Below are 72,089 nucleotides of genomic sequence, written 5' to 3'. Positions count from 1 at the left end.
TACTTTTAGTTAATCATATTAAAGCTAACTTATTGATTTTGATATTAAAGTTGAGTAAAAATGATTTTGTTTTAAAAGTAATTATTGTTTGATTTTTCATTTACATAACAATTTGACTTATGGGTCATAAGCGTTTAATGTCTTATTTTTCATGCGCATTACAATTTGATCGACAATTTTCCATCTTATATGTCCTTTGTGGAATTCAATTATTCAAGTTCTACTAAATTCACTTGCAAATTCATTTCTCAAATTGAGCTTTCTTAAAAATACAAAACCAAAAAATAGCTAAAATCATCTAACTAGAAACCCTATTTTATTAATTCTAAATAATTGATTTCAAAATCTTCTTTGCAGTAGTTTCTAAATATGACTCCATTTTATTTACATTTCATGGTTTTTAGCACTTTGTAATTCCTCGAAGCTAAGAAGAGGAACCCAAAGGTAACCAAAAACCAGAGACTGGTCTTCTCCAACCGGAGGGGGCTCCCTCACTTGAAAACGTAAAGTTTGAAGACTTTATAGCAGGATTTCTATAGAGACCAGGTCTGGGAAAAAGGATTTAAATGTATTGAGTTGAAGTACAAACGATATGGTGTTAGGATATTCCGACACATAGGATATAGTTAAGTTCAACTTGGTCTAGTGTAGAGTTAGGTAAAGTGTGTTTCTTTACCGTTGTACATTTTGTAACTTACAATCCGACGGTCACGATATGTAGTGATCCGACGGTTCATTCTCTCCTCGGTATTACCGACACTTGATCCGTGGCTTGACACCCGATTGGTCCATGAGTTCTATTTAAAGCGCATGGAGGGTCATTGTTCGGGTAATCCGTGCATGAGAGAAGCTTATGTAAATTTTCATTCTTTGATTAATAAATTCCCTGTAGTACCCACGTTGGGACAGGCCGTGGACTGTTTCCCTCTTTCAGGGTTTTAACCACGTCAAAAATACTGGTGTATTGATCTGTGATCTGGTTGTGAGCGGTGTCCTTTTGGTATTCTTTCTGTGGAACTTACCCTGTAAATTCCTACATGGTATCAGAGCTATTTGAGGGCCGCGTCCGTTGGTGATCCAAATCTGAAGCCGGTAGAACTGCATGCGGATGTCGTTTCCTAGATCTGCTGTTTCTGACTGCTTTCGGGCCGAGAGGACTGCTCTGTTGCGTTCGGAGCATCTGTTCCAGTGAGGAACCCCTTTCGTTTCATGCGAAAAGGTTTCCGGTAGCCCTAGCTGCGTCATTTTTCAGATCGGGAGGTATACAGTGTTTTTTGCAGTTTACTGTTATTTTCTCTCTGCTTATTTCGGTTTCGGTTTATTTAGCCTTTTTTTTAACCGGATCTATACCTTTCATTTCTGCGTATGCTCTTTGCCCTGCGACTCTGTGCGATCTGGGCATATGAGAAACAGAAAGGAAGGATTTTTCTCATGCGTATGCTCTTTTCCCTGCACCTTAGTGTGATCTCGGAAAATCAGAAACATTGAGAAAAATATTTAGTTTTTCGGCTAAAGCTAACTTTGAGATTTTTTTTAAAATTTCTAGTTTTTTGGCTAAAGCTAACTTCGAGCCGCAAGGTTCGTTTTTCTTTGCATATTCGTGTTGGGTTTTGTGTTTTGTGTTTTGTAGGGAAAAAGAGCTTTCTCAAGGCAAGCACGCAAACCAAGGCCCCCCCCCCTCTCTCTCTCTCTCTCAAATTTTTTGTATAGATCAATTGGTTCAAAGCTATTTTAAGAGAGTAGAGGTCTTGGGTTCAAGTCTCCATTTTGTGGGGGCGGATTTTTTCATTCCCGCACATTCGCGCACTTTGCCGGCAACGTCAACAATTTTTTCTTCAAAAAGCCATAACTTCTTCATCCGGAAGCCTTTTTCAGAGCCGTTTTTTTTAAAACCGCCTATTTTTTCGAGATCTATCCATTGGAACACTTACTTTCAGCATCTTCAGCTTCAGTTTTTAAAAAAAAATGGAAAGTCCATGCCAAGTCATTCTTGACAGCACTAACTACTTCCAATGGGTAGCCTACATGGAAGATTTACTTAGAAGTAAAGGTCTCTTCAGAATAGCCACAGACCAAGAGAAGAAACCAAAAGATGAAGACAAGGCTGCAAAATGGGAAAATAGACAAGATCAAGCACGTGGTTTGATAGGGATGTCTATTTCTCCTGATCTTAGATTCCACATTGCAGAACTTGAGACTCCTCATAAAGCATTAGAAAAACTCGCTAAAGTTTTTGGGATTAAAAATGAAATTAGAGCCCATCAACTTGAAAATGAGTTACTTACTTTGGATCCTAATAATTTTTCTTGCATTGAAGATTTCTTGTCCAAATTCAAGACCCTTAGATATCTCTTGGAAGGTGTTAAAGTTAAGAAAGAAGATGGTAACCTTATTTATTCCATCCTTACTAAGTTGGGACCAGCCTACTCTGTATTTGTTTCCACTTTCCATTCTACAAGGGAAGCTTTCATTTGTCAAGGAAAAGACTACAAGGCCCCTTCCTTTGACTCCTTTTGTGATTCCTTAATAAGAGAACAAGAAAAACTCTTACACCTTGGTCTTCTTAATCTTGGAAACTCTTCCACGAAAGCGTTAGCTGGCCAGCAGCAACCAAATTCAAAGAATCCTAAGAAGTCATATCCTCAAAAGAATGGTCCTAAACCAACTCAGCCTCAAAATGAAAGATCATTTCAGCAAAATGATAAGACCAATAAAAACAAATGGAAGAAGACTGATAGACATTGTAACTTTTGTAATCGAGATGGCCACTTAGAATCTAAATGCTTTAAGAAGATGGAAGCCTTGGAAGCCGCAATGAAGAAACATAACATCCATGTGGAGCCTACTTCAACTTCAACTTCCGGAATGGCACTTTCTGCATGTCGTTGTCAATCATCTCAGTCTGGTTATGCATTAAATGTATCTTCTTCTTCTTCTCATTCTCATGAGTGGCTCATTGATTCTGGAGCCTCTTATCACATGGCCAAAAACCAAGCCATGTTTTCTTCTTTAAATGATTGTAACACCAAAAATATATATGTTGGTGATGATAGATCTCTTAATGTTGTAGGGACTGGAATTGTTCATCTAGACAATGGTCAGTTTAATGATGTATTATGTGTTCCAACCTTATCCTGCAACCTTCTATCTGTCTATCAGATAACTCATTCAGGTGAAGGTAAAATTGTTGAATTTTCACCTCATGATGTTGTAATCAAGGATCTAAAAGATCCTAAACAGATTCTAGCTACTGGTCTTGCTGATGATTCCACAAGGTTGTATAAGTTTCACAACTTTGGGTCATCAAATCTTCCCTCAGTATTTGTTGCTCATAATGATGAAGTGAGCAAACTTTGGCATGAGCGATTTGGTCACTTAAACTATCGCTCCCTTCAGCATCTATGTAAAGAAAATATGGTGACAGGTCTTCCTATGGTATCTTGCAGAGAAGGTGTTTGTTCCGGATGTGTACTCGGAAAACATCATCGGGACAGTTTTGACAAACGTGCCTCTTGGCATGCCTCAGCCCCTTTACAGCTTGTGCACAGTGATTTATGTGGTCCTCTTCCTGTTGCTTCATTCTCTGGCTGCAAGTACTTCTTAACTTTCATTGATGATTTCTCCAGACGCACTTGGGTATACTTCTTAAAACTCAAGAGCGAAGTATTTAACACATTTTTGGCCTTCAAAGCCTTTGTTGAAAAACAATCTGGACATCAAATTCTTAAGCTAAGAACTGATAATGGTGGAGAATATGTTAAAAACACATTCATCAACTTTTGCACCGAAAATGGAATTCAAATGCAACATACTGTTCCATACACTCCACAACAAAATGGTGTAGCTGAAAGGAAAAATCGCACCTTAAAGGAAATGGCTAATTGTATGCTGCAATCTAAAGGACTCAGTCTTAGTTTTTGGGCCGAAGCAATTAATTGTGAAAATTATATAATCAATCGCACTCCTACTAAGGTTCTAGAGAATATCACTCCAGAAGAAGCTTGGAGTTCCATTAAACCAGATGTAAGTCACTTTCGTGTGTTTGGAAGTGAAGCATGGCCCCATATTCCAGATGAAAAGCATAAAGCTTTAGAACCTAAGAGTGAGAAATGTACTTTTGTTGGATATTCTGAAGATGTAAAAGGTTATAGACTTATTCCATTTAAGTCCAAAAATGTTATCATTAGAAGAGATGTAAAATTTGATGAAAATAAATCGGCCTGCGAGCCTAGTCCGGCGGATGTGCCACCTCTTCCTATCTCTTCTACTTTTGAAAACATTTCTTCTTCAAATGATGAAAGCGAGGATGATAATCCTCCCCCACCTTCTCAGGATCCTCAACTTCCAAGATGGGTCCGTGCTACTCGGGATGCAGCAGGTGATCTTGCCGGTGATCCTACAGATCAGCGACGTACACGTTCTCAGTTTGAAAGAGCCTCTTCTTTACTGGCTCAAGCTCCAGTAAATCATGATCCTGACACTTTTGCAGAAGCTTCAGGCCATCCACATTGGGAAGCAGCTATGAATGAAGAATATCATTCATTGATGACAAATGATACATGGGATCTTGTTCCTCTACCAAAGGGACGCAAACTTGTTAGATGTAAATGGGTTTACAGAACCAAGTATGGACCAGATGGGAAAGTTGATAAACATAAAGCTCGTCTCGTTGTTAAGGGCTTTTCACAGGTTGAAGGCATTGACTACACTGTAACCTTCTCCCCTGTTGCCAAAATGAACTCTATCCGCCTTGTTCTTTCCCTTGCTGCCTCTTTAAAATGGGAAGTCCATCAGATGGATGTTAAATCTGCCTTCTTGCATGGGGACTTGCAGGAAGAAATCTATATGGAACAACCCATTGGCTTCATACAAACAGACTCCAGCCTTGTTTGTCGACTTAAGAAATCCCTTTATGGCCTCAAGCAAGCTCCTCGGGCTTGGTATGCCAAAATGGATAGCTTTCTTTTAGAATCTGGCTTTTCTAGGTGTCATTCTGACAATACTGTCTACACCAAGAAAGTGGGCAACTCTCTTATCATCCTTGTTCTTTATGTTGATGATCTTATTCTTACTGGTAGTGATCCCAACCTTATAAACCATGTGAAGTCCAGCCTTAAAAAGAAATTTGAAATGACAGACTTAGGACACTTACACTATTTTCTCGGTCTTCAAGTCTTGCAATCCAAGGAGGCTATTTTCCTTTCCCAGTCCAAGTATGCTTGTGATATTCTTCGTCATTTTCACATGGAAGACTGTAAGCCAGCCCCTTCTCCCTTTCAGTCTGGAGTCAAACTTTCAGTCTCTTGTACTTCTCCTGAAGTTGATGCTACCTTATACCGTCAACTTGTAGGAAAACTCTTGTATTTAACCCATACTCGTCCTGATCTTTCCTTTGCTGTTGGCCTTGTTGCTCGTTTTATGCAAAACCCCCGTGAAAGTCATTGGAAAGCAGCTAAAAGAATACTTCGTTATGTTCGAGGTACAGTACAGTTTGGGATTCATTACAGTGCCAAAGCAGCTCCTCTATTAGTTGGTTTCATTGATTCTGATTGGGCTGGTGACCCTGATGATCGGAAGTCTACTGCCGGTTATGTCTTCACTCTTGGTTCAGGACCTATTACATGGGCTTGTAAGAAACAGGCTGCCATTTCTCTTTCGTCAGCAGAAGCAGAATATCGTGGTGCCGTGGAAGCTAGTAAGGAAGCCTTGTGGCTTCGTCAGATCCTATCAGAGTTTGGCTTTGAGCAGCAGCATCCAACCACACTTTGGTGTGATAATCAAAGTGCCATTCAGCTATGCAAAGATCCAGTCCAGCATCAGCGCAGCAAACACATTGAACTACACATGCACTTCATCAGAAAGCTCATTCATGACCATGTTCTTGAAGTGCAATATTGTCCAACAGATGATCAGGTTGCAGACATCTTCACAAAGGCTCTCACAGAGGCGAAGTTCACTAAACTTCGATATATGCTTGGAGTTCAGGAAGTTGTCACTAAGGGGGGATAGGCTCTAGTGCCTCCTTCCTTCTCCTATTGTGTCATATTTGTAAATCCTTCAATCCTATCCCAAGTTGTTCTTAAGGGGGGATGTTAGGATATTCCGACACATAAGATATAGTTAAGTTCAACTTGGTCTAGTGTAGAGTTAGGTATAGAGTTAGGTAAAGTGTGTTTCTTTACCGTTGTACATTTTGTAACTTACAATCCGACGGTCACGATATGTAGTGATCCGACGGTTCATTCTCTCCTCAGTATTACCGACACTTGATCCGTGGCTTGACACCCGATTGGTCCATGAGTTCTATTTAAAGCGCATGGAGGGTCATTGTTCGGGTAATCCGTGCATGAGAGAAGCTTATGTAAATTTTCATTCTTTGATTAATAAATTGCCTGTAGTACCCACGTTGGGACAGGCCGTGGACTGTTTCCCTCTTTGAGGGTTTTAACCACGTCAAAAATACTGGTGTATTGATCTGTGATCTGGTTGTGAGCGGTGTCCTTTTGGTATTCTTTTTGTGGAACTTACCCTGTAAATTCCTACATATGGAAGGTGATAACGCATGATCAATTGTTCTTTCATTCATTTTACTTATGCAAGTAAAATCGACATCTTCTACAAAGGTTTGTTAGGCATGATTTTGGACGCAGTAGCAGGCTCTAATATAGGGGAGAAAAATTGAAGAAACAAATCTTTACTATGCAAGTAATAATACTATTCATTCATAAGAAAGAAGGATTAAACAACATAAATAACAATGATGAGTATAAAACATTTCATGTGCAATGGAAATATGAAAGTAGTTGACTAGACCAACTTAACTCAATTCTAGTCAACCAATATCATCATACTCATAAAACGAAAGAGGATAACAGAATAACTGAGAAAAACACAAACAAAACTCTATACATCATACCATAAGAATCCTTATACAATATAACTGATAACCCTCAAGTACATAAGTATTATAACCATGAATTGACCACAAATTCTGAAAAAACTGAAACCAAAACAATGTTGAACCATCAACAACTATTTCATATGTATTTCTCAGTTTAAATAGGCATATACAGAACATGATAAGAGTTTGAATTCACTACATCCCTGATCCAAACGATTCAAAATCAAAAGAGGAAAACTTATATTTTAAATGTTTTTCCTTAAAAACAAAAACAATAAAGTGTTTTTTGACTTTAAAATATAGAATTTTTTCTAAAATAAAATAAAAATATCTTCAAAGATGACTATCATGAAATAGAAAAGGCTCAAAAGCTGAATGCTAACTGTGTAAAGGTTATGTGGCATCCGCGCAACGACTGGTGCTTTTTTCTTTCAAAACTAGTACGTGCTTGATAGTTGAAGGCTTAAGCTGGCTGCCACATTTGGTCCATGCCAACCCCTTAAAATCCTTACAGGTGGCTTCCTTCCAATATGCGTGCAAGAGTGTGGGCATGGTCTGCGCAATGACTGTGTAATGAATTTTCAAAACTGCTTATTGAAAGCCCTCTAGCCTTAATAAAATTCCACTGTGCTACTAAATGCCGCTCCAAAACACCAAATTCATACTACTGTTCTGAATAAAACAACATCAACAACTTTTGAAATTAAAACAAAATTTTAAACTTGAAGTGAGGCCTGATTACCTCCTCTTCCTTTTACTTGAAGTCTTGCTTCTACAGGTTTATGTCTTTGAGGCTTCAGGAGTGGGGTCATTCCGATTAATGGGTGATGATAGAGTAGGTTGAGCTTCAATCATAAGCTTAGACCTCAATTTAGGCACCCCTTCAGGAGAAGATGCTTTAGCTGCTTCTTTATACTTATTTACTAATCCCCATGCCTTATCTAAACTTTGCTTCATGATCCTTAACTTTGCATCCAACACCAACTTCTTGACATACATATTTTTACATTGTCTCCTCACTAGAATGGACCATTTTACAAAGTTCTTACCTCTGTCAAGGGCTTTGGATGACGAAATTCTTTGTCACAATTATTAAGAATATGCTACACAACTCCCTTGTGACTCTAATTTGTTTGTCTGAACTTCTTGGCATGTTCTTGACTCTCCTCCAGCTCATCAAGGCATCTATGATATTCTTTCCACTGATTAAAAAGTGGCTTACCAAGTGCTTGGGAAACCTTATTCATCTGCTGCACTAATTGTAAGGTTGAATTTGTTGCCCTAGTCATAATCACACTAAACTTCATTCCAATTTCTTCAGCATGTTTACTTGTTTACCTTTGTCTTTAGAAGGAGATTTAGGATGTGTTTCAATCTTTCCAACTGCTGATTGATTTGTTTGCTTCAAATCTCTATTTGTTTTCAATAAATGTTATCTTCATTTGGTATTTTGAAAGGGCTTCTTTTATCTTGACTGTCATAGAATCTTCTTCTTCATATTGTACAACACCTTGTTCAGGTTGTGCTATATCTTCCTTCTGCTCTGGCTGCATTATTTCAGCTCCTTTCACTTCTTCCTCTGTGTTATCCTCTTGCTTGTCTCCCTATTTATCTTCAAAAATTTCTACCACTACTTGAAGGGATGCATCTTCCTCATTATTTTTTACCCTTGACTTTGTCCTAGGGCTCATTACAGACTCCTCTTGGATTGTATCTTCAACCTTTACCTTAATCTTGGTAGACTGTGCTGATGCCACCAACACTTTTGCTTCTTTGGTTGTCTTCTTACCCTTTATAACTTGTTTCTTAGCCTTCTTACCAAGCTTGCTTATGAGTTCTTTGCTTGGATTTTCATCCTTCTTTTTCATTGATTTTGTCTCCTTGACTGGGTGGATGACTTCCTTCTTAGGTGTTTCCTGCACTTTATGTTCTTCCTCATCCATTTTCATTGATGAGGACCCAACTTGAGGTAACAAATCAATACTGGAAAGGAAATATGGCCAATGCATTTTCTTCTTTTCAACTGCAAACTTGACTAAAATTTTGATAAGAGAGAAATGGAATAAACTGGAAACATGATTTTCCTCCTGAATTTGAATTTCGGTGCCATTCTCTCTAAGCTTTTGAGTAAGAAATAGGGTAAATTCATGGGTTTTTTCTCTGTAAAATTCCACAACAGCCTCAAATGATACTGATATACCCTACTAAATCTACCTTCAGAGGTGAAGTACCTCTGGATGAATTTCAAAAGTTCAATACACTACTCCTAAAGGTATATAGTGGGAAAATTTGTAGAAAACGTATCCATGAATTCTGGCTTAACAAATTATTTGAAATATGGGATGTCCATTTCATCTCCTTTGAACCATTTTCCCCTTACTGTAGGGAGATTAGTGGCATCAACAATGAGCTTTTCAGTCACGAAAATCTCCAGGTTTCCTAGCTTAACTTTGCCATCATGAAAATTCAAGGCAAATATAGTCGCGAACCTCGCATTGTGACCTACCTTCTGGACCTTCTAGCGAAAAGGGATACAACTCGCGTTTTCAAAATCTAACCTAATAGCAGGTGAGGAATTTATTAGGTTTAGGGTGTTGGGCTCAATGCGCACTAGATCCCCACCTTTCTTGTTGACAATAGGAGCCACTTAATGTTGATACTTGGTAGGTCAAATTCAATTATAAAAGAGGCTATGTGTACAGGTAAGAGGGTACGAGACTGGGCAATGATGACAGCGCAATTTCACTTAAACAACTATATCAGGAAATGGTGACAAGGTAGGTTTCTGATGTTGAAGGTGAGCACAAAAAACTTAAATCTACTTTATAGTTTACTTCGACCTTTCAACATCATAAAATGACTACATTTCCCATTTATGAAACATGACTGAAAACTTGAAAATGTGACTATAGGATAGATGGAAAAATAGAGTGTGCGTAGCAATTTTTATTTTAACAGAGAATGTGGCAAATCTTGGCATAATTCAATCAGAATATAAAACAATGAATACACAGGGAAGGCCACTGAATCCTACCTCTCACAACTCTAAGAATGAACTGCACACTGCTGCAAACCCTGCGCAACACTGCACGACCTTAGTAGTTTCTATGCAGCAAGAGCACAACATAATGTCTGAATTTATCTACGACCCACCTTCAATACATGACCAATTCTCAAATTCCCTGCATGAAGAACCAAGTCATTCGCTTATGATTAGAGATAATGAAAATGACGACCTTCTGTAATGATTTTGAAAATGATTCAAAAAAATTTTGACGCAATTGAACTTGATGTTTAATTAGCGCTCCACATGAAAAACACATGAAAAGAAATCATTTTGGAGTTTGGGGGCATAACAAAATCTAGGGAAATGATGTGGGTATGATGAATTACTTGTATATAATGGATATGGATAGGGATAAATCCTCATACGAAATTATGTTTAGGCAAGGGAATTTTAGGCCTAGGAATCTAAATTTGGGATAAAATGGGGGTCTAGGCCTAAAATAGAAAATAGGGATAATATGAATGTTTAGGAATAGGGGAATTTTAAGATAACAAGGGAATAAGGGGATAGGAAGGAGGGGAAAATATTATATTTAAAGAGGGAAAAGATTGGGATTAATTAATGACTATACTTCTTTGACATCATTCCTTTTACTGGAGACACATGATCAAGTAGACATCCTAACAAACTCTCAATGCCCTAACTCAACAGTTGTCATAATATCTTTCAATGCTTAGACACCCCTTCCCATGATTGAAATTTAATGATCAAGGTGATGACCATGCTCATAATGAACCACACTAGTTGGTTCGAAACGCGTCGACGAATGAAATATCTTGTGATTTATGTCGAAAAATCTCTCATAAAGTTAATATGGAGTACAGAAGCCTCAATTCAACAATAGGATAATTTTATTTATTAATATGAGTGATATATACAATGTCATTTTCAACATATATGTTGATATGTCATACATAGGTATAAATTAATCAGACAAGTAAATGTGGTTGTAACATGTGGTTGTGCTAGTTATAGTTGTAGGATGGATTTATTGATCATGGTTGATAAGGTTGATGAAGATTGACCATGATCATGCTTACATTAATGTTAATGCTAATGTTACATTAAAGTTACCAAAATAGTTACATTAATGATTGAGAGGGTTCTTAGGGTTGACAATGGTTGAAGAGGGTTAACCATTATTGACCATATTCAACCATAGAAATCTTGATTAACTATTATGGTTGACCATATTCAACCATAAAGACCATGTTTGAATATGTCCTACCATTCTAACCATGGTTGGCCATTAAACGCTGATAGAGCATGCGATGTTCTAGGTTGACTATTGTTTACAAAATATAAGCATGCTTGATCATGGTTGACCATGTTCAACCATAGAGACCTTGATCATGGTTGAAAATGGTCAACCATGTTTGAAATTTAAATTATGTATTTTTAGTTTAAGTAAATTTTATTTTATAATTATATTAATTGGTGTGTTTATTTTGAAATAGAGTTTTTAGAATTTTTATTTAAGTATTAATAGTTATTAGGTGAATGGCAAGGAATATTCTTAATAATAGTTGTAAATCAGAGATTAAATAATTATGCTATGATTTTTTAGTTAAATTAATTAATTCAAAAAATGTTATATGAACATAAGTTATGATTTTCTTAATATGTGATATTAGTAAGATATGATATTGGCTTGTGATCTTGTACCAAAATCTTTGTAACTATTCAAAATCTACACTATAGAGTAGGAATGCTAATACTCTTTTTATTTATTTTTTAAATGTGTAAATGTTTAACATATATTAGGTTTTTCTATAATTAATAATAATAATAATTTAAAATAAAGTTATAATATATATTTATGAATGACATGTTTTGACCTCTATTGATGTTTTCCAACCATTTGATCTATATAAATGTACTAATAATTAAAAATAAAAATTCAAATATTTAGTTTAAATTTTTTATATTTATTTTTATATATAGTATTTATTTTTTTATTATGTTTAGGGAGATACTCAATTTATTTAATCCTCTATTAAGTTTGATATGTATCAATTTTAAAATAATTAATAACAAAAATATTTTGTATCATAAATAAAATATTTTAATTTTTAATATTAAACATACATATAAGTTTAGACTAAGTATTTTATATTTTGGAAACTCATAATACAATTGTTGGTGAGATATGTTCTTTTTGTTTTTTTTTGTAATGTGTTTTTGAATGCACAAATGGATTAAACTGTAAAAAAATTTAGAGAACTTGGAGCACTTGGATTATGTAGATTTTACAATTCAAATTTGTCATTCCAACAAAATTGATCAGAATCTAGAAAAAATCTAAAACATAGAAGATTTAGACTTTGGTTCTATATCGTAAAAATATTCCATGAAAAATTAGAAGTTTTTCAACATTGGGAAAAGTTCACTTTCGATAATGGAGTAGCCTAGAGTGGTGAGGCCACCTTTAGGTTGTGGTTACATGTCAGAGAGATTATATCAAATGGTCTCTTGACCCATGCACATATAAGTGGACATACTCTTTTTTTGAAGATAAAGTCAATTCAGTTTATCTTTCGTGATTTGCAGGAATGGTTGAATAATCCAACCTTAAAGAATATACTCATTATGAGCCCCTATAAAGCTTTGAATCCATTACCAATTATTGAAAGAATGAAAAAAAAAAATCCTATTAGATGGATTTACTTTCCAATGTGACTAAGATATGTAATTCATTCAAATTTTCAATATGAAAAAAAAATCCTATTAGATGGATTTACTTTCCAATGTGACTAAGATATGTAATTCATTCAAATTTTCAATATGAAGTCTTGGATTATGTAGATTTTACAATTCAAATTTGTCATTCCAACAAAATTGATGAGAATCTAGAAAAAATCTAAAACATAGAAGATTTAGACTTTGGTTCTATATCGTAAAAATATTCCATGAAAAATTAGAAGTTTTTCAACATTGGGAAAAGTTCACTTTCGATAATGGAGTAGCCTAGAGTGGTGAGGCCACCTTTAGGTTGTGGTTACATGTCAGAGAGATTATATAAAATGGTCTCTTGACCCATGCACATATAAGTGGACATACTCTTTTTTTGAAGATAAAGTCAATTTAGTTTATCTTTCGTGATTTGCGGGAATGATTGAATAATCCAACCTTAAAGAATATACTCATTATGAGCCCCTATAAAGCTTTGAATCCATTACCAATTATTGAAAGAATGAAAAAAAAAAATCCTATTAGATGGATTTACTTTCCAATGTGACTAAGATATGTAATTCATTCAAATTTTCAATATGAAGTTTAAATATGGCATTTAAAAGACTATTAATAACAAAATAAAATGTTTCAATGTAATTAAATTTTATAGTTAAAAGATTTAAATAGTGTATTTCCCAATACTAGGGACAAGTGTAATTCCTTGTGTGTTAAACATGAAGTAAAAACCCATCATATTAAGAAACATGGTAAATCCATCTTAGTTTTGGATTAATAGAGGAAACCAAAGCCACTAGAAAAATCTGGGCTTGATGCCCCGTGGCCTACTGCAAGACCTAACCCCAAGAGCTTTCGGGAATTGATCATGTGACCTCCCATCTGGCAAGGCCTTGTCTTGACCGATTGAGCTAACCCTTGAGACTAACTTAAATAGATTTTTATTTTTATTTTTGTAAAGTTTATATTTGATTTTTTTCCTATTATATTATATAAAGTAAATATAAATAAAATATTTATAATAAGTTATTGTTCAAAATAGAAAGATGTTGATTTTTTTTATTCTTCAACATTTCATTTTGAGCAATTATATATATAGATATAGATATATAATTTTTCACTTTAAAAATCAAAATTAAAGTAAATAAATATTAATATATAAATATAAAAATAAAAACAAACTATTTTTTCTATATTATTAATTATAATTTATAAAATAAATAATATTAATTTATTAAAATTAAATATTATTAATAATATTTTATAAAATTAATAATATTAATTTATTAAAAATAATTTATACATTAAATATTAATAATTATTAGTTATTAAATAAAAATCAAAAAAATTGTATTTCTATATCATGAGTAACAAATTTTTAAATGGAATGATATGTTTATATTCTAAATTAAGTATCATATGTTTTATTATGTTAATATCAATATTTTATATTTGGCATAAAAATATATATAGTGAGAGTAATATTGAAAAAAATAGGATATCATGTTAAATTTAACTGGTAAATAAATACTAAGCCCCAAGAGTTAGCTCAATCGGTCAAATCAAGTGCCTCGCCAATGGGAGGTCACAGGGTCCAATCCCGAAAGCTCTTGGGGTTAGGTCAGTAAATAGGCCGAGGGGTGTTGATGCCTTCGGGTGCGTCCACTCAGTGTTGAACAACCCTGGATGTAGCGGCTACCCATGTAGCGGCTACCCATTGACCCGGGTATCCGTGAACCAGAAGTGAAAAAAAAATTGGTAAATAAATACCTAATCTATCAAAAAGTTGCATTTCTATCCGGAATTTAATTCTATTAAATGTTCACTGAATCATTAATAATCGAATTATATCCTTAGCATTTCGTAAAGAGATTTCAATATTAAAAACGAAAAAGAGTGTAATTTGTTGTCGGGCTTTACTTCAGGTTAACATTAAAAACACATTGATAAATCCATTTCCCTTTCAGCGATTTTCAAGGAAATATTAATAAGTTTCTTAGTAATAAAGATATAAAGAAAATGTAATTTATTTAGTTAAAATTATTGATTCCATTTTTTCTTTTAATATTATAATAAGAAATTAGTACATATTTACCAAAAAAAATAATCAATTTATTTATAATATAATAACGGCAAGGGCTAAACAGCTTGCCATAGGGTATTAAATGCTCAGGTATATGCATGCTTTATAACAAAATAACACACAGTTTTTGGTGGCTACATAAATTAAAAGTAAGAGCTGTGTGTTAGTTTTTGGTGGCTACATAAATTAAAAGTAAGAGTTGTGTGTTATTTTGTTATAGAGCATGCATATACCCAGGCATTTAATGCCCTATGGCAGGCTGGTTAGCCCTTGCCATATAATAACAGATAATAGATATTACCACTCTTTGCTATTTATTTCTTTACCTTTTATTTTAAAATTCAATTTTCTGTTTTTCCTTTTATCTCAGAACAAATAGGGCTCAAGTGGAGGTGTCTGAGACGCTTCCCGTAACTCAGGGGCCAACTTGCAGCAACTCTATGTAAATTTTTAAGACGTGAGAGTTTTTAAGAGTTTATGAAAATTATTAAAATTGTTTATGAACTAAAAAATATTTTAAATAACAAAATATACCATCTTCCAAAACCAAATTAAAAAATAAAAAGTAAATAAACTTGCTATAAACCCTTGTATGATAACCAAGACTCTTTGTGTTATAGCTATTAGCATTCTAATAATCCCGAGAAATTTATGCTTTTTATGCTTTTGCAACGGTATATTTGCAGTGGCCCAGTATTTCAGCAGGTCTGTCAAAGGCCGTGCATTTTGGTTCAGTGAAAGTCAATGTAAGTCAATTTTTGGTTAGGCGGAGTGCTAGGGCTTTGAATGATAGTGATATCGCAGTTTGGAGGCAGAGCACTGTGCGAGTTTGGAGGTTGAGTGCTGGGGTTTAGCATGGGTGTGGCTATGCAGTATGGAGGCTGTCAAGTTAGATCTCTGCAACGAATAATAAATGGTGGTATCAGGTCGATGTGAAGAACGGGAGATGGCTTTCGAATGTGAGTCCGTCGACATAGAACCAACGTTAGAAGACCTTCTCGCTTGTTGGGGTCATGACGTATCCGAGAAAAATCTACAACACTTCTTCCCGAATAGTGCTGTGTACCCTCGGTTTCTTGACAAGGCGGTGGGAGAAGGGGGTTTGAAAATAAGAGCTCATGAAAGGGTCCTTGTCACAAATCTTTTTTTGGAAGGGTTGCCCCCCAACCTGTCGAAGGCTTCGTCCAATGAAGAGGTAGGACGGGAGCTGAAAGAATCCGGAGAAGAGGGACAAGTGAGAAGACTGGCCCCCACCTCTGGCGTTGGGGTAAAAAGGTCGGCTGTGGAGGCGGAAGAAGGCAACAGAGACCCTATTGAAAGAAGACCTGAGTTGCTTAGGGCAGAAAAGGCAGATGCTCCTGTTAAAAAGAATACAGGAGAGGGAGAAGCCAAGAAGGATGTCGGGGGTGGAAAGTGGAAGAAGAGAAAACCTATCAGAATAAAGGAGGAGCACCCTAGTTGTGTTTTTGGAGTGGATATTCATATAGATCAGGCGATGGAAGCCTCAGAAACCTTTCTAGTTGGTAGAGTCCGTGGAAGAAAGTTCTCGGTAGACTACATTAAGGTTTGGGCACAGTCAGAATGGAAAGAAGCTCCGGGTCAGCCAGAACAGATCAAGAATTTGGACAGAGGTTGGTTTTGCATCCGGTTTGGAAAAAAGGAGCATGTCGATTGGGTGCTGGGAAAGAATTGGAGCTTCGGGAAGAGGCCAATCTTATTCAGAAGATGGATGCCCCTGTTTGACGCCCAGAAAGAAAAAGCAGTGGAGTCTCCAGTCTGGGTCAAATTACCGGGTCTCCCTATGCAATTCTGGACTGACTCGGCCTTCACTTCAATTGGTAATACCCTGGGGAAGTTTCTCGACATTGATAGATCATATCTACGAACACATGATTGGGGAGTTGCTCGTATCCTGGTAAGTCTAAACCCCAGAGAAGGTCTGGCGGACGCTATGAACCTGAAGTATCGAGGTCTTGAGTTTATTCAGACCCTGGACTATGAAAACCTCCCTTTCAGATGCCATCATTGCCATCAATATGGTCATCTGGCTTGGGAGTGTCCTCTCGGACACCGTCGACGCCGAAGACAAAGGAGAAGTGGAAATAATCTGGAGGCAAACCAGAAGGTGTTCACACAGGAAGAAGAGGCTCAGACCAAGGAAAGCGACCTCAAGGCAATCGCTCAGGGATTGGTTCCGGAGCAAGGGAAGGTTGATGATCAGGAACAGCCGGGGTTTGCAGCAAGTGAATCTATCTCAACCACGATGACTTCCCTGGGACCCTCAGCAGTCTCTAAAAAGGCAGGGGTGGCTCAGGCGAGTTTGTTTCTTTCCCCTTCCTCCTCCTTATGCTCTCCTATCGCTTTATCTTAGTCTTGCTGTGATGAGTCTAGTCCTTTCAGGCAGTTCTTGAACGATATGCCGGACCTGAGGAAGGGTCAAGCCTCTTTAGATAGTGTTATCATGGCCATTCCATCCTCCCCTTTGATGACCTCTATTCCCATGGACACTGTCTTTTCTATCCCTCCTAATGTCTGGAGCCCTAAAGCCCCTATAATCTTAGACCTTTGGCCAACAGAAAGGGGAAAGGGCTTGCTGTGGGAGGTCTGGAGCTGGATATGGTGTCAACAGGCCCGAGGAAGCTAAGAGGAAGGAAATCTAATCTGTCGAAGGCACAGTTGAAGGTTGTCATCGATATTGCTGACGGGAAGCAGATGTCTCTGCCAGGGGTGCTTAGAGCAAAGCGGACACCCTCTGCGAGTTTACGATGATCATCTTATCCTACAATTGCAGGGGTCTAGCTAGTCTACCCAAAAAGCTAGCTCTGAAGGAACTGGTCAGGTCCAAAAAACCTGATATTATTCTTCTCCAAGAAACACTGGGGAAGGGGGAAGAGGTTTCAGGTTGCCTTGTTAAGCTTCTTCCGGGCTAGAGCTTTCATGTCATAGATGCTAATGGTCATTCGGGAGGGGTGGCACTAGGTTTCAACGTGAAGGTTCTTTGAGAGATCTCCTCTTGGGGATCGGAAAATGTATTGGCTGTGGAGCTATACTCCAATGAACTATGCATCCCCTTTCTTATTCTTAATGTTTATGGTCCTGTTTTGGATCGGGAGAGGTTCTGGAACCCCTTCTTCGCTAAATCTTTTTTGGCGCACCCAAATCTTATAATCGGCGGAGATCTTAATTTTTCTTTGGGGATGACAGAATCTTGGGGGGTCAGAGCCAGAGCAAATCCCCTTTCTGATTTCTTTCTAAATAAACTGGCCTCTTCTCTCCTGGTGGATGTCACCCCGCTCAAGATGCGCCCGACGTGGAGGAATCGAAGAATAGGAGAAGAATGGATTGGGAAGAAGCTTGATCGATTCCTTCTTTGTGATTCGCTGACTGAAAAGTTACAGGCTTTTAGACATTGGGTTGGGGAAGGCGGTCACTCGGATCATTTCCCTATCTTCCTAGAAGTGAAGGGTGCTTTCTCTAAACCGGGCACTCCTTTTAAATTTAATGCCTCTTGGCTTTCGGATGCATCCTTTACTAGCCTTTTCCACAACACTTGGAAGAAAGTTGATCTCAACGAAGATGAGAGTCGCAGCAAGGCTTTCATGGATAATTTAACAAGGATGAAGGTTGCCTCTAAGCAATGGGCCCTCCATAAGAAACTGAAGGAAGAAGAAACTCTGGAAAATGTCAACTCGGAGATAGCCCTTCTTGAAGACCCAGGCGGTAATGGCTATGGAATAGCAGAGTCTCGGGCCAGACTTCAAGAGCTGGAGATGGAAAGGAAGAGAATTCTCCAGCTCAGGGAGGAGAGTTGGTGCTTAAAAAGTAGAGCGATCTGGTTGCAGGCGGGGGATGATAACACCAAGTTTTTTCAAAATTATGCTAAAGGAAGGAAAAATTCTAACACTATCTGGGAAATGAAGAAAGCCAATGGTGATCTGGCACGCTCCTTTGAAGAGTTGGCATCATTAGGGGTCAATTATTTCAAGAATCTCTTCAAAGCGCCAGAGGAAGCTTCTATCGTAGAAGTTATAAGAGTCGCCCAGTTCTTTCCTAGGTTCATAGAGGAGGAAGGAAATGACTCCATCATGGCACCTGTTTCTAAGGAGGAGGTAGAAGACATTCTCAAAACTTTGCAAAAGGACAAAAGCCCCGGTCCTGATGGCTGGACTGTTGAATTTTTCCAACACTTCTTCGAATTCATTGGAGATGAGCTAGTGGCAGTTGTGGAAGAATCCAGGCGTACAGGATCAATATATCATCCCTTCAATGCCACCTTTCTAGCCCTCATTCCCAAATCTGATCTCCCGGGCTCTTTTGAAGAATTCAGGCCCATATCCCTGTGCACCTGTGTTTACAAAATTATTGCAAAAGTTATTGCCTCTAGATTAAAACCTTTTCTCTCCAAAAACATTTCCCCTGAGCAATTTGGCTTTCTAGATGGCAGACAAATTCATGAAGCTGTAGGAGTTGCTCAAGAAACTCTTCATAGTCTAAAATTTGGGAAAAAAAAAGGAGCCGTTGTGAAAATCGATTTGTCAAAGGCTTTTGACAGAATCAGCTGGATGTACCTTAGGCTTCTGCTAACTCATCTGGGTTTCAGGTATGACTTTGTGAGATGGATTATGAATTGTGTTTCTTCATCTTCCATAGTTGTCTTGATCAACGGGGCGCCCTCCGGCTTTTTTAGTCCTAAACGCGGCCTGCGTCAAGGTTGTCTGCTCTCTCCCCTTTTGTCCCTGCTGGCAGCAGATGGCATCAGTCTTATGATTAATGACGCAAAAAGACAGGGGTCTCTCAAAGGTATTGAAGTGGCTGAAATTTTTTGGGTTACTCACCTCCTCTTCGTGGATGACATAATACTGTTCAGCAATGGTAGTCTCGAGGATTGTAAGACGCTCAAAAGGATCATGGACCTTTTCCTAAAGGCTACTAGTCTATGCATTAATGAGAGAAAATCCTCTCTCACGTGCACAGGTCTGTCTAGAGAAATGATGCGCAGCGTGGAGATGGTTCTAAATTTCGAAGTCAAAGCGCTGGAGGATACCTTTAAATACCTGGGTTTTTTTCTCAAACCTGATAATTACAGGATCAAAGATTGGAATTGGATCCTTGCAAAAATCGAATCCAATCTGAAACATTGGAGTTTCAGGTGGCTTTCCAGGGCAGGAAGGCTTGTGTTAATAAAATCTGTTTTGATGGCAGTTCCAGTCTATTGGGCTAGTTTGACATGGGTTCCCAAAGGAATCTTAACCTCAATTGACAAATTATGCAGCAGGTTTCTGTGGGCGGGGTCCAAGTCAGAGAAAGTTACCCCGTGGATTGCCTGGGATAAAGTGGCTCGTCCTAAAGAGTGGGGAGGCTGGGGGATAAAAAATCTTGCTTGCTTCTCCCAATCTTTAGCAGCAAAGCTCGCCTGGAGGCTCATTTCCTTTGACAACCTGTGGACCTCTGTTTCTAAAAGAAAATACATTGACCCTCTATCAATGATAGATTGGATCAGATTGCCACTAAAGTCCTCCAAAAACTCCTCGGTGGTTTGGAAAGCTGTGGTCGCTTCTGTCAAAATTATAGAGAAGGGTTTGGCTTGGAGTGTGGGGGATGGAACTCAGATCAGGCTGGGTAGAGACCCCTGGATAGGATGTTCAGAGAGGTTTTCTCTATCTCAGGGGCTGGTTGCGGATTTAAAAGAGAGGGGTTTCTACACTTTAAATCAGGTGGTTGATCCCCGGGCTTCCACCATATGGAGTCAAGGGTGGATGCAGGGAATAGATTTACATTTGGATGAAGAATGGCTGGAGGAATGGGACTTGTATAGGAAGGACCTCCTCAACTCTTCAGTCAGGCTCTCAGACTCTCCGGATGAACTTAGATGGGTCTTTGCCCAGAATGGGCTTTACTCTCCAAAGATGGGGTATAAATGGATGATGTCCCAAAAAGGGTGGGAGAATCCGGCTTGGTGGGTTAAACCACTTTGGAAGTTAAAAGGGCCAGCTAAAACAAGACTGTTCTTCTGGTGTGTCCTGCTCCAGAAAGTTCCTACTTGGGATTTTCTTCAAAGAAGAGGAAGGATTGGTCCTGGCTGGTGCCCCCTCTGTAAAGATAGTATCGAATCAGTTCATCACCTGTTCCTATCCTGCCCTTTTAACTCTAGCCTGTGGACCGAAACATTAAGGTTGATCAAAATCCCTTTTAGATGGGAAGGGCAAGGGATATTGGATGCTTGGCAGAAGTGGTGGAATGAAGCTTCAAATGACAGAGAGAGATCCATCCGGCTTCTTATAACTTGGGGGACATGGCTTGCCAGGAATCAGGTCATTTTTAAGGACTCTGTCTTCCTGATTGGAAGATTGGCTGCAGAAGGAGCTGTTATTTATGATAGTATCCCTGTTCCGCAAGCTCCTCCTACTACCAGGTTGGTTCGGCAAGAATCTATTAGATTTTCAATTCCGTGGGCTTATTTTGACGGGGCCTCTGACATTAATGGACGCTGTGGGGCTGGCTTGATTATTCATTTATCAAAGGAAAAGATTGTTAAAGCTTCAGTTGGTCTCGGCCAGGGTTCCAATAACTTTGCTGAGTTGAAAGCCCTTCACCTCCTTCTTTGTTGGCTTATCCTGAGGAACGTGCAAGAAGTCCAGATTTTCGGGGATTCTATGAACACTGTGAGATGGTTTAATGGGTCGCAACACTGTAGAAATTTCATCTTGCTTCCCCTGCTTAAAGAAGCTTCTCGTCTAAAATGTCGTTTCACAGAGTTTTCCCTTTGTCACATCTTCAGGGAAAGGAACTTTGAAGCTGATCACCTTTCCAAAGAAGGTGTCGAACAAGATATGGGGTCGTGGACAGTTTTGGAAGAGGAAAATGGGGTGGTTCGACCTCTCGAACAGCCCATTTTTGCTTAAGCTCTTATTTTTCATAAAACTGCTTTTGTGCTTTGTACATAGTTTGATTTGTTTCACTTATTTTTCTCTACTTTGTTTGATGAACCTCTTGAGGTCTTTTGGTTTGTTTCCCTGGTAAAAGGAGGCTCGGATCGATGTGTAATCCTTTCGCTTTTTCTTGTTTTCAAGAATCCTCCTCGTGCCTACGCTGGATTCTCTTAAGACGTTGTTTGCCTCGTTGATTCTGCAGACCCTCAGTTTCTGTCTTCTCACAATTCTCTTCTGTGTGCTATCCTTTATTGGATCTCAAGAGGTGTGTGTGTACAAGATGGGTCGTCTTCCCTGTTTTTGATGTGCGACTGGTGAGCAGTTTTTCCACATTGTAATGTTTTTTGTCATCCAGTTGTGACTGACGCGCTGGTTCCTTGCCAACCATATGAGACTGATGCGCTGGTTTTGTGTCAACCAGCTGAGACTTTTTTCTTCTCCTTATTATAAGGAAAAGAATGAGTCCTTCAGAAATGCTATGCATATGCTCTGTAACTCTCTATTTTTATTAATAGATGGTTCGTTTTTTTTTTTCAGCGGAAAAAAAGGAAAAAAGAAGAGTAGTCAATTTTTGGTTCGGTCAAAGTCAATGTAAGTGAATATATTATGTATAATTGTTGAAAACTATATCTCAATGATACTGGATATATGTATTGGTTGTGTACACTTTTTTCTTATGGCATAAAGCAATACTGGATTCGAGTTGAATTTATTTCTATTGAGTAGAAGAAAGAATAATGATTTGTTTACTATTGAAATATTTTTCTCAACCAGAGATTGAACAATAATTAATATTTTAAAGAATAATTTTAAAAAATACGTAACGATAAAATATGTAACAATTAGGGAAGATCGCTGTTGGAGGCTCCGCTCAGACTATTTAGCATGATGAGCTAGATCTGTTTCTTCAACTTGTGCTGACGATGAACCACACTAGTTGGTTTGAAACGCGTCGACAAATGAGATTCCATGTGATTTTCGCCGAAAAATCTTTCTCTAACTTGATATGGATCACAGAAACCTAAACTCTATTAAAAGACACTTAATAGATAATCCTAACCAAAATAGGGTTGTAACCGTAAGTGATTTTCTTATTAAGTTCGAAATTGTATTTTCGAAATGGCAAAGACGTAAATCCATACATTCATACATCTATAACTATGATGTTCTATTTTTTCCTTTCTAAATGTGAATACATTATCAAAATATGCGAAATAATATTCACATTACCAAAATATGCGAAATAAATTTTGAGTTAGCAACTCATCAAATGAGATGAAAATAGAAATTAATCCATGCACTTATCCAAGCTTTATAAGCTGAAAATACGAATACATTTCTTACTCGAATTTCATCTCATAGGTTTATGCTTTAAGGCTACGCAGTTGTGTCGAGTGATATCAAAGGTGTTCAAATGATATCTGAAAGCATCTCGACCATGTCTCTCTATTTCAATCTCTCATTACTATAAGTCTTCCTAATGGTAATCCCAAAGCGTGGGCACATTGTCTTTCACTTTTTACCTATGTTAGTGGGTCCTAATTCGAATTTTAGTTAGACAACTTTGCAATTTAATATAAATTCGATAGTAACAAATTTTGTAATAAAATTGGAAATTAAATTTAATATATTATGAAAATTTAAAAATATCGGAATTGCACTAAATATTGTAAAGGAAATGTCAAAAGTGAATAAAAGAATAAGAGCATAGATGAAGATCGATGTTATACGTTAGAGTTAGAGTGAAAGAATGTTATAAGTGAATAGAAATGTTATAAGTGAATAAGAGCATAAATGAAGACAGATCTTATATGTTATAGTGAGAGTGAAATAAAAATTTTAATATTGTTGTTTTTAGGTGACCTCTTATAATTAGGATCTCTCTTTCCTTGATCACATGAAAATTTAAATAAAGAATTAAAATTTTTAGATATTTGAATGATATCAAAAGTTTTGTGCAAGCACGTGAGTGCATGATATAGCGGTCGGGGCGGTTGGTTTGCACACCCCCCACCCGTGTTCGAATCTTGCGGCACTGCGCGGATGCTGCACTGTATACTGTTCCATTCCGGTGATGGTGATTAAATTAAGTTTCGATGTGACGGCTGTCAGCCTGTTCTGACATGTATATGTACCAAATATATATATATATGTAAAAAAAAAGAGGGCCCATAATGCTTCTAAAGGGAACTAGCCCCTCCCATTTCTTAATATCAAAAGTTTTGTGCAAATATAAAATTATGTTATTTTTAAATTAATCTATAGACTTTAATTCATGAAAACTTCTTATAGTAATATACAAACACAACTCCAATGTCACAAACACCAAGTCAAATATTCAAATGTTTATTCATTTGGATCAAAGCAATGAAAGACAATAGAAAATTGATTTCATAGAACCATGACATATACAACAACATTGAGGATAAGTTTACATATTTGAATGATGGGAAATTGGAAATACAAATGTGGACTTCTAATATTTTTTAATCAATCTACATACTTGAGTTCATAAAAGTTTCTTGTATTAATCTATAAACACAACTCTGATCTTGAAAGCATTAGAAAAACTCATAAAACCATAGAGCAAGTTGATTTATGGTTTTGATTATTGTTGAATTAAGAAGTAACAGAAGATGCGATATAATTGAGACAAATAAACATATATATATGGAGATAAAAAGAAAATAATGTTATTAGTGATAAATACATGGAGAACTATAACATATACAACAACATTAATGATTTATATGTTGGGAAGATTATATATATATACAAGGAGAATCATGACATATACAACACCATCAAAGTCATATAATCATATACGTTGTAGAAGATGCATATGTCTAGATTGGAAATAAGCATGAATTACTCGCATGGTGGCACGTTCATGTATTTTCATTATATATTTGAGAAGACGTTTGATTTTAAATAATAGTCTTACATTTGGGTATAGGTGGTACAATGGAATGTTTGGATTTGGTGCAGGTAAAATCCTTCTTTGTAAGTTATGCAGTACAATTTTTTTTTGGTTCTATTTCGGTGCATGATCGATATAGTGTCGACATGTATGAGGAGTTTGCGGGTCCTGCTCCAAGATGTAGAGAACCTCATAAGTAAGTAAATGAAATATAATAATAATGGAAGATATGCAATGATTTATTAATAATGGTATACAAAATAGAGCAATTAATAAATAGGTAAAATAATGTAGAGATCTTGTAAGGAATGGCACTGTTAATTTCATCGTGCGACTGAAATGTTTAAAGATTTCAACATTTCTTTATTATGTAGCAATGTTTGATCATTGGCTAGAAATAGATGCATAGAATTAAGGAATGAATATATTTCATCTTCAAACAAGAAGGAATATGTTTGTGACATGATAACCGTCCAATATTCGATTGTTGGGTTTGCATTTATGATATTTTGCAGGATGTTTCTAAACGTAATTTGGGGGGTGCTATCATTAATGAATATGTATTGAATATGCTTTAGTTCTTCTTGGAATGTTGCGAGAGAATATCCTTCTAAAGGCATGGGATGTTTTATTGGGAAGTGGAGGTCAACATGGATTGTTGATGCTTATGTGTTGAAGGCTGCAACATTAGTAAGGGCAAACAAGAACAAAAACCTTAACTATATTAGTGATCCAAATTTAAATAGGAACGCAACAAATTATAGATATAACCATAAATAAAAAGATGCAGCAAAAATGACACTTCATTTCATTAATATCAAATATTGAAATATGCTTACAAACAAAATGGAAATAAGACTAGCTCAGGCGATGGTAGCTTATCTCTAAAAAGAGATGTGGTGGCTACATGCCTCTAAATTGTGTTACAATGATGCTCCAAGGCCTATTTATTATTGAAGAACAATGGAAAACCCTAAACATCTAGAAACCTAACCCTCGTAGATGAAGCGCTAAAACTTTGCACCCCGTTTGGGTAAATTGGTACATCAATCTCCCGAGGTCGTAACTTTGGCATATGATCTTCGTTTGGCTATCATAATACCTCGTTTCGAATATCTCGAACAATCGTTTGAAAACAAACAAGTGAGCCCATTTGGGGATCTTTTGGTCTCTTTGTTTTCCCTCAAAACGACTCTAGAAGTTCAAGACCCGAAAATTGCCAAAAATAGTAAATTGTGCTACAATCAAAGAAATTGAAAAACTAAAAGAGATAGTGTTAGGGGTCCAAATGGAATAGGAGGGTGGCCACTAATATCCACCTAGATCAATCCTCCCCCCTTAGGAAGCAATGGTCCCCATTGCATTGAGTATCTCCATGAGATGGGGAAACTTTTGCTGAACTTGGTCCTTGGTGAGCCACTTGCCTTGGTGCAAGAGTTGGCCAGCTTTGACAACCTGATACAGTTGGATCTTTTGCTAGCGAGTGTTCTTGACTAGTGTGTCCATAATTCGATCAGTTGTGGCATGTTCCATGCAGTTTGGGTTTAACTCTCTTGGTGTGAGTTGTTTTGCAATGTCTGATGTGTCCAAAAATGGTGGGAAGTATGGTCGAAGGCAGTCCACATTGAACACTGGGTGCAGGCCAAGGAATGGGGGAATGTTGAGCTCAAAATCATTGTCTCCCATAGTCTTGGTAATGGTGTAAGGATCATATCAGAGTGTTTTGAGATTCCGATGGGCTCAGTAAGACATTCTTTCTGCAAATGCAACCAGACTTTGTCACACCTAAAACTTTTGTGGCACCCGATGTTGATCATTTCGTTACTTGTACTTAGCATTTGACTTCTCCAGGATTTCGTGAACTTGTTGGTGGATGTGTTGGATGCGTTCAGTAAATCTGATTGCTTTATTAGCCTCAGATAGTGGATGTGTGGGTTCTGTCTGTGTAGTCGCATGAGGCATGACAACATCAATCAAACACAATGTTTGAAATCCTAGATCCACTTAAAATGGACTGCGACCAATCGAGCTATGAAGAGCTCTATTATAACTGTGTTGCACATATGGAAGACTCTCATCCCAGGTTTGAGGATGTTTGGATTTGTACATGCAGAGTATGTGCATTATCATCCTATTGGCGACCTTTGGTTGGCCATTAGTCTGGGGATGGAAGGCAGTCGATTTGGTGAGCTTGGTGTCCAATAGTGTCCAGAGGCTTAACCAAAATTTCCTCAGGAACATACTATCCCGATATGATATAATGGTTTGCGGGCTCCCAAAATGTACCCATACTCGTTCAAAGAAGAGTTTGACAGTGTCCTCTGCTGTGATACTCTTATTGCAGGCTGCCAATATAACCATCTTAGAAAATCTGTCCATGACCACAAATACACAATCATTACCATTCTTGGTAGAAGGAAGGCCAAACATATAGTCAATGGAGATGGATTCCCATGGCTGGATGGGAGTAGGTAAAGGAGTGTATAGGCCTTGCTTCTTAATGGTTTGCTTGGCGATGGTGCAGATAGTGCAGGATCTGATATATTTCCCAACATCCAGTCGAAGTTTGGGCCAAAATAAGTAATTTTGTAGTACATCCATAGTTTTCTCCACACCAAAGTGTCCTGTAGCACGACTGTAGTGAGCCTCCCAAATCAGCTTGGCACACTCGCTTGAAGGAACACAAAGGTGGCCCAGGTAGAAAAATAATGCATCCTAGAGGTGGAAATCAAGAACTTTCTTGCCAACTAATAGCATTTGGTATGCCGAGGAAAACAATGAATAATTTTTGTATAGTTGCGACCATCTAGAGGTCTTGTGACCACAAGAGTTGAGAACAATAGTTAGTGTTGCAACTGGGGGCTGACTGAGGCAGTTTGCAACATTATTAGTGCTACCATTTTTGTATTTAATGTTCAAGTGTAATTGTTGTAGATATGTAGACCACTTTTGATGGCGATTTTTCTGCAACTTCCCCTGTGTTTGTATAAACTGAAGATGTCAGTGATTGGTGAGGATGATCATCTCCTTCCCCAGAATGCAATGCTTTCATTGTCAGTAAGCCTGCACGATGGATAAATCTCTTTACCATATGTGTGGTACTTCCGAATTGTATCGGAAAGTGTCTCACTATGATAGGCCACTGGATGCCCATGCTAGGTGAGGACTGCACCAATAGCATAGTCTGAGGCATCTGCCTCGATTTCAAATGGATGCTGCAGGTTTGGCAGTATGAGTACCGGTGTAGAGCAGGGGTGGTGCTTCAAGTATTTAAGATTATCATGATCTGTTTTTACCTTGAAGTGCCTTCCCATTAGGTAAGGTCACCATTTCTTTAGTCATGTAGTATTGCCAGCATTTCCTTCTCATAACTAGGTTTGTGTAAATACTTTCCTTTAGTTGGACGATTTTCAAAAGAAATGAGTCTTCCTTCTTGCATTAAAATAACACCAATTACATTTCTCGAGGCATCACATTCTACAATAAAGGCTTTTGTGAAGTCTAGTATAGCTAAGACTAGTGCTTGGCACATTACCTATTTAAGATGTTCAATAGCCTTAGTTGCTTTTAGAGTCCAAGAAGATGCATCTTTCTTTAGTAATGTTGTTAGAGGAGCTATTATTCTCCCATAATTCTTAACAATCTTGTGATAATGCCTTGTCAACCTGAGAAATCCTCGAAGATGCTTTATGGTTGTGGGGATTTTCCATTCCTTAATGGCTTTAATTTTGTTATGGTCTACCTTAACACCCTCATCAAATACAATATGACCCAAATATTCCACCTCCTGTACTCCAAAGAAACATTTGTTGGTTTTTGCATATAATTGTTTCTCCTCCAATAGTTTGAGCACCCAATCAACATGTTGAACATGATCTTTCCAAGACTTGTTGTAGATTAGTATATCGTTAAAAAATACTAACACAAATTTTCTAAGGAAGGATTTGAAAATGGAATTCGTCAAACTTTGAAATTTGGAAGGTGCATTAGGAAGGCCAAAAGGCATGAGAAAAAATTCATAATGACCCTCATGAGTTTTGAAGAATGTTTTGGAAAGTCTTCATTCTTCATTCTAATTTTATGATATCCTGAATGAAGATCCAGCTTAGTGAAGTAAATTTCTCCATGGAATTCAATTCAGCAATGATAAGAATGAGAAATTTATCTTCAATAGTGAGATTGTTAAGCTCACTATAATCCAGATGCATATGCCATGATCCATCCTTCTTGTGCACGAATACTACAGGAGCAGAGAAAGAACTTTGAATAGGTTTAATTATACTAGCCTCTAACATTTCTGCAACCATATGTTCAATTTCACTCTTTTGGGCATAAGGATATATGTAAGGTTTTATGTTTGGAGGAACACTTCCTGGAATCAAATGAATAGCATGATCATGACCACAAATAGGTGGGAGGCATTTGGGAGTCTCAAATACCTTCGAATGATTTTCCATGACTTTTTGGAGATCTAGAGAAATAGATGATTTCAATGTTTGAACTTCTAGTGAGCATAATTGTGCAATTACGCCCCGTTTCTCTTTCTTAAGAAGATTTTTCATGCCATTAGAGTTAATTTTCTTTCCTGGTTTCCCTGCGATACTCCTTAATTCAACTTCCTTTCCTTCCAAAAGAAAATCAAGAAAAGTTCTTGAAAATTGAAAGTTATCGTCCCCAAAGATTATAACCATTTGACTTGTAGTTCAACATCAACACTACCCATTGGAATAGTCAATACATATTCACCCATGGTTACCTTGATATTATGGGACTTTCCAGAGCAGTTTATAGCTCCTCCATTTGCAACCATCACTTGACACTCTCGTGCTGGATAGAGGCAGTAATTCAATTCCTTGGGTATCTTACAATGAATAAAATTATAGGTAGAACCTCAATCAATCAACATAATTACCTTTTTCTTCTTGATATATCTTTCTATCTTGAGAGTTTGAGTGGTAATTCTTGCAACTGCATTACAAGATATGGTCAGATTCATTTCTTCTTTCTTTTGGGTTGGTTCCTGGTGTATAGCCTCCTCTTTTGATGTTTCTTATTCATTTTCTTCCTCCTCTTCACAAACTATGTAGAATAATTTCTTCTCAGCACACTTATGACCTTTCGTGTATTTTCTATCACGACTGTATCAAAGTCATTTTTCTTTTTCTTCCTCTAATTGTTGTAGTGTCAACCTCGTAGGTTGTGGAAGGCTAGGAGAAACAACACTTCCATCTTTATAGTTGTGAGTGGTAGACTTCTTCATTGCCATGATTTTTCTTTCAACTTTTCTTGCCACCCTGAATGTCTTCTCTAATGAATCAAGTTTCCAAAGGCGAACCTCATGTTGGAGTTGTTACAATAATTCATTTGGTTAAGAGAAGAATTCTTATTTTGTTATATTTTCACATATTCAAATAAGTGAAAAGATTTTCCCTATTTGAGATATTTTAAATATTGTTTCTTTGGAAATAAGATGGTTGTATGTACAGGATGAAGAAGATATATTTGAGTACATAGTATGTGATTTATTAAATGGTTTCTTCTTGAGTAATTAAAGAATCTTGTTCTACCTATGTATTCTAATTGGGTGGAAAATTATTCTTGGTTATACCACTAAATAAGAGATGAGTGGAGTTAGGATGTTGACAAGCTAGTACCAAAAGGATAACTTCAGTGTGAACCCATCCCGACTCCCTATCAGAAAAACCTTTAGAGGAGTAGCTGCGGAAACCCATAGTTCAGGAGTCATATAACTAACTTCATGGGCATCGAGGGTTTTCTCATAAGTAGTGTAAGTCTAAGCTAGCCAAGGATTGGTGTGGAAGATTTAGGTTTATAAATTCAAAAAAGTCGGATAAAAAGAAAAACAAACAAAAATTAGCTATAAATGTTTATTCATAATTTTCCATTATGAAGATAATAATTAGAGACCTATTATAAGGTAACAAACAAAAACAAAAGAAAACTATGCATATCAAAGTACACGATTACATATAACTTATGTAGAAAAAAACCTGAAATTATCACTCTTTCTTATGGAAAATAAACTTTCGCTGAATAAGCTTTACATAGTTGAAGGAAGTTTCCAACTCAAAAAATAATTTGAGAAATAGTACATTTACACTATATTTTAGTAATCGAAATTATATCATCTACAAATCTCAGTAAATAGAATACTCAAAATAACAAATAGGCTAATATTTATGTCTTTACAGGCCTAAATCCAAGTTATTAAATGAAACAACACTTATAAGAGAATAAATCACAAATAGTGTTCATTATAACATAAAAAAGAGGAAATGTAAAAGAATACATATAAATATGTTCGTTGTTCACAACTGGTCCTGAAGATTACATCACACACTACTAAAACGGAGTAGCAAGAGACTTAGCATCATGATATATGCATAGAATAAAAACTATGCCAACTGTGGATACGACCATATATAGTAGGCTAGAGAATGTCAGCAGGTCTTACTCGTCTTGCAATAGAGAAAAGAAAGGAGGGAATTAAGAGATGTTTTGGTACCTAGAGCGAACCTAGAATGTGAGAAATTCATAGGACAACTCCACGCTAATTACAAAGAAAACTAATCTAGAATACAAACAAGGGAGAAGCATATGTTGTCAAGTGAAAAACTTAAATTTTCTTGTAAAATTCTATGATAAATTAAAGGGTTTATTTCCATATATTACCTTGTGTCAATCTTTTTGAATGCTGAGACTCTCAACCATTGTAAAAAGAAACAGTCGTTAGCTTTACAACAGGGAAGGCTTCTGGTAGTTAATCCTGTTCAAAATTAAACACAGAATATGAATTTAAACAAAAGATAATAATGTTCTCGGGGCTAAGGGTAAACACGCCCTCAAAACTAGCAAGAATGAAGCCATAAACTTGAAGCAATTGAGGAAGGTTTTGGAGGCTCGATCAATAAAACATATTCCAACACATCAGAGTATTAACCAGAGTAAAGTTCACCCAATAATGTTGCATAACTTTAAATGAAATTGTAGAGATTATAACCCTAATGATTACATGTAGGATCATCGTTAGCTTTACAACAGGGAAGGCTTCTGGTAGTTAATCCTGTTCAAAATTAAACACAGAATATGAATTTAAACAAAAGATAATAATGTGCTCGGGGCTAAGGGTAAACACGCCCTCAAAACTAGCAAGAATGAAGCCATAAAGTTGAAGCAACTGAGGAAGGTTTTGGAGGCTCGATCAATAAAACATATTCCAACACATCAGAGTATTAACCAGAGTAAAGTTCACCCAATAATGTTGCATAACTTTAAAGGAAATTGTAAAGATTATAACCCTAATGATTACATGTAGGATAATGCGAACCCCTATCTGGTAAAAATGTCGAGAATGACTTAATAGCTCAACCTAGGTTAATGAAACTAGAGTGGGGAAAACTGTAAGAAAAGTAAAACTCAACAAAAGATAAATCCTCTGGACAATTAGGGAAATTACAAAGAAATCAAATCCTCTGGACAATTAGGGAAATTACAAAGAAATCAAATAGATAAATAGCAAGTTCAGGTGATTTACCTGAGAATAGCCCTCATATGGAAAAAACAGTGTCAACCCCCAAAGCCAGAAATGAAGTTACTCTCCATGGATGAAAATTGGTGGTAAAAGTTGAAGAGCTCATTAACATAAGTGGTAAAAACCCTGAAATATTAAAGGAAGGGTCAAAACCCTTTCGAGATTTTCAGACCTGCATAAAGGATACAAAACTTAATTAGCTTTTAAACCTTCTTCAAATTCTAAGTAAGGAGTTAAAAAAAAGGAGGAGAGTCTGACAGAGCTGGGGAGAAAGTGTGATGGAGAGACTTGTTTTGGTGGGTATTCTGTGTGCACATGCTATGGCCGCATTTAGAACTCAAATGGTTGAAGCCGTGAAAATGTTGGAGGGAGAGGTTGAGATTCCTGAAATCGCAGATAGGTCTTTGCTGCGTTTGCTGCATGGCCGATCTCTCACAGGCGAACCAAGCGTTTCCTTCATAATCTCTGATCGCGTTTTTGGGCCTGGCTTTAGCTGATGTGGGTCACTGCATTCCTTTTGTTAAAGGAGTAAAGGGGGTTCATAATTGATTTTCAGTGGATCGGATGCAATAAATACCCATGGGGAAATTTGTATTAAATGTAATCTAAGTACATTTCTATTAAACAAAGTCTATGTGCAAGATGTTTTTGAATTTTTTGGCAATATTATTTGGGTAAATTTTTTGAGGCAATTTGTGTTAAGTGTAGTTTACTGTTAAATATAGCCTATCTGCAAGATGTTTTGGAAAAGACAATGAATGGATAAACTTGAACAAAGCTGGGGTTTAAGGAAAGCTTGAAGACAATGAATGGATAAACCTGAACAACGCTGGGGTTTAAGGAAAGCTTTTCAAACAATGATTTTCTCTTTAAATTCGAAATTATAGTTTCAAAAAGTTAAAAATGTAAATCCATACATTATAATTGACCTGTTTTATTCTTTGTCTATGCTTTCTAAATGTACACATTACCAAAATTGCAAAAAATAAATTTCGACTCAATAACTTATCAAATATCAATTAGGAAAAAAACAATTAATCCCTAACACTTACCCAAATGCTTTCTAAAATTTTTCTTCCTGTAATTTCATCTTATTTGTTTTAAAGCTACGCAGTCATATCAGGTGATATCAATGGTGTTCAAATGATATCTGAAACAATGTCTTTCTCATTTTTTAATCCATCTAGCATTAGTTAAAAGTGTTTCTAATGGGAATCCAAAGCATGTGAGCATTCCTTTTCACTTTTTTAACAGATTCTTTTAAAATTTCTTTTCGCACTTCAAATCATCCATCCCTATAGTTGTTACATGATTCAATATTTGAGCTTGTTAACACTCAAAATCGAATTTTATATATGTATGTATGAACTGACATATAAATCATGTATGTCTGTTTAATTAAATATTTTTTTATTATATTATAAATAAATAAATTATTATTATTATTATTTTTTTATTTTATTTTATTTTATTTTTTATATTATATTTAAAGATTTTTTTAATTGTTTTAATTTTTAATAATATTTGATATTGACTTGTGTTATTTCAAAAATAATTAATAACTTTTTTTTTTAATCTCATTAGATAATATATTTTAATATATGCATTAAGTAGAATAGTTTAACATATATATGTGTGGGGTACACGGTTTAAATTTTTTAAATTTTGGAATCTGTTTATATAATTTTTAGGGAGAGTGTTTGTAATGCTCCCCATGAATTAACCTACGTAAAAAAAAATAATAATAATAATTTACACAATATAAACGTATACTATCCACCCATGTATGTATTCGGAATGCACACATTTCAATGTTAGTTTTATCTACACGCAGGCTCCAAATAGAAATAGCTATGGGTGAAATATTCTGTCATTTATGTGTGCATTTAGAAGCATTCCATGGAAGACAGGGATTCATCTGTCGATTTTAATGCGGGTAAGCCTGCTCTTTACACCCGGCCCCAGGCATTTAGTACCACCGGCTCGTTCACGTGATGAGGGTGTGGTCTATGAACCCTCTACCTCCACGCCCTCGGGCTCCTCCCATATGACGGTGTGGAAAACATGGTTCGCTCAATACACAACTCAGTTAGTCCTGCCATTGATGTTTTCTAAAACATGGTTTTGGGTCTTGCTACAACATCGTTCTCCTTCCTGGTGTCAACTTCACATAGAGCCTCTTCTGGATAATGAATGGCTATGGCCCTGAAGCTTTTCCAAATACCAGATCAACTTGGACCTGCTTATTTTAACGATGGCGGCAGTAGGGTAAGTGTTTTCACTACGCTGTCAGTCTACAAGTTTTTTTTTTTTTTCATACCAATTACTGTATCCCTTTGGTTCCTGTTTGCCCCAAAATTTTGTAACATGCTTCTGGCTTGTCCCTATTCTTCTAAGGACGAGGGTTACGAATCTCACTCCAACGAGCTATGCATGGGCGCGGGTGTAGCTACCCAGCTTCCGGTCTTATCCGCTCCAAACTCGACTGACCAGGGATGTGCCCATGATTTCTCCGCATTCTGTTTATTACACTGTAAGAAGTGAATGGTTTCTCTCTTATTTTTTTTTTCCTTGGATTGTGATGGCCTTCTGGCCCGGCCCCCTTACGAATTTTCTACCTTGCCTATTTCGTAGAGTTTTGGCAGATTTTGAGCCTGGCAGGTTTGCCCAGCTCTGACAAGGGTTGAGAATTCTAACCCTCGAAAAGGGTTTTGAACTATTAGCTGTGTTTTAATGAGCCTCGAGCTCTCTTGTATATTTGCTGTGTGTTTCACCGTTAAATAATGTTGTTCGGGTTAATTTCCTTGGTAAATATTGTATGGCTCCCTACAGTTTCCAGGACTAGCCATGCACATTATGTTTATGTATGTTCCAGTTCATGTATGCTATGTTTATATATATATATATATATATATATATATATATATATATATGCACCAGTTCTTATACTGTTGGTTGGTCTTTACGGCCTGAGTTCTGTGGTTAAGGAATGAGCGCTTGTTCTTGCGGCACCTCTCCATATTTCTTGATAATTCTAATATATGAACCTTTGTCAAGGTTCCTGAGTTTGAATTATGATATTCTAAGACTATGACAGAGCATTTTTGTAAGTATATATGTATAATTTCATTCTCGAACATTCCTCAGTTCGTTTCATAATGTATTATGCACAACATTTCATAATGTTCGAATGCATTGCTTAATATTCACTGCATAATGGTAGAGGGTTATGCTTCACAGTTTATGTTTTTGGTTAACAGTGAATATGAGTCTGATTCCTCACATTGCTAAATTCTTGTCGTATAACCCACAGTTTTATCACCTGAATTTGCCTTTAGAGCCAGGTTTATACTTTTATACATTTTCTCGGATTTGCTTGTTTCCCGTATGGTCGAGGCTTGCAAGATTGCCTTGTTGTCGTTCTGCATGCATATTAGAGTGTTTACCTTATAATTTTTATCAGCATACTAGTACGAGCAACTACACTTTGTTCATGAAGTCTGCACAGCTTCGCGGTTGCGACTATGCGACTCAGAGTTTTTTGTAAAGTTAATATGTTTCCACTCCGTGAATGCTTCAAGGGTTTGATTTGGAATACTATACTTTTCTACGTTTCTTTGAGATAAAGCATGTGAAAAGAATAAATAAGGAGCCCTGTTGGTCCTCTTGTTTTTAATGGAATGTATCATGCTTTGCTATAATAAAAATCTTTTGAAGACTCTGAATTTACGCTGAGCCTGTGAGTTTTATGTTTTCTGTTATTTCTATAATCTCTGAAAGAATTCCCAGCAGACCTCTCTCACATTTGAATCCCAGAGAATTTTCTTTTAAAAGAACCAAATTCAAAACTCCTCACACGCTACCAAACACTAGCAGCAGTCAAGGTTTCTTTAGGGAGACAGCCATACCTCCGCCCAATTTCCCGTCCTGGTTCCCTGTAAGAAAATATTACCCACTCCCCTTTCACAATATAAAGAGGAAACGAAGAAGAAACAAAAATTAACATTATACAGCTTTCTAAAACAGTCCCAACAAAGAGTTTTTCTTACGTACCTGGAGTTCTCCGACTGAAGAATTGTTCCTGACAGTCACTCGAACCAGGTTCTGCTGTCTCTCAATCCAGCTGAAGAATTGTTCCTGACAGTCACCCGAACCAGGGTCTGCTATCTTTCAATCCACCCGACCATGAGATTCGTTCCTTAGGACCAGAATCTCCCCCCTTGCTTCTTGCTAGATTGCAGTGTCTACAAGTGCTTGTACAGTGAGCAGGGATATCTGGTCATCACCAAACTTAGCCACTCTTTCCTTTTTGGTTTCTCCCTTTTTCTTTTTCTTCGTGTCACTACAACGCAGATTTTTCACCCTCCTCCCCTCCTTTTCTCTGGAAAATTTTCCAGTTAGGGGAGGTAGTTCGGGTTGCTTTCATAGAAATTGTCTTTCCATCTCAAGAGGACAACTTCCTCCTTGAGAATTTTCCCTTTTTAAGAAAACACTTCCTTCATTTCATAATGAAAACAAATTATATTTAAATTTTTAAATAGATAATAATAACAGGTTCAGTTTATATTTACCACAGTAAATCAAATATTTACAATTTTATCCCGGGGCATTACATCTTCCTCCCTTGAAATTGGACATCGTCCCGATGTCCTTCAGCCATGAATAACCCTAGATAAGTCATCTTCATAAGTTATTCATCTTCCCAAGTGGCCTCATCAGGCCCAAAGTGCTGCCACTGGACTTTAACTTGGGTAATATCCCGCTTCCGCATCGTTACTTCTCTCTGGTCGAGGATGCTCAGCGGTTCGACCCGGATTTCTCCTTCCGGTTCTACCTGCAACAAGAAACATCCTAAGTCAGTTTTCCTTCAAAAGAAAACATTTAGACTGATTTATCAGAGATAATTCTTACCTGAATATCTTGCCATTTAATCACATGTTTAGGATCATAAACATATTTTTTTAATACGGAGACATGAAAGATATTGTGAACTCCTATGTGACTTGGCAGAGCGAGCTGGTAGGCCACCGGCCCAATTTTTGCTAAGACCTGAAATGGTCCACAGTATCGAGGTGCCAGCTTAGCGCACTCGCCCCACTGTAATGTGCTCTTTTTTGCTCGAATCCTCACATACACCTAGTCATCGACCTGATACTCCTTAAACCTCCTTTTCCAGTCAGCGAAGTTCTTTTGCCTATCCTGAGCTGCTTTGAGATTATATTGTACCATTTTAACCATTTCCTCCATTTCCTTAAGCATTTCAGGACCTAACATTAATCTGTCTTCCGGTGCACTCCAACTCGAGGGGGTGCGACACTTCCGGCCATACAGTACTTCAAAAGGGCTCATTAACAATGATGTGTGGTAGCCATTGTTGTATGCAAACTCAACCAAGTGTAGATAGTCCTCCCACTTGGTTGGTTGCTGCATCACATATGCTCTTAACATATCCTCCACCACCTGGTTTACCCATTCAGTTTGTTCGTCAGTTTGAGGGTGATAAGCCGTGCTAAAATTCAGTTGAGTTCCCAATTCTTCAAACAATGTTTTCCAGAAGACCGATGTAAATTTTACATCACAGTCTGAAATTATTGTCTTTGGTAACCCATGCAGCTTAAATATATTTTGCATGAACACATGGGCGATCTACACAGCTCTATAGGTAGATTGCATCGGTATAAAATGTGCTGACTTACTCGGCTTGTCCACCACCACCATGATGGAGTCGTTATTTTTCTTTGACTTAGGCAAACCTATTATAAAGTCCATAGAGATGGTTTCCCATTTCCATTTCGGTATGGGTAACGGTTGTAATAAACTCGCAGGATGTTGGTGTTCTGCTTTAATTTGCTGACATTCTAGACATCGCGCCAAATAACCAGCTACATCTTTCTTCATTCCCATCCAGTAACATTCTTTTCGAAGTGCAGTGATCATCTTCTGATACCCTGGGTGTCCAGCGTAATGACTCTTATGATACTCATCCAATATCAGATTTTTAATGCTGTTCTGATTGGGCACGTACAACCTTCCTTTACAATACAACATTCCAGCATCATCCAAGGCCTAATCTGGTTGTTTTTCTTTGCTGTTTGGTTACTGCACTTGCTGTTTTATTTGCTGATAAACAACGTCTTGTTTGGCTGCCTTTTTAATCACTTCTCGAAGGGGCTTTTCACTTTACTGTAGGAAATTTCGTATAGGCATTTCAATTTCCGACTCAAAGCGTCCGCCATCCGATTCTCCTTCCATTTTAAATGCTTGATCTCAAAATCAAAACCACTTAGGAAATCCACCCACTGTGCTTGCCTTGCATTCAGAGTGGGCTGGCTAAAATAATTTGTTAGGCTGTGGTGATCTATCAATAACAAAAATTTTATTTCCATAAGGTAATGTCGCCACATTTTCAGGGCGTGAATCACAGCTACCAACTCTAGATCGTAAGCAAAATGTTTCTGCTCATGTTCCTTTAATTTTCTTGATTCGTAAGCTATTACCTTCCCTTCCTGCATCAACACACCACCTACCCCTTCTTTACTTGCATCCGTGCACACCACATAAAATTGGGGTCAGCTATGCTTAAAATAGGTGCTGTGGTGAGCAGGTATTTAAGTTGCTCGAAACTTTTTTGACACTCAGGGATCCACCTAAAGGCCCTTCCCTTTTTCTGTAAGGAAGTAATGGGATAAGCTACCCTCGAAAATCCTTCCACAAACTGTCTGTAATAGCCTGCTAACCCCATGAAGGATCGAATGTCCGCCACATCTTTGGGTACTGGCCATTCCATTATAGTCCTTATCTTTTTGGGATCCACTATGATTCCTTCCTTAGTAATTATATTCCCCAAATATTGTAGAACTTTCTCTTTGTAAAATTCACATTTGCTGAACTTAGCGTATAGTTGGTGTTCTCGGAGGGTTTGCAATACTAACCTGAGGTGCTCCTAGTGCTCCTCCATAGTCCGAGAATAAATCAATATATTGTTAATGAAAATCAGCATGAACTTATCCAAATACAGGTGAAATACGTTGTTCATTAGGCACATAAAAGTTGCGGGGGCGTTGGTCAACCCAAAGGGTAACACCACAAATTCATAATGGCCATATCATGTTCTAAGAGTTGTCTTAGCTATATCCTCCTCTTTAATCCTGAGTTGGTGATATCCTGATCGCAAGTCAATCTTTGAGAAAACTATTTTTCCCTTTACCTGATCAAACAGTTCAACGATACGGGGCAGAGGATATTTGTTTTTGATCATCAGTTTATTTAGTTGACGATAATCTATACACATGCAGAGGGTTCCATCTTTCTTCTTAACAAACAACACCGGGGCTCCCCAGGGTGACACACTGGGGCGGATGTAGTTTTTGTCCAACAGCTCCTGTAACTGCATTTTTAATTCTGTTAATTCTGGTATGCTCATTCTGTAGGGTGCCTGGGATACTAGGGTTTCTCCTGGCACCAATTCAATGGTAAAGTCTATATCTCTTTTCGGTGGTAGTCCGGGAATCTCCTCCAGAAACACATCAGCAAATTACTGTATCACAGGAATATTCTCCATTGTAGTTGTTTTATCTTTCGAGTTGGTATAGCCCACTTGGATAGCACAAATCCCACATCCTTTTCTAATACATTTTGATAACTGTGAGGCGGTTATGGGCCGAATTTGCACTGGCTGCTTGATTCCCTGCATTTCTTGCTTAATTCCAAGCTCGTCCTTATAACTGATAGTCTTGGTTTTACAATTAATTATGGACCACTGCTTCTCTAACCAGTCCATACCAATTAATATATCGTACGAACCAAGGGGAAGCACATTTAGATCTGCTGTAACTAACTGTCTTGCTATTTCTAAAGGTCATTTTTTGATCTTAGCATTTACTCGTCTTTTTTCCCCTGTTGCCAACTGGACTAACCAAGAGTCCTTAAACTTAACAGGTTGCAACTTACAATTCTCCACAATTCTAGGGCTAATATAACTTAATGTTGCACCAGGGTCAATTAAAACAGTAACAGCAAGGTCTATGAGTTTACCTTCAAATTCCACCATGGTCGGCTGGTACTCCTCCTAACGATTCTCCAGAGCAGCATTAATCATTGGTAGACTCCGTCCTACATCGCCAACTATAGAAGCTTCATAGACTTGAGAAACTTGTTCAGTTCCTTTTTGTTAAGGGCAGTTTTTAACGTAATGGGGTCCACCACAGCCCCAACATTGCACTAGAGGCCTTGTTGCCCCTTCATTGTCTATTCTTCCGGGTTGTTCATTGGTTGTGGAATCAGTGGGAGGCTTTAATTAGAGTGAGTTCTTCTGTATGCTTCTACTGTTTTGTCCTTTGGCAAATCCTTTATTACCACTTCCGCGATTACCTTTAGCACTTCCAGTCAGCTTGCTGCTTTTCTTATCGACCCATCTCTTACCGAGGATTTCTCCCTTTTGCTTGCTTTGCTGGTAGCAAATTCGGGCTTTGCGTATAGCCTCGTCCATCGTCTTTGGGCTGTCAAATTCGATTCTTTCCCTCATACTTGAGGGTAAACTACTGACAAACCTTTGTACTTTAGCTTTTTTTTCCTGAATATAAGGCACATAACATAGTAATGAAGTAAAACGAGTGATGAACTCGTCCATAGTTTGTTGTCCCAAGCGCAAGTCATGGAACTCTCTTGCCTTTTCATCATAGAAGCGTTCTGTCAAGTATCTTTCTTTAAAGAATTTTTGAAAATTTTCCCAAGTGATAGTCTGTTCACTCACTCCTTTTACCATCTTAACCTCCTCCCACCACAAGGTGGCTTTCCCCTGCAATTGGAAGATGGCTAACCTTGCCTTAAGATTGTGAGCATATTCATACAGCTAGAAATATTTGTTCATATTGATCAACCACGCTTCAGCTGCCTCCTCCTGTTCTACATCAAAATGTGGCGGTTTGATCTTGCGGAATTTCCCTTGCAACTCTATCCGTTGCCTTTTCCATGTCTGCTGTTCGGAGGCACTATTAGATTGCTCCTCCTCACTTCCTTCTGACTCTTCAGGTTCTGTATTTTGATTCCATTCTCCTGACATCCTTTGTTGCTCAGCGCCAAGATTCAGTGGTTGCTGATTTTTCTTGTCAGATAGACTCTTTATAATTCTCTCATGTTCCATTGTTAACGTTGCGTTATCCTCCCTCAATCGGGCCATTTCATTTTTCAATTCCTGCACTGTTTCCAAAATTGCAAGGTTTGTACTACGAGCCTCCTCTCCAAGCTATACCCATAATTCGGGGTTATTCTCTACAGGTCCCGGTCCCCTACAAATCTGTGTGATGCACTGTCTGCTCTCCTCATATTATCAGTCTTTTCCCTGTACTTAAACATAAAAATAACAGGTGAGCAGTCACGCATCAATTTTTTTTTTTTTTTAAACTACTCCATAGAGATGGAAATAAATTATATTCAATCTGTATATCGACACCAATTCCCAGAGGCCATAGTTTCTGAAACTTCGCTCTGATACCACTTGTAATGTTCCCCACGAATTAACCTACGTAAAAGAAAAAAAAAATAAAAAATTACGCAATATAAACGTATACTATCCACCCATGCATTCATTTGGAACGCACACATTTCAACGTTAGTTTTATCTACACGCAGGCTCCAAATAGAAATGGCTATGGGTGAAATATTCTGTCATTTATGTGTGCATTTAGAAACATTCCACGGAAGACAGGGATTCATCTGTTGATTTTAATGCGGGTAAGGCTGCTCTTTACACCTGGCCCTGGGCATTTACTACCGCCGGCTCGTTCACATGATGAGGGTGTGGTCTATGAACCCTCTACCTCCACGCCCTCGGGCTCCTCCCATACGACGGTGTGGAAAACATGGTTTGCTCAATACACAACTCAGTTAGTCCTGCCATTGATGTTTTCCAAAACATGGTTCTGGGTCTTGCTACAGCATCGTTCTCCTTCCTGGTGTCGACTTCACATAGAGCCTCTTCTAGATAATGAATGGCTATGGCCCTAAAGCTTTGCCAAATGTCGAATCAACTTGGACCTGCTTATTTTAACGACAGCAGCCGTAGGGTAAGTGCTTTCACTACACTGTCAGTCTACAAGTTTTTTTTTCTCTTGATTTCCATACCAATTATTGTATCCCTTTGGTTCCTGTTTGCCCCAAAATTTTCTAACATGCTTCTGGCTTGTCCCTGTTTTTCTAAGGACGAGGGTTACGGATCTCACTCCAGCAAGCTATGCATGTGCGCAGGTGTAGCTGCCCGGCTTCCGGTCTTATTTGCTCCAAACTCGACTGACCAGGTTTGTGCCCATGATTTCTCCGCATTCTGCTTATTACACTGCAAGAAGTGAAGGGTTTCTCTCTTATTTTTTTCCTTGGATTGTGATGGCCTTCCGGCCCAGCCCCCTTACGGATTTTTTACCTTGCCTATTTCGCAGAGTTTTGGCAGATTTTGAGCCTGGCAGGTTTTCCCAGCTCTGACAAGGGTTGAGAATTCTAACCTTCGAAAAGGGTTTTGAACTATTACCTGTGTTTTAATGAGCCTCGAGCTCTCTTGTATATTTGCTGTGTGTTTCACCGTTAAATAATGTTGTTCGGTATAATTCCATTGGTAAATATTGTATGGCTCCCTACAGTTTCCAGGACTAGCCATGCGCATTATGTTTATGTATGTTCCAGTTCATGTATGCTATGTTTATATATATATATATATATATATGCACCAGTTCTTATGCTGTTGGTTGGTCTTTACGACCTGAGTTCTGTGGTTAAGGAATGAGCGCTTGTTCTTGTGGCACCTCTCCATATTTCCTGATAATTCTAATATATGAACCCTCGTCAAGGTTCCTGAGTTTGAATTATGACATTCTAAGACTGCGACAGAGCATTTTTGTAAGTATATATGTATAATTTCATTCTTGAACATTCCTCAGTTCGTTTCATAATGTATTATGCACAACATTTCATAATGTTCGAATGCATTGGTTAATATTCACTACATAATGGTAGTGGGTTATGCTTCACAGTTTATGTTTTTGGTTAACAGTGAATATGAGTCTGATTCCTCGCACTGCTAAATTCTTGTCATATAACCCACAGTTTTATCACCTGAATTTGCCTTCAGACTCGGGTTTATACTTTTATACATTTTCTCGGATTTACTTGTTTCCCGTATGGCCGAGGTTTGCAAGATTGCCTTGCTGTCGTTTTGCATGCATATTAGAGTGTTTACCTTATAATTTTTATCAGCATACTAGTACGAGCAACTACACTCTGTTCATGAAGTCTGCATACCCTCGCGGTTGTGACTATGCGACTCAAAGTTTTCTGTAAAGTTAATATGTTTCCACTCCGTGAATGCTTCAAGGGTTTGATTTGGAATACTATACTTTTCTACGTTTCTTTGAGATAAATCATGTGAAAAGAATAAATAAAGAGCCTTGTTGGTCCTCTTGTTGTTAATGGAATGCATCATGTTTTGCTATAATAACAATCTTTTGAAGACTCTGAATTTATGCTGACCCTGTGAGTTTTATGTTTTTCGTTATTTCTATAATCTCTAAAAGAATTCCCAATAGACCTCTCTCACATTTGACTCCCAGAGAATTTTCTGTTAAAAGAACAAATTCAAAACTCCTCACAGGCTACCAAACACTAGCAGCAGTCAAGGTTTCTTTAGGGAGACAACCATACCTTCACCCAATTTCCCGTCCTGGTTTCCTGTAAGAAAATCTTACCCACTCCCCTTTAATAATATAAAGAGGAAACAGAGAAGAAACAAAAATTAACATTATACAGCTTTCTAAAACAGTCCCAACACAGAGTTTTTCTTACGTACCTGGAGTTTTCTGGCTGAAGAATTGTTCTTGACAGTCACCCGAACCAGGGTCTGCTGTCTTTCAATTCACCCGACCATGAGATTCGTCCCTCAGGACCAGAATCTCCCCCCTTGCTTCTTGCTAGACTGCAGTCTCTGTAAGTGCTCGTACAGTGAGCAGGGCTATCTGGTCATCACCAGACTTAGCCACTCTTTTCCTTATTGGGTTCTCCCTTTTTCTTTTTCTGCTTGTCACTACAGCGCATATTTTCCCTCCTCCTCCTCTCCTTTTCTTTGGAAACCTTTCTAGTTAGGGGAGTTAGTTAGGGTTGCTTTCACAACAACTATCTTTCCACCTCAAAAGGACAACTTATTCTTTGAGAATTTTCCCTTTTTAAGGAAACACTTCCTTCATTTCATAATGAAAACAAATTATATTTAAATTTTTAAATAGATAATAGTAACAGGTTCAGTTTATATTTACCACAGTAAATCAAATATTTACATTTTTATCCCGGGGCATTACAATGTTATTTTTGTTATTTAAATGTATAATTGAATTTACTAGTTTTTTGTCAACATTATTTGGAAAAAAATATAGAAAAAAAGTGAAAACACAAGATTTAGATTTTGGCTATAATAAAAATTTGATAAGGAGTTTGTTTTTCACCATTAACTAAAGTTCAATTTACATGAAAGCATAGTTTGGAGCCATGAGGGCACCTTGAGAGTAATCATTGAATATGTAATAAGAAGTCTCTTAACATATGGATCAAATCCCACAGCCGTGTACTTTTTTTATGAAGAGAGTCAATTGTGTTTATTTGAGATGGTTGTGAGAAATGCAAGACGTTTTATAGCGAGGCTTTCGTCAAGTTTATTCTTTTAATGTCCTTCACTCATTATATATGTAAGTTGAACTTGTTTATTTGAATAAGTTAAATTTATATAATATTTTATGAAAAGAAATTTATGGTGAAAGTCATCTATAAGACTTTCTTATAAACATATGTTATGAAATGTTAAGGATGGATCAACCTTTCCCATGAAGTTCATGAGAAAATCTCACAAACAAACAAATTTGTTTTTTTATAACTTTTTTATTAATGAAGTTGAGGACGAAAATCATTTGTGAAGCTGACATCCAAGTTTAATTAATATTTTGTTAAATAAAACATTTAACAATTTAACAAATATTTTGTTAAATAAAACATTTCACATTGATGAACTCAGGGATGCCACCGATAATTTCAGCGATGCCAACCTCATTGGCCAAGTTCGCAACGGTGTACCGAGGAACGCTTATGGATTCTCAGCCCATCGCTGTGAAAAGAATTATAAATTCCACACTGGAAGGAGATTCTGAATTCCTGAACGAAGTGGAGATCATCAGGCACCGGAATCTGGTTGTTTTGAAGGGTTTCTGCATGGCCAGCAACGAGAGAGGAGAGCACCAGCGATTTCTGATATACGGTTACATTCCCAGTGGAAGTCTGGATGATGGATGAGCATCTCTTCGGAGAAAAGTCGGAGGCCCGACCTCTGAGCTGGCCGCAGCGCAGGAGCATCATCAAGGGGATTGCCAAGGGACTGGCTTATCTGCACGATGGCGTTGAGGCCGCAATTTATCACAGAGACATCAAAGCCACTAACATTCCGCTGGATGAGGAAATGAATGCCCGTGTGGCCAATTTTGGTCTGGCGAGGATGATGAGTAAAGTAGGAGGCTTCCATTTGAGAAGTAGAGTAGTAGGGACGCATGGCTACATGGCCCCAGAATACGCTATCTACGGTCAGCTGACAGACAAGAACGATGTGTATAGCTTTGGGGTTCTGCTGCTCGAGATTATGACCGACAGAAGGGCTTTGGACGCCTCTGCGGAGTCGGCCTCCAGTTATCTCATCACTGATTGGTTATGGAGCGTAGTGAAACAAGGCAGGACCAATGAAATAATAGACGAGAGAATCCGGCAGAGCGGCGCAGAGCGTGTGATGGAGAGATTTGTTTTGGTGGGTATTCTGTGTGCGCATGCTATGGTGGCATTCAGACCTCGGATGTTTGAAGCCGTGAAGATGCTAGAGGGAGAGGTTGAGATTCCTGAAATCCGAGACAGGCCTTTGCCGTTTCTGCTTCATGGTCCATCTCTCGCACGCGAAGCAAGCGGTTCCTTCGTAATACCTGGTCGCGTTTCTGGGCCTGGCTTTAGCTGATGTCAGTCACCGCATTCCTTTTGCTAATCAGTAGAGGAGGTTCGTAATTGTATTTTGTGGATCGCATGGAGTAGAGAGTTCTGAGGCAATTTGGATTTAGCGTAGTAGTACAGAGTCGATTTTTTAGCTAAGATGTTTTGGAATTTTATTTTAAATATTTTTCCGTCATATTCATAATTATTTTTATAAATTAAACTTATTTATATTCATCTCATATGTCTATGCTTTAAGACTACGAAGATGTGTCGAGTGATATTAAAGGTGTTCAAATGATATCTGAAAGCATCTCGACCATGTCTCTCTATTTCAATCTCTCATTACTAAAAGTCTTCGTAATGGTAATCCCCATGCATGGCTCATTGTCTTTCACTTTTTACCTATGTTACTGGTCCCAAGGTGTTCAAATGATATCTGAAAGCGTCTCGACCATGTCTCTCTATTTCAATCTCTCATTACTAAAAGTCTTCGTAATGGTAATCCCCATGCATGGCTCATTGTCTTTCACTTTTTACCTATGTTACTGGTCCCAATTCGAATCTGAGTTAGGCAACTTTGAAGTTTAATATAAATTTGATAGCAACAAATTTTGTAATAAAATTGGAAATTAAATTTTAGATATATATAATTAGGAATTGCACTAAATATTGTAAAGGAAATGCCATAAATGAATGAGTATAGATCAAGACATATATTATACGTTAAAAGTAGAAAACTTAATATTGTTGTTAACTTAATATTGTTGTTTTTGGGTGACCTTTTATAATTAGGATCTTTCTCTTTCTTTTATCACATGAAAATTCAAATAAAGAATTAAATTTTTTAGATATTTGAATGATATCAAAAGTTTTGTACAAATATAACCTTATGTTATGTCATCTTCGAGTAGCCCAAAACTTGTCAAATGCTTCAATTTCTTTTCCCAAAATTCAGGCCCGTTACGTTTAATTAGAATAAAAGGTGCCGATTTGAAAACAATGGAGACATTAACCTCTGAACCGAACAGGTTTTGAAGATACTGGATGTTGGGACGCAGGGTTTTCTCGAGACTGGAGCTGAGCAATCTGGATCCATTGGATATGACATTTCCCAAGTCTTGTGTAGGAAGGCCCAATGTTTTCATGAACTCAATCTTGGGTTTCAACTGCCAATCAGCGTTGAGACAAAGAATGGATGGGTTTCTGGTAACAGCAAGCCTTACCTGGCGTTCTGTGCATCCTGAATCTCTCAGTAACTGTACCGCTTGTTCGGCGGTATGAGCTGATCTCATCGCCACCATGGATGGCCTTGCTTTAAGGATAGCTAAGAGCTCAGACTGACAGAACCCACATTCGTTGAGTAAGAATTCTGAAACGGGGCATGTGTTCTCTGCTTCTGGGTAGCTTGTGGACTTGTCTTTGTCAGCAATAATCGTAGAAAACCGTGATAATTTTAACAAAGTAATCCGGGGAAATGGTGAAGATAGTACTGCAACAGCCGCTGCCAGGGAGTGACGGTGATATCCCAAAGATGAAGCCAAGTAATGGGCGAACATGGCCATCGCTGAAGATATGAAATTAGGGATTACTGCATAACAAATGGATGAAAAGAGGCCGGTATTTATACGAAAATAGATGTATTTCTTTATTATATTATAATCTACATATATAAACGATATAAATGTATTTGTTTATTATATTATAATCTACATATATAAACGATATATCTTTGATTGCTTCTCCTGGTTGGCTTGGGAGTTGATTTTGGCAAATTACATTTCAATTCGGGATATTGGTTTCCAAAATTGCCCTTTCTTGAAACGATGATTGTTTCCTTCCCACCTCCCAAGTAAAAGATGAAACACTGTTTATCTCTTTAAGGCCATGGCTTGCTTTATTTTCTGCCTGTTTTGAGATAACACCGATTAACTAGTGTGCAATGTCTAGCTTGGATTTGAAATGTGTCAATTCCAGTAAAGTCTCATAGATATAGCATATCTGGAAACAATCAGATCAGAATACTGTAGAAACGGATAAGAATTTGAAGTCCCTACATTTGCCTGCGGGATTTGAATATTTACTTTTACAAGTTAACCATGATTCAAACAGTCAAAATTTCAGATCTATCCCATCACATTTTAAAGGGAGGAAGCAATGCATGATCGTTGCAAGACTACTAGCAAAAAACAAATTATCTGGTGATGAGAGTTTTTTCGTCTTTCAAAAACGTGTTATTTGATGCATTCTCTGTGATTGTATTACAACTGAGTATCCTTCAACAGTGCATGTTGATTGTGATTGTGGTGTGACAATAAACTGGCCAAAACAAGATCCCAGACCGGAACTGACTGTGTCGTGATTATCTTCTATATATACTAATTCCCACTCATTACTCATGTGGGCTAGAGGGATCATGGCACTGGATCATAACAGACTGATGATCCCTTGGTTAATGTTCTCAAACCTCTTTCAATCAATAAGAGTAATGCAATCCCGGATGCAGGTGCAGCGGCTACGGGTGCAGCGGCTACATGTTGATGGCGTTTGCCATCACGTGGGCAGGTGGCAGGCCCGCGTTGTCAAGGGGTACCATGCGAGGCGGGATATTAACCCGCATGAAATTCGACAGCCGAAGGCATTAATGCCTGTCTTCTCAGCTCGCGCGAGGGGCATGGCGATCGATGCAGTGGAGCGATTAAATGGGAGAGTGCTCGGTTTGCAGAGGAACATGGGAGAGCAATGTGTTGAGGCCCTGCTCCGCTCAGAGGGGAACGAGAGTGAGGATTTGAAGTGCGCTTCGCCGGTTTTAGGGCAAGGAACGAGCACACCCTGCAACTGTGCTGAGATTGAGTTTGTCTTCATAGCGGGAGGAGCTCCGGGTGCTTGTGTAAGGCTGCTACTGGAAAATTCAGAAATGCCGAGGGAGAGGCCGCGTATGGGTAGCAGACGAGGAGGAACCAGAGGCAGGACCTTCACGCAGCGGCAAGACCACAATTCGCCCTCCTCCTCCATTGAAGTAACGTCAATGCCTCAGAGGTACCAAGGCAGCAATGAGGAGGATGGTGGTAATGATAGCAGAAGCCCAGGTCCAGAGGAGGGTCAGATGGAGCTCCCCACGCTCAGGTATCGGCTCCCCTGCCCTCAAGCTAATTCTACTCTGGTTGTTTCCATTACGATTGAACCTGGCGTATCTCAAAACCCGGAGGCAGAGCCTTTACCGGATGGGCAGCGCTCCAGCAGAGAGGAATCCCCCATTGCGTGCCTTCCGGTTGGGGTAGGAACCAGTTGTTTAGCCCCTGGACGTGAGCTCGGATCTTACCTCGCGAGCCCAGCCACCAATTGCGTCTATGCTGCCGGCCCTTCAGCGCTTGCTGGTCCAAGCAGGCCAGCACAGGAAGGGAGCCCTGACGCGGTCATCCAGCTCTCAGACTCCGAAGATTCTCTCCGTTTCGGGTGCCGAGTCGAAGAGGCGCCCCAGACCACCGATGATGAATGAACTCGCTCCCGGTAACCTCAGCTGTTTTCTTGGGTTTTCTGTGTATGACTCTGCCAAGCGGCATCTACATCTTTGTCAATGTGTCGGATGTAATTATTCATGTGTCGGATGTAATTGTTCAAGTGTCTGTCTGTCTTTGTCCAGGTCAGTCTATGGCCCTGGTGTCTGTTCAGATTCTATGTGTCATGTCAATGTGTCTTCAGTGGTCAAGCATCAAATTCCAATTTTGAATTTGCTCAATTTTGGAACTGGAATCAGGGTAAGGAAAGGGCTGATTGGCAAAACTTCTTAGCCTTGCCCACTGTACTCTATATGTATCTCTGTTTTGTATGATAATAGAATTAGTCGCATTCAGAAAAAAAAAAATAAGAGTAACGCAATACAATCTAACCTGACCAAAACAGAAACCCGAAATTCTAGTCTTTTAGAGGGCAGGCTTGCCACTGTAGATTTCAAGTAACTTTTTGGCATGAGGACTGCACTCGACATATTTTTCGAGGAACTTACGCTCACTTAAAGCAACAGTAAAGAGACTAGGAGGACGCTTGGAAGGCTGCATTCCACTGAGAGCACTCAACACCTTGTGGCAGGGCTTGATCCTACGCTCCAAGCTGAAACAAGACACTGCATGAGGACATGATAAAAAAAACTTTGAAGGAAGCCCTACAGTATGCATAAAAAAGTCCATGCTCTTCTGCACTTTATCCATGGAAGCACTTAATATAAATGGGCACCTCCTAACAAGGTCCTTGATGTCATCTTCGAGGAGCCAAAACTTGTCAAATGCTTCAATTTCTTTTCCCAAAATTCAGGCCCTGATATTCCTGTGGTAGGCTGCGAGTTAAATCCATATGTGCAATTGCAGAGTTTCGACAATAACATCATTACTGATGAGACTCCTACAGATGGCTATTACGTGAGATACAAATGGTGAGTCTTCTTTTACTTTAGTAGATGCAGAGGTTTTGATCTATTATATGGATGGTACTTGCTCTGTTGCATGTTTGCTTTCCCCCAATAAACCACCACACAACAGGCTAGAAATTTGATGTCCTACCCTGCTTTCCCCAAAAAATTTATATGTAGGCCAATAATTTGCAGTGCCCTTCCTGTATATGGATGGAAAAAACTACAGGAAAATGCCCATGCGTCTATTAATTTTCAGTAATGCCACAAACAAAATATTGATTAGTCTTTTTCTTCTCTGGGATGGAAGCTAGCCACACACACCAATGCAAATGGTTTGGTTTTAGTAACCATCGAGCATATGGATGTGGTATTTTGTGGAAATGAGTTGCCAAGTATGTGATTACAATAGAAGGGATAATATTGTGAGCATTTTCACCTTTGATTGCTTCTCCTGGTTGGCTTGGGAGTTGATTTTGGCAAATTACATTTCAATTCAGGATATTGGTTTCCAAAATCGCCCTTTCTTGAAACAATGATTATTTCCTTCCCACCTCCCAAGTAAAAGATGAAACACCGTTTATCTCTTTAAGGCCATGGCTTTCTTTATTTTCTGCCTGTTTTGAGATAACATTGATTAACTAGTTACGCCGTAAGGCGTCTCCCTCTAAAATGAACTCCCCTAAATGTCTTTCTGTCCTAATCTTAACCGTTAGATCTATTGTTAGACATTTCAACAATTCTTTGTCGTCCAAAGAAAACATTAAAAAACAGTGATTAGTTAAAAAATTAATTAAACCCAGCCCAACCCGTCCGTTTACCTAGCCAGTCCGCCGTGTGCTGCACGAGCTTTTTCTGCAGGAGGAGGGCCAGGAGGATGAGGAGGGCCGCACAGGGCAGATTTTTTTGCAGGAGGAGGAGCGCCAGGCCAGGGTTCTTGCTTTTTCTTCTGTTCTATTTTTAGGGTTATCTTTTTTTTGACTGGTTTTCTTGTTTGTGCAGGGATGCAAACCAACCAGAGCGCATAGAGGTAGTATGGGTTGGATTTGGATGATGGTGTTCCCTTGAGCGAGGCCTTCCTTGCCTCCTTTCAATCTGGTGACCCCGGTCGCACAGCTCAGCACAGCTTGGCAACGGAGTGTGGCAGGTTCTGGACACAGGGGCAGAGTGGAGTCTCATCTCCTTGCAATATCAACTTTGTTTAAAGGTATGACTTAATTGACTGGTTCAACAATCCATGAAGAACTGAACAGGGTGAAAAATACTTATTCACATTCCTTTTCTCCTTGTCTTCCAGGTCAAATTCCTTTCCAGCCAAAGACTGCACCTCCTGTTTCATCCTGCACCATCAAGAAGGTATTTCTTTGTGGCCTGGACTGTCCCAGGTCTTATAGCTCCAGGTTGGCTAAACAGCTTGCCTTGCCTCCTTATTTTTTCTAGAGAATCTCTCCTCCTGGAACCTAGAATTTTATTCGACAAGCCTCTCTTGACGAGCCATGTTGCATTGATACTCCAAAATTGGGAAAGATAGATTGCTCCTTTGGTGCTTCCTCTTTATCCCCTGTTTGATCATTCTCTTAGGTCCCTTCCTACCTCTAGTGTCTTATGTGCTTTACTATTATTTGGGCATTTACATATGCATTTCTTCTCCCCACCAATTTGCACTTCTCAGAAAATTCCTTGGCTCTCATGACAATTCCTCCTCATGGCTTTACAATTCTTGCGCAACAAGATTTCTCCCTCTTTGAGCTGGCCAGGACTATTCTTATTAAATTTATAGCCTTGCATGGCTTTTTCCACCCTTTGAAATTATTAGGCTGAACTACTTTCAACCTTGGAATTCTATGTGGTATCTCTCTCATAAATTCTCAAATTAAAACAGGTCCTTCTAAATTCCTCCTCATGGCTTTACAATTCCTGCGCAATAAGATTTCTCCCTCTTTGAGCTGGCCAGGAGCATTCTTATTAAATTTATAGCCTTGCATGGCTTTTTCCACCCTTTGAAACAATGAATTTGTGTTTAGGTCTGATCCTTCTATTCCTCCTCTATTGCAATATTAGCCAATAGGTCTCCTACCACATTTCCTTCTCTTTACATACTGGAAGTTGACCTCCTTAAAATTTCTAACTGTTTCCCTTGGTCAAGTGAGTTGGACTTCTGAATGCAATGCAAGATTTTTGTTTTGGTTTAAATTTTTAAAACAAATTGTAACATTTCGCTAGAACATGATCAAATGCAAACCCAGATGCATCCTCTAAATTCATGAAGTACCAGGGCCTTTGTGAAGGTACTTTGCACCACTACCAAATGAGTTTCCTTGACTGTGCAATGGAATTTTATCTTTTATAAGCTATTCCTGTCTGGAAAACACTTGCAATTCACAATAATTAGGAATTCTATACAAAAGATCATCGGGAAGGTTGGAATCACATTCTCCACACTGCATTATTCATTATCTGAATAGGCTTAGGAATACAAAATACCATTGCATTGCTCTTGCACTACTTAAGGTCCTCTTTCCATTTCTCATCTGATTTCCTTCAAGAATGTTGTACAGACAGTGTGACTCATCCACTGGTGGAGACTTCATTAAAGTAGGCACTCGAAATCCATGTTTTTGATAACTAGATATGGATAGATAAAGAAGAAAGTAGGCCATCTAGCATGAGAACTATACTGCAATAGCAATTGTCCTTCTGGCAAGAATGCATGAAAATTTATAAGCCCCTATTGATGGCTTCATTAAAAAGCAAATAAATCTGGAACATAGATGCAGATAGAACAGAGTCAACATGTTAATCACAATAAAGATAGAAGCCCCCTTATATATCATAACTGTGTGCAAGGGGAGAGAAAAATCCCAATCTCCAATGCGCTGAAACACAGACTTAGAGGCTTTGGCCATTTGTAGTAAGGCCCATTCTGTGGCATGGTACAAGGCTTGCAGGAAAGTTTTTTGTTTTTATTTCTATTAAGGGAATCAATAACTGAGTGGATTCATACCCGCTAGGCATGGGTTTGAGTCCATTGGGCTACCACTATAAACCCTAGGTCCCATGGAGAGGCCCAACCACACAGAACAGTCAAGTCTATGAATTCAAATTGAGGCGGGAGCATTAACCCTCTGAGCTTTGTCCTCTCAGTCTAACCCCTAGGGCCCAGAAGTCTGCTATTGTTGAGTCACAAGTAGCTTTGAGATAATAATGCACTTGTATGCTTCGAGATCTCCTTTTCTCTAGCAGAAGCTCATCTTCTTTTTTATGCCAGTGTTTGCATGCTTAGATGGTTGATTAAAGCTGGCTCCAATTTGAATATACATGGCTTGAAAATCCTAATTAATGACTAGAGTCATGGACGAAGATTTTTTGAAGACAAAGCATTATTGAGGAAAGGATTATGTGGGAAAGCATTATTGAAGTTTCTTTTGATTATAGCCATACTCAAGTCAGTGTTTGTCTGATTTGGTGAATATATAGTATTTGGGTAAATCTCTGGTAAATGGGCTTCCACTTTATTTGTGGGCTTCTAGGTTCTATATTAGACTATGTGAAAGGAGGTAGAACACCATGTAATTCTTACTTCCCAATGTCAATAATGGACATACAAGTCCCATCATCAAACATTTATCTCAAATTTAGAAAGAGCATGATGATATGTTGCTAATAAAACAATGTAACTGTATTTTTCTGCTTTGGCAGTCTTTTTGTCATTCTTGGAGGCAACTAAAAGACAATGAATCATTCTTCTGTGTTCTAAATTTCTAAACCATGTTCCCGTTTGTTATAACAAGTTAGCTTGCCAATTGCAGTGATGGAAACAGGTACATTGCTAACTCTTGGTTTGCTCAACCTGCTCCAAAAGATCATCCATGGTGCTCCATGCCAAACCATGCTATGACTCCCCATATCTCTGGGACTATAATAGATGGCTAGGTGTCATATTTCATCCAATTTCACCCCTTTGTTTCTAGCAATTTCTTTGATTGACAAACGTACCTCATAAATAATTCAAAAAGTCGATTATATTGCATCATGGTCCATTACACAAAGCTTTAATGTTGCCATTAATTCATCATTTTTGTCATTTTTGGAAGTAGAAAACAGGAATCATAAAAAGTACAGAGATATTCTTGAGAGTTTTCTGACTAATTATTTATAAAATCTCTACTTCAGATAATGTATGCAGCTGGAACGTAGGATATTCTAGACAAATACTTCAAGGGAGAAGATTTTCCTTCGCAGAATTATATTGTGAAGGAAAGAAAGCTGGCCAGTCAATACCTATAAAAAATTCATGTTGGATGCTAAAGCAGATGATTCATCTTGTTGAAGGCTGCTTTATCTGGAATAACAAGCAAGAGCCAGAGAAGAGCTCGCTTCTCTCAAATAAAACAATGCATCAAATATTGGACTCTCAAATACATTCTTGAGACCAATGATGGTTCAAAGCATTATGTAGGAATGAATGATAAAAGATTAGCATGAAGCTTATTCCATCTTATTGATTTTATAGGTTAGTAGTTTTGAAATAAACAAAATCTAAGATAGAGTGAAGTTAGTGCTTTAGTCCTTTGTGGCTATTGATGCATGAAGTTGGCTCATAGATATTTCCCTTCACAGAATTATATTGTGAAGGAAGGAAAGTTGTCCAGTCAATACCTATAAACAATTCATGTTGGATGCTAAAGCAGATGATTCATCCTGTTGAAGGCTGCTTCATCTGGAATAACAAGCAAGAGCCAGAGCAGAGCTCGCTTCGATATAGTCTCTTCAATACGACATTATTTTTAATATAAATGGTTTGCCAGGGTTTTATCCTAATAAGTACCACATCACTGTTATCCTAATAAGTATTTTTTGACTCATATAATCTTATTTTTAATATAAATGGTTTGCTTGTCTTTTAATGGCAGAGTGTTTGAGAGCCCATCCATTTGCGGAAATCTCAATGGGAGAACCTTTAAATTATATGGGGGGGCATCCATGACAGAAATCATTACTTGTCCTTTAATGACAGGGAGTATACGAGCTCATCCATTACATAAAGTTTATGGGGGAGCTGGATGTTTCATTTAGATCTGAATATAAGTTCTTTTACATATGATGTGAAAAATTGATTTACTTCTATTTTTGTTTTTTGTATTTCAACTTTTTCACACACTATCCTTTTGTCTTCCAATTCTGATTTACAGCCTGTTACATCCGAGTACAAGTTAGTTTTAAAAAACTGAGGTGCATGGCAGGTGCATGGAGTACTATAGCATTTTATTTAACAAATGTTTAAAAGAAATACTATAGAAACTTTTTATCCTGTTCATGGAAAAATATCTAGACAAAACCAAAAAACATCATCGAAATAAGTGGGTTACTCAAAAACGTTACAGCAGCAGCTTGAATCCACATTTTCTATGACCTTGTACCCTTTCCCTTGTTTGATCAAGTTAACAGATTATTATTCCCTTACAAATGGACTTTTTGTGATCCATTGTGTAAACAATGATCTGCTTGTTATAATCTAAACAAGTAATTTTTTTACAAAATATTTTGTCAATCACCAGATCTCTTTGATTTTTAATGTGGTATATGATGCATTTTCAACAGCTAAAAAAATGGTGTAGCCAATTTGAGAAAGTAGATACCCCTTCATTACTGTCTATGCACAAGTTCTACTGTTTTAACTGAATGATTACATCGTTATACCTGTTGGTGTAAAAGCCAAGGTTGTATCATATCACTTGATAAGATGTTCGAGGTAGCCAATTGGAGGAAAAGGATGGCTCTTGAAGGCTTTTTTACTGTGGACCAATGCTGCTGTTTTAAATTGAAACGTTACGCCGTTTACTTATTGGTGCAAGGCTGCATCAGATTTATCTGTTTGTTTTTAGTGAGCATCATATTGGAACTCATAAAAAATTATATATGTGTTAAACAAATTAGGTACTTCTAACCAAATGTATAAGAAAATGGAAATGAAGTCCATGGTAGACTCTCCTCCAAAAGTTCTTTGTTTTGGTGATGTTACATCCAAAGTGCTTATTGATGGTCAAGAAAGGCATATTTAAGCAAAGAATAGGGCAGTTTTATAGAATCTTCCATAAACTCTATGCTTTGAACCAACTCTATCAAATACAGATATGCTACCTGAACACTTAGAAACAAACATCAAAAGTTGTCTTCTATAATATATGCAGAGTGCCTAGTCCTCTCAAAGTTGTATCACATTTCAAGGAACCTATTTGGGAACCCTGTCCTTGATCAAACTCATTAGATCTACTTGATTAACATGTGGAATACAAAGCTTTTTCAGGTCTGGAAATGTATGTACTATTCTTTTTAGCTCATTATCTAACTCATAAACCATTTCAGAATCCGTTTGAATGCAATCAATAATGTCTATGACAGATTTGGACATCTCAATATGAAGAAGTTGTATCATGTTCTTTTGACAATAAAAATCGGATGAAATAGTATTTGAGAATTCATTGAGATCGGTATGCAAAGAATTTTGCATGCTACTTGTTTCTTTTGCTAAAGGATCTCCACATCTTACAAAACTTCTTTTCACATTCAAGTAAAATGACAGATCACTGGATACAAACATAGAGTTGAACAATAAAGAGACCTTCTTAGTTCTTGACTAAAGTGTATTTTGTAGATTATCCTGTGTTTTCATGTCAATGTTGTCAGGTACCCCACCGAGAACAGCCTCAGACTTGAACCTTGGAATATCTGATATACCAACACTTTCAGAGAGCTCTGGACCATTATTTTCAGGTTGACTATCCTGGTGCTTATCAAAATACTCCATTATATTCAAAAAATTTGAAGTCGCTTTCAAAGAAGGATCTGTAAAATTAATCAATTTGCAGTTGTCTTCATCTTGTATACTTTTCTGAAGAGAAAAACAACTATGATTGTTGCAGTCCCCTCCCTGTGAGTGATGGAAATCCAAATAAATCCATTCACTTGCAGATGTAGAATGCTCCTTTTGTTGATGGAGAACCATTTTTGTAACATATAAGGCTATAAGTTATCTTTTTGCATCATAAAACACAGGAGTTGGTAATGACTTGTAGGTGTTGTCAGTTAAGGTTAGCTTAGGTACAACTACTAGTTCATCAAAAGATCCATGTGATATTAATTTGGACTCATCTGATGTTTCCATAGTAACGTCTCTTGTTTCCATCAATTCTGATAATATTTCAAATGTTCCTAAACGTACATAGCATGCATTATCTTATCTTGTGAAGATAAGAAAAAAAAGCTCGTGTACATGATTGGCAGACCACAACTAGAAAATAGAAAACACAATAAACATATAACCATATTACCATATTATCGAGTTGAATTTCAGTAACAGAAATGTATAATTTGGCACCCAACACAGCGTATGCTATAAAGAAGAGTACTTTCATAATTGAACCGGGATTCGTCTGGAGAAAAGGCAACCAGTGCTGACATCCATTCCACCATGGAAACTTTTAGGCAATGCTGCATGAAAATATGGAATGAATTTTGAAATAAGCTGGAAAGTGTTATAAACTCCAAGTTCCACCAACTCAAGTAAGTATTCAAGAAGGAACTCTAACCAGAGGCACATGCAGCAGATTAAACATACAAAGAACTTGGCCCAAAACCTAGGCCTTGATCTTTCTCATTATCATAACTTCAACCTTGAGTAACCATATCTAAAACACGTTTTTAGCTAGCAAAAGAAGGTGAATATCAGCAGAACTTGAACTACTCCCCCGAAACGTCACTGCAAAAGTTACCTATGTGCTACTACACCATTTGGCATTAACCCAATGGAATGCTGGAGGTACCAATTCACACCTTGATATCAAACCGGTAAAGATGCCCAATTTCAAAAGGGCAGGTAGCTCATTGGTAGAGCAGGTCCTGTATTAAATTCCTAGCCAGCCCAATTTTCACCAGAATGAGTTTGTAGACAATGCAATAGATGCACAGAAGACAAAGAACACTCTGCATTGAGGCCACACTCACAAAACTACTCACATCAACCACAAAAATAGCTAACAGCCACTTTAGACCACAACAACTGTAGTGAGGCCAGTTCATCCCCTTACAAATTACTGAAATTCGATGCTCCACATACCTTCAAAACTAACAAAAATTATATTCCCACTCCCACTTACAGTTTCTTTAATGAAGTGAAGGAAAAATCTCTTTCTTTTTTATCAGAGGCTTCAGCTCTGCCTTCCGATCCAAACCTAAGATATACCATTCAGAATGAGCTTTCTTTTGTAAACAAGGATTGGAAGGATGACAAGGGTTCTACTCCTGTTATGCCATTCATTAATTCCAATAACACCCTCCCCAAAAAATTCTTGTGTGTAGAGTCATCGGGTTTACTATGGTAATGGTTGTAACATTTTGCAGTCTTTTCTTTGTTGGCCTGTGGTTTAGTGGTTAAGTAGTTGAGACACGACATCACCATGTTAAAGACCCAAAATCAAATTTAGGTCAGAGCCTTAAATTATAAGTTGATTGAATTTTATGAGATTTATATGCAATATTAATTCAATAATTAATAAAAAATAGTGTGAGGCACCCTAAATCAACTTTTGCTTATACAACGTTAGAATTTCATTTCTGCTACATATTTGCATCTCATTTAGATTTTCCCATTCCCATGTAGTGATTGTTCCTCAATTTATGCCTTACGGCGTTTCTTTTGCAACATTTGGTGCAAATGCTAGTTATTTTTATAAATTAAACTTATTTATATTCATCTCATATGTCTATGCTTTAAGACTACGAAGATGTGTCGAGTGATATTAAAGGTGTTCAAATGATATCTGAAAGCATCTCGACCATGTCTCTCTATTTCAATCTCTCATTACTAAAAGTCTTCGTAATGGTAATCCCCATGCATGGCTCATTGTCTTTCACTTTTTACCTATGTTACTGGTCCCAAGGTGTTCAAATGATATCTGAAAGCGTCTCGACCATGTCTCTCTATTTCAATCTCTCATTACTAAAAGTCTTCGTAATGGTAATCCCCATGCATGGCTCATTGTCTTTCACTTTTTACCTATGTTACTGGTCCCAATTCGAATCTAAGTTAGGCAACTTTGAATTTTAATATAAATTTGATAGCAACAAATTTTGTAATAAAATTGGAAATTAAATTTTAGATATATATAATTAGGAATTGCACTAAATATTGTAAAGGAAATGCCATAAATGAATGAGTATAGATCAAGACATATATTATACGTTAAAAGTAGAAAACTTAATATTGTTGTTAACTTAATATTGTTGTTTTTGGGTGACCTTTTATAATTAGGATCTTTCTCTTTCTTTTATCACATGAAAATTCAAATAAAGAATTAAATTTTTTAGATATTTGAATGATATCAAAAGTTTTGTACAAATATAACCTTATGTTATTCTTAAATTAGTCTATAAACTTTAATTCATGAAAATTTCTTATAGTAATATACAAACACAACTCCAATGTCACAAATATCAAGTCAAATTTTCAAATGTTTATTCATTTGGATCAAAGCAATGAATGTCGATAGAAAATTGTTTTCATAGAACCATGACATATACGACAACATTGAGGATAAGTTTGGATATCCGAATGATGGGAAATTGGAAATACAAATGTGAACTTTTAATATTTTTTAATCACTCTAGAGACTTGAGCTCATAAAATTTTCTTATATTAATATATAAACACAACTCTAATCTTGAAAGAATTAGAAAAAAATCATAAAAACATAGAGTAAGTTGATTTCATGGTTTTCATTATTGTTGAATTAAGGAGTAATAGAAGATGTGATATAATTGAGACAAATAAATATATAGATATGAAGAAAAAAAGTAAATAATATTATTAGTGATAAATACAAGGAGAATCACAACATATACAACAACATTGATGATTTGTATGTTGGGAATATTATATATATAAGGAGAATCATGCCATATACAACATCATTGAAGTCATATATGTTGGTGAAGATGCATATGTCTAGATTGCAAATAAGCATGAATTACTCACATGGTGGCGCGTTCATGTATTTTCATTATACATTTGAGAAGACATTAGTAGTCTTAAATTTGTGTAAAGGTGCTATAGTGGAATGTTTGGATTTGGTGTAGATAAAATCCTTCTTTGTAAGTTATGCAGTACAATTTTTTATGCTTCTATTTCGATGCATGATTGATAAAGTGTCAACATGTATGAGGAGTTTGCAGGTCTTGCTCCAAGATAGAGAGAACCTCATACGTAAGTAAATGAAATATAATAATAATGGAACATATGCAATTATTTCTTAATAGTGGAATAAAAAATATAGCAATTAATAAACATGCAAAATAATGTAGAGATCTTGTATGGAATGACACTGTTAATTTCATCGTGCAACTGAAATGTTTAAAGAATTCGACATTTCTTTATTATGTAGCAATGTTTGATCATTGGTTGAAAATAGATGCATAGAATTAAGGAATGAATATATTTTATCTTCAAACAAGAAGGAATATATTTTTGACATGATAAGCATCCAATATTCGATTGTTGGGTTTGCATTTTTGATATTTTGGAGGATGTTTCTAAAAGTAATTTGGGGGGTGCTGTCATTAATGAAAATGTATTGAAGATGCTTTAGTTCTTCTTGGAATGTTGTGAGACCATTTCCTTCTAAAGGCATGGGATGTTTTATTGGGAGGTGGAGGTCAACATGTATGGTTGATGCTTGTATGTTGAACGCTGCAACGTCAGTAAGGGAAAACAAGAACAAAAGCTTTAATTATGTTAGTGATCTGAATTTAAACAAGAACATAACAAATTACATATATAACCATAAATATAAAGATGCAGCAAAAAAAACACTTCATTTCATTAATATCAGATACTAAAGTATGCTTACAAACAAAATGGAAATAAGACTAACTTAGGCAATGGTAGCTTATCTCTTAAAAGAGATGTGGCAGCTACATGTCTCTGAACTGTGTTACAATGAGGCTCCAAGGCCTATTTATTATTGAAAAACAATGGAAAACCCTAAACATCTATAAACCTAACCCAAGGAGATGAAGCACCAAAACTGTGAGCACCGTTTGGGTAAATTGGTACATTAATTTCCTGAGGTCGTAACTTTGGCATACGATCTCCGTTTGGGTATCATAATACCTCGTTTCGAAGATCTCAAAGAGTAGGTTGAAAAGAAACAAGGGACCCCATTTGGGAATTTTATGGTCTCTTCTTTTTCCTTAAAAATGTCTTTTAGGGCCTCAAAATGACTTTTGAAGTCTAGGACCCGAAAAACTGCCAAAAATAGTAAACTGTGCTACGATTAAGGAAACTGAAAAACTAAGAAAGGCAGTGTTGGGGGTCCAAGTGGAAAAGGAGGGTGGCCACCCATATCCACCCGGATCAGTCCTCCCTCCTTAGGAAGTAATGGTCCCTATTTCGTTGAGTGCCTCCATGAGATGGGGAAACTTCTACTAAACCTGGTCCCTAGTGAGCCACTTTCCTTGGTGCAAGAGTTGGTCAGCTTTGACAACCCAATATAGTTGGATATTTTGTTGGCGAGTGTTCTTGACCAATGTGTCCATAATCCGATCAGTTGTGGCCTGTTCTATGAAGTTTGGGTTTAACTCTGTTGGTGTGAGTTGTTCTGCAATGTCTGATGTGTCTAGCGATGGTGGGAAGTATGGTTGAAGGCAATCCATATTGAACATTGGCTGCATGCCAAAGAATGGAGGAATGTTGAGCTCAAAATCATTGTCTCCCACAACCTTGGTAATGGTGTAAGGACCATATCGAAGTGGTTTGAGCTTCCGATAGGCTCCGGTAAGGCGTTATTTCTGCAAATGAAACTAGACCTTGTCGCCCACTTGAAACTTTTGTCGCACCTAATGTTGATCATGTCACTGCTTGTACTTGGCATTTGACTTCTTCGGGATGTCGTGAACCTGCTCGTGAATGTGTTGGATGCATCCAATAAATCTGGTCACTTTATCAACTTGAGACTGTACATGTGTGGATTCTGTCTACATAGTCGCATGAGGCATTCTAATATCAATCAGACATAATGGTTGGAATCCTAGACCCACTTGAAGGGGACTGCGACTAGTCGAACTATGGAGAGCTCTATTATAACTGTGTTGCACATATGGAAGAATCTCATCCCAGGTTCGAGGAGGATTGGAGTTGTACATGTGGAGTATGTACACTATCATCCTATTGATGACCTCTATCTTGCCATCAATTTGGGCATGGAAAGAAAATTGATTTGGGGAGCATGGTGTCTAATAGTGTCCAGAGGCTTGACCAGAATGTGCTCAGGAACTTGATATCCCGATCTGATATAATGGTTTGTGGGATCCCAAAATGTACCCATACTCGTTCAAAGAAGAGTTTGGCAGTGTCCTCTGCTGCGATACTCTTCTTGGAGGCCTCCAATATATACATCTTAGAAAATTTGTCCATGAACACAAATACACTGTCATTACCATGCTTGATAGAAGGGAGGCCAAACATATAGTCCAAGGAGATGGATTCCCACGGTTGGCTGGGAGTATGCAAAGGAGTGTACAAGCCTTTCTTCTTGATGGTTGGCTTGGCGATGGCGTAGGTAGTGCAAGATTTGATATATTTCCCAACATCCAGTCAGAGTTTGGGCCAATAAACGTATTTTTGTAGTACAACCAATGTTTTCTCCACACGAAAGTGTCCTGCGACACAATTGTAGTGTGCCTTCCAAATCAGCTTGGCACGCTCACTTGAAGGAACACAAAGGTGGCCAACCTAGGATAATAATGCGTCTTGGAGGTGGAAATCAGGAACTTGCTTTCCAGCTACTAGCATCTGGTATGTCGAGGCAAACACTGGATCATTTTTGTATAGTTGCGACCATCAAGAGGTCTCATGACCACAAGAGTTGAGAACAGTAGTAAGTGCTGCAACTGGGGCCTAGTTGAGGCAGTCTGCAACATGATTCGTGCTACCCATTTTGTATTTAATGTTCAAGTGCAATTGTTGGAGATATGTAGACCACTTCTAATGGCGATCGTTCTGCAACTTTCCTTGTATCTGTATAAACTAAAGAGGTCGGTGATCAGTGTGGATGACTGTCTCCTTCCCCAAAATGTAGTTCTTCCACTGTTAGCAAGCATGCACGATGGAATACATCTCTTTATCATAGGTGGGGTACTTCCAAATTGTATCGGAAAGTGTCTCACTATGATAGGCCACTGGATGCCTGTGTTGTGTGAGGACTGCACCAATAGCATAGCTTGAGGCATTTGTCTCAATTTAAAATGGTTGTTGCAGGTTTGGAAGTGTGAATACTGGTGCAGAGCAGAGGCGATGCTTCAACTGAACGAACGCCTTCTGTTGGGACTCGGACTAGGAAAATTTTTCTTTCGCCCCGCCCTTTAATCTAACTCAAAGGCTAAGTGATATGGGATAATCCCAACATAAACCTCCAATAGAAATTTTCAAGGCCCAAAAAGCTGCGAAGCTCCGTTAGAGTGGTAAGGGTTGTGCAATCCCAAATGACTTGGATCTTGGTCGGGTCCACATGCACACCAAACTCATCTATGATGTAACTCAAGTATTGGACTTGACTTATGCCAAAGGTGCATTTCTCCAAGTTGACACATAGTTTGTGTTGCCGAAGGGTTTGAAGGACCCACTGAATGTGTTGTAAATGTTCTTCCCAACTCTTGTTGAAGATGAGGATGTCGTCTAGATAAACCAACATGAACGAGTTGGTGAAGGGCCGCAAGACATCGTCCATTAGACTCATAAAAGTAGCTGGGGCATTTTCAACCCAAACAGCATAGCCAATCACTCAAAAAGGCCTTCCTTGGATTTAAAGGCGACCTTCCATACATCTGCGGGATCTATTGGAACCTGGTGATAACCACACTTTAGATCGATCTTATAAAATACTTGCCCCCCTTGAGTTGGTCCAACAGGACACCAATTCGTGGGATTGGATACCTGTTCCTGATAGTGATTTTGTTTAGTGCTCGATAATAAATGCAGAGCCTCCAGGATCCATCTTTCTTATGTACAAGTAAAATGGAGCTCCCATAAGGTGAGGAACTTGGTCGGATGTGCCGTTTCTATAGCAACTCTTAGATTTACCGCTTGATCTCCTCATTTTCCGTAATGGAGGGGCGATATATCGGCATGTTGGGTAGAGATACTTAGGGAGTCAGATCGATTGAATTCTTGACCTGACAATGCAAGGGTACCCCTGTGGGTGAGGAGAAGATGTCCTCGTATTCTTCCACGACCGTATTCACGTTCTTTTGCTGCTTGGAGGAACCCTTCCCGGACCATGGATGTGGCTATGACTTTCCCCTTACTTTGAGAGTGAATAAAAAAGAAAACAAATTTCCTAAACTGGGAGATGACCTTACTACATTGCTTAGCAGGGATCAAGGAGATGACAGTAGGTGGGGCTACCTACGGTATCTTGTATAACTTAGTACCCAAAGAAATAATAATAGAGCAAGGTATAGACTCATATACAGCATGCTGCTTCCATAAGTATGGTTGTCCTAATAATACATCACATAGTACCTCATCCGTGAAGGGATTTATGTTGTAGGGAAGGTGGAACTGTTGGCTAATGCAGAGATCTCATCCTTGTTGAAGCCACCCGATGGTATACGACTGCAGATGTGTTGTAGTTGGTAGGTCCAATTGCTTCACAACCTCTGCTGAAATGTGGTTCTTTTGGCTCCTGCAATTGACAATGAACTGCAGCGGTGAACCCTTCACCCAGATATGTGAGTGGAATAGGCACTCCCACTCTTCTGGATCTTCAAGCTCAATCTTCTGGATCTTGGTTGTGGCCATAGTGGCACTGGGCTCCTTGTCAATGATTTTCTTCCCTTTGTCATTCCCCTTGTCAGGTTCTGACTTAGAGTTGGAACATTCGTTAGACTCAAAAGCCTTAAGGTTGGCCACTAGTGACTACTTGGCCCGACACTCACTTATGTTATGAGTGGAGCTCTTATGGAACTCACACCACTTTCCCCCGTCCTTCTTTGTCTTTGTGGTGTTTTTTTTTGCTTACGGCTTCGATGGGTTCTCCTAGGTCACCCCACCTTGGCCTTTCCCTTTGCTCTGCGTTTGGGGGCACCTTTTCCTTGCTTCGGATTTGCAAATCCAAAGTCTTGAGTTTTTTGTTTAAGCTTATGCTCGACCTTGACAGTGTATCAGTACACTGTGCTGAGCAAGGAGATGTCTAGGAACTCCATCTCATCCTAGATGTACTTGTGTAGGTAGCCACAGTACTTGAGTACCAAATGTTTCTCAAGATCCTTTATACCCAACCTCGTGCGAAGGGTGTGAAAAAAATTGGTAAAATCGACACGTCTTGGTCCCTTCCCTGTTGCAGTGTGGTCCACTTTATATATTTATCCTCATAGCTCCTGACAGGGTAATACTTCTCCTTGATGGCATCCCAAGTGGGTGCAACCGAAAATAGTGAGGGCATACTTTCATCCTTCTACTCACAGCCCACCAGTTCTTGACGTGGGGGGCAACTTTGAGAAGAGAAAAAGTAATATATTCCCGACTGGAAAAATCATGAAAAGAAAAATATCCTTCTAGCATATTTAACCATTTATCTACGGCGTCTGCATCTATCTGACCCTCAAATATGTGAATGTCAAATTTAACTTGTATCTTAAAGGGTGTGGTGCTTGCAACGGAGCTGCTAGAAGTAGATGTTTCGCCCTTGGGTAGCCGCTGAAGGATCTGGGAAAAGTTTTCCATCATCACATTCCTCTGTTGCTCGAGGGTTCCTCGAGCATGATTTTGAAAGTATCTCCAGCCCCCTCATATTTTTTTTCTTCCCCCATGGTAGACCGTCGGGATTTGTGAGGTTAGTCTTGCAAAGGTTCGACCAGTTCAAGCCCTAACTCCTTATATCCCGACCTCGTTGGGGACATGCAAAGAAAAATAGAGAAAGAGAAGACCACTCATATACCATTGATCCGAATTTAAACATGAACACAACAAATTACAGATATAACCATAAATACAAAGATGCAGTAGAAATAACACTTCATTTCATTAATATCAAATACTGAAATATTCTTACAAATAGAATGGAAATAAGACTAGCTCGGGCGATGGTAACGTATCTATGGGAAGAGATGTTGTGGTTACATGCCTTTGAACTATGTTACAATGATGCTCCAAGGACTATTTATTATTGAGAAACAATGGAAAACCCTAAACATCCAGAAACCTAACCCTAGGAGATGAAGCACCCATTAGAAAACTTTTGAGGTCTAAAATGGGCCTCCTAAGATAAATGTACAACCAAAATAAACTTTATAAGAACCAAGAGGATTTAAGATGATGATGTCAACCATGCGAGATGATTCATCATTTCTGGGGTAAAAAAGTAAAAAGATTAAAAAATAATAAAATAATAAAACTACTTTTTCAACTTACCTCCCTAAGGTTTTACTCAAATTTCGATTGGGAGTACTCGTTGGATGTAAAATTTAGTTCCTCATCCAAGGAGTACCCATGTTGCATATTTTTGATGGACCTTGCAATCACATTTTTTCATGTATTTCTCATTTTTCAAGTAGTAGGGTCCATCGAAAGTATGAAACATGGGTACTCCCTGGATGAGGAATCGAATTTTGCATCCAACGAGTGTTCCCACTAGAAATTTGAGTAAACTCATAGGGAGATAAGTTGAAAATACAAGTTGAAAAAGTAGTTTTTTCTTTTTTCCCTAAAAAATTTGATGATGTAATCTAATCTTATTTTATTATTTCCAATCCTATTTTATAATTTCCTTAGGAGACCCATTTTAGACCTCAAAAATCCCCTAATGAAAATTGTGGGCCCCGTTTGGATAGTTTGGTAAATCAATTTCCCGAGATCGTAACTTAGGCATACGATCTTCATTTGGCTATCATAATACCTCTTTTTGAAGATCTCGAAGAGTAGGCCATAGAAAATCAAACAACCCCATTCAAGATCAGTATGGTCCTCAGTTTTCCCTAAAAACGTCGTTTAGGGCCCCAAAACAACTTCGAAAGTTCTGAACCCAAAAAACTACCAAAAATGGTAAATTGTGATACAATTAAGGAAACTGAAAAACTGAAAGAGATAGTGTTGGGGGTCCATGTGTAATAGGAGGGTAGCCACCAATATCCACCTGGATCAATTAGTGGTTTAATTATAAATATAAATATGTATTACTTTAATGAAACTATACTTTTAAAATAAAATTTTATAAATTACAATGTAAATGAAACTAGTAATGTTACGTAATATTTTTAAATGAAACTAATCAAATATGTATGTTGATTTTTGTTTTTTATTACATCCCATATTTCTCTTTTTTTAGTGAATAATTCATTTTTATTTTAAAAACACACATGGAAACTCCATGTTGAGTATGAAAAGAATGACACCTCCTTCATACCATGTATAGTGAGGCACTCCCCACAATTATTTTTTTCATTATATCAATAAATATATATTTCTATTTTCAAAATTAAACAAATTAATTACATTCAAATTGCAAATAAATTATTATTGTAATTATGTTTTAATAAAGACTAATAAATATTTAAGAAAAAAGTTAAGAATATTTAAAAATTAAAAAATATTTAATATATTGTCAATAAATATAAAAAAAATATATTTAAGAATAATAAACAAAAATAAAAAATGTATAATAACTTTCAGTGTCATGCCATCTGCCTAATTTGGTTAAATATTACTAATTCCTCAATAAATTGAATATTGTGAGCAATATCCTATTTTATTGGTTAACTCATAACATGAAATGCTAATGCTATCACTTGTTCCAAATAGAGGTTTATCACTTTTAAAGGCAATTGGCTCAAATGAAAGCCTGCTAGCCTTTTTAGGATGTAAGGAAACAAGTCAAGGAGACAAGACCCAAAAGTATATGGTGAGAATGAAAATATGCTCCCTTAAAAACTACTAGCTGAGTAATTCTAGGCGGAATTGTTTTCCTTGAACAAAATAACGAGTCAACCTACATTTATCGATAACAACCAATAATAGCAATCCAAACTAAATCATAATAAATTTTCCCAAGGTATATTAAAAAAAAAAATTAAAATTAAAATTTATTTATTCTTTAACAATTAGTAAATATAATTAGAAAACATGTACATGGTACATGTAAGTAAATGTGATTAGTCCATATTTACATACTATGAGTAATAAAAAGTTAAGATTTATCTATCCTCACAACAATAATTACTACAATGCTACCTTAGGGACAAGTGATAAAGCTGATAATTATTTATTGTAAATTCATTTTGTTTATAAATTAATACTTATTGATTACAATTATATAATATACATGATGTTGTTATTTAAAATTTTAAAATTATGTATTTTTTTTGTAAGTCAAAAATTTCTATTAATTCCTCAAAAGATTGTATCGTGGTCATTTCTTGAATCAAAATACCTTCAACCTCATTTTGACTAGACTTGTTTCCTATGAGGTACTGATAAAAGGAAGAAGACAAAAGTAAGATAAAACTAGAGAATTTCATGCATGCAACCCACAATAATCAAAATTGACCCAAGATACAAAAACAACTAGCCATTATCACTAAACATTAGTGTTCCTCGCATCCATAACATCCAATCCTCCTTTTGGTCGTGGAATTTCGTGAAATGCCTCTTGCATATGTGCTTCAATGTGTGCCAGAAGTCCCTCCAGACGATCCTGCATATCTTATATCCACTTCATCCCACACCAGATAGAAACCAACATGTCTATCATGTGCCACTGGTTATGCCGCAAATCATTCATGAATGCTATGAGTTCATTGCAGTCGTTGTGCCCTTCCTGAGCTAATTGCTCAACCATCAGAGTAACTTGATGCAGTTAGGCTTCAATTTAGTGAAATGAGAGAGGAAGGTCCCCAATGCTTGGAGCGCTAGCTTGATAGTCTACTTCTCCTCTAGGGTATCACTAATCAACTGGATGTATAATTTTGATGCCTTGAGGGGCAGCAATATTGTGTGCACGTATTTTTTTCCGATACATATCCTGTTGAGGTCTCATCTCTACCATAGCTCCACAGGACCCCTACCCCGCATTCTATCTCAAGATAATGGCTCTATCGGCCCAACCCCCAGACCTGAGGTACTGCACATGCATCTAACCCCTGTTGAAAATTGTAACTAGGTTTGCCCTTCATTATGATGTAATTGTAATCGTGACATTGTATATTCCTTATAAAGAAAGAAAAATAAATTATATTTTATTTTTGGAGTATGGGTTTCATACTCAAGTTTGATTCAAAAGCATGTTCTTCGTGCTTTTAGGTATTGTATGTATTTCGGATAGTAATAGCCGTAAGTTTTGTCCGGGCGCTCGGGAAGCTAGGGTTTCTAGTCGACTCTGGTTTGCCGCCTTCGCGCCTGCGGCGGCAGGGCTTGCCTCTGGTGAGGCTTCCGCCAACCTTCTACCACCTTCGCTTGGTGCCTCATCTCAGTCGGGGGTTGCTGCATCTGGTGGGGTTTTGCTGTTCAACGGTTCCGGTTGCCGGTGGAGCGGATTAGACTTCGGCCTCTGCTCCCTTCTCTCCGGCGGTTCTCTTACCTTGCGACGTGCTTTCCTTAGTGCGGCTCTGATCTACGTTTGCCGTCCCCGGGTGGGTGTGCCTGCTCTGCTTATTTCACAGGCAAAGTTCCGGTTTCACATTGTGCTCTGTATTTGGGAGGCGGCGGAGTGCTTTCTTTCCCTACTGGTTTTCGGCGGACTTCGGCTCATCTCCGGACTCTCTGTTTTGGCGGTCCTTCCTAGTTTGTGCTGAGCCGTGGTGCGAGGGCGGGGGTTTTGTTGGCCTCGTGGGGGCGAGGTGGCTCCATAGCCGCCTCTGCCCCCAGACCCGAAACGCCTCTGCTCTAGTTGGGCCCTAATGGGTTCCCTTGCTGAGGTGTGGGTTTCTTTTTGCGGTTTTTTGCTGGCTTACCTCGGCAGCTATTGGAAGCGTTGAGGGATCTGAGGTGTGGAGTCTGTCTCTGCCCTGATTCGTGCCGTCTCTTCAATGGTTGTTTCTGGTTGGTTTTCTTATGGCTTCTTTGGATATTTGGTGCGGTTTTTCCTCTGGTTTCTTCCTACACAGAAGGAGAGTTGAGGGGGTGGGGGGTGTGGCTACCTTGGCTGCTCCTTTCCATTTCGTGCCTCTCCTTCTTGTCTTGGCGGTCATTTCGAACTTTCTGCACTTTCCCCAGGAGCTATTGTATTTTTCTGGTTTTTTTTGGCTTGAGATGGGTAGGGGTATCCTCCTGTTTGGGGTTTACAGATCCATTCTACTTGCTGCCCTGTTTTGAGGGCCTTTCTGCATACTTCTCTTGAAGTATTGTTTTGTAAGTGGTTTACCCACACTACAGCATATGCGTTCAGCATCTACAACATGTAATTTTCTGAAATTAATGGAAATTACGAATTCTCTTCTTCGGAAAAAAAGGTATTGTATGTATTTCTATGTATTTCTGGGATAAAGAATTATATTGGTCATGTACCATAGTGCCATTTGGGCTCATTGTATTGAAGAAAAATATTTATTTTGTCAAGAAAATGCTATGGATAATCCCAAGACCAAGTCAGCCAAAGGTCATATCAAGTCAGCTAAAAGTGAGGGAATTCAACCTTGAACAAAGGTTATATAAAGGAGAGAAGTTCAACTCATTTGGCACACTCACTCAAAAAAGTTCAATTTGCAATAGCAAAGAAGGAAGAGAGTAGCTAGAGGGATGAAGAAGAAGGATAGAAGCCAAAATTTGTCTAAATATCATCTTCTCTTCTTTCGCTCTAGGGTTTGTGAAGCTTCCAGTTGTAGGGGGCTAAAATTTTATGAAGCATTTGTAGGGGTTGAAGTTACAACATCAAAGAAGTAGTATCGAAGTTTTGGAAGTTGTCTCAAGGAAGATCTTTCTAGGGGCTGGCTTGGGGCTCAGAGTGTTTGTTGGATTTGGTCTTTGGGTCTTGGAAGTATCTTTTGTAAGCATATTCTAAAGAAAAAGGGAAACATCTTTTCAGTTTTCCTCATTGAGGGGCTTTTCCTTGCTTGGAGCCTATATCTTGTGTACTTTGTATTGTTGTGATATTAATTGCTTTGGCAATTGCTTGATGAAGAAAGATATAATAAAGTAATAAAATTCCAACACATATCACAAGTAATTATCAAGTTAAGAAAAATAATCTAAATATATAAGTCTCTTGATTTTCCAACATGGTATCTGAGTTAAGGTGCAAGAAGGAGACTGAAGATCACAAATTTGTTGGAACTATGGCAAGGGTTATAAGGAAGGGTTTCAAGGTTCTTGGAAATCTCACTACGTCTATAAAGAAGTGTCTATTGAATATCAATATCTAAGATTGCAAAATATGTAGCAGATGGAATTTTTCTCTTCGCTTTATCTAACACGTTCAAGGATGAGAATGAATGGGTTATTGAAAATTGTGCCTCCAGACATATGACGAGAGAATGTAATCAACTCTAAACCCTATCTAAGGGTAA

The 72,089-nt window shown here is 37.9% G+C and overlaps 1 protein-coding gene and 1 pseudogene across 1 annotated transcript; both read left to right on the top strand.

Moving 5' to 3' along the window:
- Positions 1–17,936: 17,936 nt before the first annotated feature.
- Positions 17,937–21,641, top strand: LOC149217170 (uncharacterized). Its single transcript, XM_089390149.1, has 2 exons — positions 17,937–19,078; positions 19,340–21,641. Exons 1-2 carry the CDS (start codon positions 17,937–17,939, stop codon positions 21,639–21,641), a joined length of 3,444 nt encoding a protein of 1,147 aa, XP_089246275.1.
- Positions 21,642–41,866: 20,225 nt separating this feature from the next.
- LOC149217169 (putative receptor-like protein kinase At1g11050 pseudogene) lies at positions 41,867–46,163 on the top strand (annotated as a pseudogene).
- Positions 46,164–72,089: the final 25,926 nt, after the last annotated feature.

This window comes from Pinus tabuliformis, chromosome 1_1, assembly GCF_031772625.1.
Source record: "Pinus tabuliformis cultivar Carrire ecotype Pingquan chromosome 1_1, CPIR1, whole genome shotgun sequence".
Classification (NCBI taxonomy): domain Eukaryota; kingdom Viridiplantae; phylum Streptophyta; class Pinopsida; order Pinales; family Pinaceae; genus Pinus; species Pinus tabuliformis.
This window is presented reverse-complemented; position numbering and strand designations above follow the sequence as displayed.

What these genes read in the sequence shown, in the direction of transcription:
- LOC149217170 (XM_089390149.1), top strand. Translation starts at nt 17,937, where the DNA reads ATGACAGAATCTTGGGGGGTCAGAGCCAGAGCAAATCCCCTTTCTGAT. An exon ending in GAATTCAGGCCCATATCCCT is followed by an intron (nt 19,079 to 19,339) that starts GTGCACCTGTGT and finishes TCTGGGTTTCAG; the next exon opens with GTATGACTTTGTGAGATGGA.